Raw genomic sequence first — 72,089 nt, 5'->3', positions numbered from 1 at the left:
AAGGGTGTATGTTGTTCTGCACCCTTAATCCTGTCAGCTGGGAGGTGGAGACTTCTGTTCTAAATTGGGTTCCAGATCAGCCTGGATCTGAATCAGATCCTGCCCCCAATAATGACAGACACAAAAAACAAAAGACTTATAAGTATGAAAGCATTAAAGGCAATAATATTCAACCCCCAAATAAGGTTATTTGAAAATGGTAAAGCCAATCAAGAATATATAACCCATAACCTGCCCTGAAAGATTAGCTCTTCCAATGTAGGCCAATGTACCAATGTTTTTGCTTTTGTTTTTGTTTTTGTTTTTGTTTTGTTAGTCAGCCTCATTAACTTTTGGGGTGGCTTCCAATGTCATCAATGCTGAGTGCCCACCTCAATCCCTCTATGTTGTGTGGTGGAGCTGGGGTTCTGATCAGCTGTGATGGTTGGGCTGCCACTGGGTGCCAAATGCCAGAGGTTTGTGGTTCTAATGGTGGGGGATGGAAGAGTTCAGTCCTCTGGAGTTGCTCATGCAGTTCCACCTGTATCCCTTTCAGTAGCTCCTTAGTTGATGTTCAGATTTCTTAACTTTTCAAAAAGGCTGATGAAGTTGAAAATTCCCCTTGTTTGGTCTCTTCTGCTGCTGCTGCTGCTGCTGTTCCTACTGCTGCTGTTTGGCATGCCTGACAGGGCAGTGCCAGGCAGGTATATGGATCACATGGTTTGGTGGTCCGCAAATACCTCAGTATGATTCTGTCCATTTTCCTCCTTTCTGGTGGATCTTGGTGTTTCTGGCTTCTCCACAGTGTCTAAGAATAACCTATACTCCTTCACTTTTAAGAACAAGTGTGTATTTTGCTGGGGTTTTGCATAAATCCCTCCCTAGGCTGGTTTGACATGGCTTCTATGTCACCATCTTACCTGAAAGTCGGCCAATCTCAAAAGGGAAAATTTTTAAATATTTATTTATCTTTTTTGAGAGGTGAGGGAGAGATAGAGAGATAGAGATAGAGATAGAGATAGATAGATAGAGAGAGAGAGAGAGAGAGAATGAGCACAGCATGGTCTACAGCAACTGCAAACAAACTCCAAACTCATGCACCACCTTGTGCTTCTGGCTTACGTGGGTATTGGGGAATCAATCATGGGTCTTTGGGCTTTGCTGGAAAGTGCTGTAACTACTAATCCATCTCTCCAGTCCCCAGAAAGGGAAATTTAAACAAAATTCCTTTTAATTCATACAGGGCTGGAGAGATGCCTTATTGGCTAAGGTGCTTGCCTGTGAAGCCTAAGAACTCATGTTCAATTCACCTGGTCCCATGTAAGTCAGACATACAGTGACACAAGTGTGCACTGTCAAACAGGAGCACAGTGGGGTACATGCATCTGGAATTTCATTGCAGTGACTGGAAGCCCTGACACACCAATTCTCTCTTTCTATCTGAGATCTATTATTTTATGCATGTTCCCACCAAAATACTTATCAGAATATTTATGTGGCCATATGCCTTGAATACATACATATATGCACAGTCATTTACAGATATAAGATACATGATGAAATATATAAAAAAGTAAATTAGCATATATTTTGCAAGTTTATAAGTCTTTCTTTGATACCTTGGAATGTTGTATGTATGGGCTTCTGCAAAACAATTACCTGCTTTCTTTTTCTTCATAATTTCTTATATGCTAGTGTTTAATACAAAACCAAGTTTTTATTTGATGAAAACAGCTCATGTTATAGTTTTCGCTTTTAAGAATCATGATTATGACGAAATGATTTACACGTTTATCTTGATACTAGCTTAGCAATTTTAAGTAGCCAAATCTCCATCTCTATTTTCTTACATGAACATCAAAATGATTTACTGTAGTATATTTTGATATACCTTTATACTTAAAATATCAAATATATAATGTTAATACCACTTTATGTAGTTTCATTCTGTACATGGAATACTTAATACCAGAAGACAAAAGTAAACAGTCAAGTTGCTTCTGGTACTTTGGAAGAATTTCATTTTCATGGATAGATGTGTCTTCTCCCAGGGATGATCAGGAATTGCTACCTGAATTATTCACATCTTGAAAATTTCTGTCTTCAGCATTGTGTTGATTGACATGTGAGCTGCTGATAGGTGTCTGCCTTTGAGAGTTCTTCATTCCATCTCATACAAGATGGGATTTCTCATCTTTTCAGTCTGTGGATCTTATTGTGTAGGGTTTTTGTCTTAGTTTTGGCTTGGTTAGGGACCTCCACTACACATCTATTATATTTTTAGAAGTCTATTTTTTACAGTAGACAAAACAAATGTTCCAAGTACATAAAATTTCAGGGAATTTTTTACCATTTACTCAGTCACTAAACTCACCAGGGAATATGTAAATCTAGTAAGAGAACTGTTAATGGCAAAAAAAAAAAAAAAAAAATGAAATCAACCAGAAGGCGTACTAATTTTACAGAAGGGATTCTGTGGAAGGGGGTTAAGGGAGTGGAGACAGAAGAGAACAATGAGAGGGGATTAAGATTAGAATTATGTAATATACTTACATGAGAATTGTCAGTAAAAATTAATTTTGGGCTTAGAAAATTAGTAAGTTTAATATTATCTTAGATATTAAAAAATATAATCACATGTGTTTTATAGGATCTCTATAGCATCCCAATGTGTCACATGTGATTATTTTTTAATGTAAATAAGTCTGATCACTGACAGGGTCAGTGAAATAGATGAGAGTAATGACTTCACAGCATCTATGCATATGGAAAGTAGATGAGAATAAGGACTTCACAGACTTTAGGCATGTGGAAAGTCCAGTGGAAGCAAAATTCTTAAGTGACTCTTACCAGTATTGTTTTATACATCTCAAGTAAAGGTGAATAAACTGAAAATCATACTGATGATAATAAGAAAAAAAATAAGTTAACACAGCAAAAAACTTTTAATTTGTTTAATCAAATCACAAATATCACAATCATATTTTTAGTAGAACCTGCTGAAAATAGCTAGAATAGGAAATGGCTATTTAAAAACACTGTATTTATGTTATCTGTATCATTACAAGTCTTGTGCCTCTATCACAACATTCATTTTTGGACTAGGGCTGTGGCTTTCTAAGGGCCTCAAGTATGTTAAAAAAGCCCTTGATTCAATCTTTAGTAAATATATATGTTGTGTATTTATGCATGTATATAACTTTTTAGAACATTTTGAGATTCAGAGAAAAATGTAACTTTACCCTCTTGAAAGCATGGTCTCCCCAATTAGCAACATCTTCATGATTGTGTTGTTTAACATAATTGATGGACCTGCATTACACACCATCATTACCCTGTCACCAGACTATATGGGGACTCACTTAGGACTGTGCATTCTATCAGTTTGAGCAACTGTATGTATAATTCTGTACAGTCAGCATTATATCATACAGTTTCACTTCCTAAATCTTGTCTGTGTTCCATGTTTCCCTCCCCTTTCTCTCCCCTAATTGCTACTAAGCACTGATTCTTTCCCTCTGCACTTTGGCCTTTTTCTAGAATATCGTATACTTGTAACAAGACATGATAAAGCCTTTCATACTGGCATATTTTACTTCAAAATATGTTTCTTTATGTATTACATTCTATTATATATGTATAACACAATTATCTCTTCTCCTACTGAAAGGCATTTTGGCTTTGAAATACATCAATAATCAATGAAGCTGCTATAAACATCTATGTGCAACATTATTTGGAGAACATGTTCTTAAGTGCTTTGGGAAAATGTCAAGGAGTGTTGCTGCTGCATAAAATGGTGAGATCAGAACAGTTTAGTAATAAACTACCAAACCTGTTTCTAAAGTGCCTCTATCATGATACCATGATACCGCTATCATGCCCATGACCCGTGAGTTCCTGTTGCTTCATGTCTTCCACTGCCACTTGTCAGCCTTTTATATGTTGTTCATTTTACTGAGTAGGCAGTAGTATCACTTTTATTAGGTTGTCTTTCCCCAATGATACACTGTATGAAATCTTGTTCTGTTTTCATTTGAACATTATTTTTGTTAGGCATCTATTAAGGGTGGAATTCCTTTTTTTACAGGAGGAATTTTTTATCTTTGTTAAGTTTAAGGGTTTTTGTACAGTTCCTTCATCAAATACATTTTTCCATATATTTCTCTTAGTTTGTAAATTGACTTTTTATTGTGAGACAATGATTTTTTGCAGAGCAGAAATTTTGAAGTATACTGAAATTCAAATCATCAAGGATCAATTGTCTCATTCATGAGTCATGACATTGGTGTCATAAATAAAGTCATCACAAAGCCAGAGGTATTAATATTTGAGCCTATGCTATCTTCTAGGAACTTTGTGCTACCTTGTTTTACATTCACACCTGGCCACTATTTAGGCTCATTTTTTTTAAACTTTAAAAATTTTTTTTGTTTATTCTTATTAATTTGAGAGCTACAGAGAGAGAAAGAGGCAGAAAGAGAGAGAGAGGGAATGGACTCACCAGGCTTTCTAGCCACTGCAAATGAACTCCAGACACGTGTGCCCTCTTGTACATCTGGCTAACGTGGGTCCTGGGGAATTGAGCCTCAAACTGGGGTCCTTAGGCTTCATAGGCAATCGCTTAACTGCTAAGCTATCTCTCCAGCCCTAGCCTCATTTTTTTGAAATGTATTAAATGTATCTCACAATCTTTTCAAGTGGCTGTTCAGTGTCCAGCATCAGTTATTAAAATAAAAAATTACCTTCACTATTACATTGCATTTGATTCTTACCTAAGACCAGTGGATTATGCTGATGTGATTCGATTTGGGGGCTATCAATTTTGTCCTATTGACTTAATTGTCTATTTTTTAATTGTAAACTATTATCTTGGTTAGTGTACATTTTGTGGTAGTTTGAAACAAATGCCCCCTGTAATCTCATGTGTTTTGAATGTTTGATCCCCAGATGACAATTTGGAATAAAGAGCCTTATTGGAAGACATGTATTTCTGGGGACAGATTTTGTGGTGTTATAGCCAGCTCCTCTTTTCCAGAGCTCAGGTCACTTTCTTGCTAGTTTCCACCAGCTGCTGTGGCAAGAAGTGATGTACAGCCTCTGCTCCATAATCCTTTCCTTGCCACAGTGGAATTTCCCCTCAGCACTGTAAGCGAAAATCAGCCCTTTCCTCACATGTGCTACTTCTGGTCAGGTGTTTGGTCCCTGAAATGTGAAGGAAACTATAGCACATCGACAGTTAAGTTTTTCAGGTGGGGGATGTGTGTCCTCCCACTTGCTCTCTACCACTGTGCTGTTTGTTGGGATATTTTGCTTCTCTAGACAAATGTTATAATCACTTTGTCAATATCTGCATAACAACAACCTGAGATTTTTAATGGGAAGTCATTGAATATATATATCATGTTTCAAAAACCTATCATCTTCATAATCAAGGCTTTCTATCTATGAGCATGTAATATTTATTCATTTAATTATTTGATTTAGCTCATCAGAATTGTATCATATTTTTGTATGGATTTTCTTTCAATTCTTATTTTTGACACTTTCATACATGTATATAATGTATTTTGATCTTATTATCCCAACAATAAAATCACCATTCTATATACATCATTTGGTTTCATTGATTTTCTTTATATATTCCCTATATGTTTTACCATATTTTGCTAGATTTTATTGGATATTTGTATACTTGATTTTTATTGACTGAATCTTTTATTTATATTTCATTACTATTTCCTATTCTCTTGGTAAGTTTGAATAAAATTTGATCTTTTCATAATTAATTTAATAAATTTATTTTGACCATATTTATACATTTACATTACATTTTGATCCCATGCCCCAGCATCACCCTTCCTTGTCCCTTACGGTACTCCTTATTTGTCTCATCACTTACCAGTAGCTGAGCAATAGAAGAGAATGACTCACCTTCCACAGCAGCCCCTAGATGTCACTAGTTCATTATGGAGAGGACTTTCAAGCCCCTCTTTTGTATATAACAGACTTCTGACTGCCCCAATCATGGGAAAGTAACCACATCTGTTATGAGTTCACAAGTCTAATGGCCTTGTGATTTCTACTGTGTATGTCTCCACGGCCTTCCTACCCTGCCAGCCAGCTCAATATTCTTTGAGTACTATCTTCTCAATGTTCCCTGAGCCCCAGGAGATGATCTATATATGTCCTTCTTGACTAAGCACTTGCACTCATCAGTCACTTATTTTCAACACTTATTTTTCCAATCTAAATAAAGAGAAAGAGAGAGAGAGAGAGAAACAAAACCAACCAACCAACCAAGCAAGCAATAACAACATAATGCTTTTCTAATCATGGCTGAGAGCAGAGCTGGCCTGCCAATATAAAGATAAATATTTAGGAGGCAGTCTGACAACATATCTGTTTAGTATTATAGCAATAGTAGATTCTTCCTAGGGCCTATATTCTCCTCATCCATGGGCTTTTGATCTGGTTTTTAGTACTAGACATAAATTCCAATCCAATCATAAGCAATTGATTACCCCCAAAACTGTTGGGCCACTATTGCACTAGAGAGGATTCCTTGCCTGGTGGGCAAACAAAAGCCGTGACAATATCCATAATTCTGGAGGCCTTGGTGGCTTCCCACACTCTCAGCTTAATGAGAGATATTCCATACCTGGCACTGGTATTGTTGTTTGATTGCCCAAGGATATTAAGATCAGCATTTCCATCAGTGTATGAATTCATTCTACTATGTTTCCTATTTTAAAAAAAATATTGAGTTTACTAAATAGTAGGTTTTATTATAGTTTTTTTAAATCTACTAAGTATTGGTTAGTACTCCATTTACCCCTTCTTCTAGTTTATATCCTTGCCCTCATCCCTGCTTAACCCTTTCCAAACCCAGAATTCCACTTCCACTGCTTTCATATGACTTGTGTCCCATTATTTTCTCTCCATTAGACCTCTTCTCCCTAATCCACTTATCCCTTTTCTAACTTCCTTGTCTATGAAGACATTCTATGTTATACACACTGGAGATTCAGAGCTAGTGTTGTCATGAGGAAGAACTTTCAGTATTTGTTGTATTTTTGTGAGATTCAGAACTAAGATTTGCATAGGAGATAGAACTTCCAGTGTTTGTTGTATTCATGTGAGACTGAGAGCTAATACCTGCATGGGAGGTAGAACTTTCAGCGTTTGTTGTACTTATGGGAGATTCAGAGCTAAGCTCTGCAGATGAGGTAGAACTCTCAGCATTTATTGTACTCCCTGGAGATTCAGAACTAGGATCTACACGTGCTAGAGAAATTTCAGAATTTTGTATACTACTTGGAGATTCAGAGCTAAGGTCTACATAGGTCTACATATCTAGGAGAACTTTTAGTGTTTTCCATACTTGGAGATTAAGAGTAGAATCTACATAGAAGGAAAACTTTCAGCATTGGTCTTTTTGAGATCTAGTTGTATCAGACAATAAAAGTGTTCCAGCTCCAACAATTCACTGTAAATTTCATAGCTCATTTTTTCATTACAGATATATTTTTTTTTCCTTTTTTGGTTTTTCATGGTAGGGCCTTTCTCTCTAGCCCAGGCTGACCTAGAATTCACTATGTAGTCTCAGGCTGCCCTCAAACTCACAGCGATCCACCTACCTGTGCCTCATGAATACTGGGAGTAAAGGCATGCACCACCATGCCTGGCTGAAATCCTATTGTGTGCATAGGCCACATTTTTATTGTTCATTTATCAGTTAATTGGCATATAGGCAAGTGCCATTTCCTAGCTACTGTGAACATGGATGTACAATTATCACTGCAGTACAATATAAATTTCTTTGAGTGTAAGGCCTGATTTGAAATAGTTGGGTACTAAAGGAGTACTATTTTTAACTTGTTTATGAACCTCCACAATTATTTCTGTAATGGCTGCATCAGTTTCCATACCTATCAATAGTGAATAAGGGCTCCCCTTTTCCCCACATCCTCACCAGAATTTGTTATGATTTTCTTTACTGATGATTGTCATTCTAACTTGAGTAAGACAGAATCTCAAAGTAGGTGGTAATAAATGATGTTGGACATTTAAAAATATTTGTTGACTTTATATTTCCTCATTGAGTACTCTCTGCTCAGTTTCATTATCCATATTTGATTGGGTTGCTCGTTTTCTTGATATTTAGGTTTTCTTTCTTCAAATTCTTTGTATATCCAATATAGTAATTCTTTGATAGATATGTTTCTGACATTAAGTATCTCCCATTCTGTAAGGTATTTGTTGACTAGGCTGATAATTTACTCTGTAGCTTTAATTTTATGAGGTTCCATTTGTTGATTGTTTACAATATGTTCTGGGCAACCAGGGTCCTATTCAGAAAGTCCCTCCATATATCTATGTCTTGACTCTTACTCCCTATTTTTCTCTATCCATATAAGAATTTCAGAGATTATGTTGATATCCTTGATACATTTGGAGTTGATTTTTGTGCAGGGTAAGAAGCAAAGGTCTAGTTTCATTCTTCTACATGTAGATATAGTTTTCCTGGCACCATTTGTTGAAATGCTGTCTTTTCTCTAATAAAATTCTGGGACTTTTGTCAAAGGTCAGATGGCTATTGTGACATAGACTTTTACTTGGATATTCTCCTCCATTCCATTGATCGACATGCCTGGTTTTGTGCCAGTTTTTATTACTTGTGTTTTGTAGTCTAACTTGAAATCATGTATGTTGAGCTTCCATCAATATTATTTTTACCAAGTATAATTTTGATTATCCAGGGCCCTATATGCTTTGATACTAGTTGTAAAATTATTTTTCTATTTCTGTAAGAACGGTTCTAGAAATTTGATTGGGATTACCTTGAATGTGTACTAAGATGGCTATTTCCATGATATTAATTCTTCTAATCTTAAGCATGGGAAAGCCTTCCATCTTCTAGTGTCTCCAAATCTTTCTTCATTGTTGGAAAGTTCTTATTGCAGGGGTCTTTCTCTTTCTTGGTTACTGATGCTATAAGGTATTTAATTTCGTTTGCTATTTCCTGATTTCCTTTTGCAATATGTTTAGCATTGATATATAAGAAAGATACAGATTTTGGTGTGATAATTTTATATGCTGGCACAGTGATGAAAGCATTTTCAAGCTCTAGAAATTTTCTGATGGGGTATTTTAGGATCTCTTGTATAAAGAAGCAAATCATCTGAAAATAAGGGTAGTTTCGCTTCCTCCTTTAATATTATATCCCTTTATTATTTTTCTCTTGTCTTAATGCTCTGAGACTTCAAGCACTATATCAAATAGAAGATTAAAGAGTGTATTCTCTTGTGTAGTTACTAATATTATTGGAAATAGTTCAAGGTTTTCTCCATTTACCATTATGTTCACTATAGGTATGCTATATATCACCTTTATTATCTTGAAATTTGTTGCCTCCATCCATAGTCTCTCCAGTGTTTTTATCATGAAGGGATATTCAATTTTTAATGGCCTCTTCATCATCTATTGGTATTCTGTCCTTGAACATATAAGATACATTATATTTCTTGATTTATATATGTGGAACCATCCCTATATCTTTGTAATCAGCAAACTTTATAAAGAATAATGATCTTTCTGATATGATATTAAATTCAGCTTGCAAGAATTTTCCTAAGAATCTTTATGTCTGTGCTCATCAGGGTTATTGATCTATAGTTTTTCTTTGCACTGTGTTTGTATCTGGTTTTGTGATTTGAGTAATGCTAGCTTCATATGATGCACAGTTAAGGAGTGCTCATTCCTCTTCTAGTTTATGGAATAATTTGAGAAGAGCTGGTTTCAATTATTCATAGATTTCTTCAGTGAAACCATCTCAACCTGTACATTTTTTGAGTTTGGAAATGTTTTATGGTTGCTTAAATATTTCTGAATTATTATATATTGCTTTAAATATTTTATCTCAACTTGGTTTAATATTGTCATGTCCTATGCTTTCAATGATAGATCAATGACCTGCTTTGTGTTCTTATATTTGAGAGTAAATAATATAGACTGATTTAAATATATATATATATATATATATATATTACTCTGGTTTCTCTTTAGATCACATCAATCGTTCACCTTTTTGAAAAAAACAATTTGGTGGGATACTCTATACACATATGTTAGCAATTTGCTTTTTCATTATCTTTAACTCCATCATTTCTCTGTTTATGTTTGTCTCATTACCTCTCTGTTGGAGAGAGTAGAATGTTGAAGTCACCTGTTACTTTGCATGTAGTAGCATTTATTTTATTAAATTGGTTTTCCCTAAGTTCAGTGAAAAAAAAATATATATATAGAATTACATTGTCCTTTTGATAAAATGTTCCCTTTATCAGCTTATAGAAGGAAAGGATTTATTGCCAGTTTGCAGTTTCAAGGAGAAGTTTCATCATGGCAGGGAAAGCATGGCAGGAACAGACAGATAGACACATCCTCATATCAGCAGGGAAGAAGCAGACAGAATGAGCTGAGTAAGGCAAGTGGGGCTAGATTATAATACCCCAAGGCCCACCCCTGTGATGCACATTCTCCAGCATGGCTCCATCTTCCAAAACCTCCACAATCTTTCCAAACAGCTCTACCAAGTAGGGATTAAGTATTCAAACACATGAGGCTATGGGGAGACATTTTTACATCAAACCACAACAACCTGCCCTGGCCTCCATAGACTTGTGGCCTTCTCATGAAGCAAAATGCTTTCAGCTCAAATGCAAAAGTCTTCATAACTGTCTCCAGTTCTAACGCTGTTCACAAATCCAAAGTGTCATCTGGGATTACAGGTGTTCACCCTACAGCATCTAGCTTTATGTGAGTTCTAGGGATCTAAGCTTAGGTACTTATGCTTGCATAGCAAGTGCTTTTTTTTTTTTTCCACTCAAGTAGGACATTTTATTTATTTATTTATTTATTTATTTATTTATTTATTTATTTATAAATTTGATTTATTAGTTTTCTTTTCATCAAATACAGGCAGTTTGGTACCATTGTTTAGGCTCATCTATGATCTACCCCCTCCCATTAGACCCTCCTTGTTGATGTAAATGGGTTGTGCATTGTGGAGTTAGTCCCCAGTTATTGGTATGCTAAATGTCTCTGCAAATCATGACCCAACATGTGACTCTGACATTCTTTTTGCCCCCTCTTCCACAAAATTTCCCTGAGCCATGTTGGGTTCATTTTTGGTCTGCTTCAGTGCTAAGGTGTTGGGGGCATCTGAGGCTCTGGCTCTCTGATTTGGTAGGAGTTGATTTTTCTCTGCGTTGGTCTCCTTCCCCTTTGTGCTGGTATCCAGTTCACAGGAAAGCATCACCCTTGCTTGTTTCACCAATTGTCCTTAGTTTCAGTTGGGCCCCTTTTGAGGTATGTTGGAGCAGCTCTCTCCATAGGATCTGCATCTATCTGAAAAAGAGAAGCAGATTCTCCAACGGAGAGTAAGTTAGCACCCAGAAAATTGAAATAACACTTACTTTTTTGATAGACAGATTGATAGGTGTAGGCCCTCTTGTTCCCCATGATTGATGATAGCTTGATATTGTAGAGTGGGCTTGTGTTTGGGTATGGTTCTGACTTATTTCCCAGCTCCAGCTATTGGTCTAGTACCACTGAGTGGATCAGTTAGCCAACTCAAGAGTAGTTGGTTCCTCACCATGGCTGTGTGCCACTATTGCACTTGTGTGGGCATCACGTGAGGTTATTTGTTGCTAATTAGACTAGACAATGAGTATAGCAAGTGCTTTTATCCACTGAGCTATCACTCCACTGCAGAAAGCTAATTTCATAGTCTACTGAGAAGTGACTAAAGTATTGAGATGCATAAGTTAAGATGCAAGAATGTAGATAACTGAATAATATATCAGAACTATAGATAGAGTAAAAATGGAAATAAAACCTCCAAGTTTTTAAGTGGAGTTGATAATTTAAGCAAATAAGTAAAATTTTTAAATGCTGATTTGATTACTATCAGCAAGTTTAGTTTTGGACATTTATTTCCTATGGTTCTTGGATGCTGTAGAAGAGAATGTTGGTAATATTCCACATAGCAGTTGGACATTTCAGGATGGAGATAGTAATCAGAACTGGGTAGTATGTAGGCTGAGTTTTTTATTGGATATGGCAGATACCAAAAAAAAGAAAAAAGAAAAAAGAAAAAAGAAAAACACAGACCAAGATCTATATCAGGAATTTCCTGTCCTTTTGTTCTGAAAGTGATATTCAATAAAATGCTTGTCAACACAGATGTACAAATTGGCACTACCTTGCTCACATTGATCCCAACAACACATTGATCAAATTTTCAGTCCTGTATTGTGGCCTTGTCACTGTTTGATAATGTTGCCCATGAAACTAAGAATGTGTGATCAATTCCTTTAGAAGATGAATGCTCGTATTAATTTTTGTCTTTTTTTTCAAAGATGCCCTGTTTGATGTAAGGAAGCAGGCAAAATATGTGTTGAGAATAGGTCAGTAAATCCTAAGTCACTTGTACTGAAAAACTAAAAAGGAAATAAACTTTTTTGTTTTCAGTAAATTAATCGGATTATCTCAGTAGATTCATTACTTTATCTTATATATATTTTGAGGGTTGCTTATATGAAAGTTTGCTTATTCTAGCTATATTAAGAGTTTTCTATTATGCATTTATGCCCTTTTCCACTCATGTCTACTGAACTGAAGAGCTTCTATTCTTTGTCATTTTCTAGCATCATTATTGGTATTTCTTGCTCTTTAACTTTTTGCATCCATATACATATTTCAGGGTAATTCATAAAGTAGGATCACATAAAATCTACCCAAAATTCACAGTAATACACCTAATACTAAAAACTAAATTGAAAAATATATTAACTTTTCCATTCTGCATATTTTATAAATTTAAGCAACAGAAACAATGCATCTTTTAGAAATGTTTTCATGACTAGAGATTGTTAAGTGAATCATTGACACCACTTAGCAGATGCCAGTAAAAATTATCCCTATAATTATCTGACAGTAAAGCGTTGCCTTCTCCATATGTTTTCTACAGACATTTGCTTAAGTCATTTACATTCTCTTAAGTAAGTGGTCTTACTTGTGAAATAGACACATGGTTGATTTTGGCTTATCTAGAATGTGGGCATGAAAATCAAGTTGATAATGTGGAAACACTGTCATAAATATGCATCACAAGTGCTAAGTAGCAATAATTTCAATAGTAGTCCTAGTAATGGTAATAATGATAATAGCAGTATGTTACATAATAATTTTCAAGAACAAAAATATTTGTGGAGACTAATTGCACATGTACATAGTACTAGCAGCAGTGGGCATGGGCTAGAGGCTCATGGTAGTTATTCAACTAAGGAATTTACTTCAAAAATCCAGATTAACATTGAAGAAGGATCATTCTTATGGTAGGGAGATCATAGAAAAGGAAAAAAAAAAATAGACTTTCCAAGGACAAAGTGAAAAGTAAGGCAAGAATGATAGGAAAATGAGCCTGAGATAGATGTGAAAAGTCAGAATCAGAGGAGCTACCATTAGAAAACTGAGAGACAAGATGGTGGCAGCCAAAGAGGGAGAAATACTAGCTGTGCCACATTCCACGGAGAGACTCAATAACTGGACCACTGAGAAACATAGAACTGGCTGAAAAGTTACCTCTCTCCAATATAATCAGTATGGCACGCAGGTAGTTATGGGTGTCAGAAATAAAATAGTAAGATAAAATGGGAGCAATAATCATATATATTACTTATACAATGTTTTAAGGTAAAAGAAGAGAGAAAACAAATGTTGTTTTAGAGAGGCTTTGCTGAAATGTCATCATTGCACCCTCTTGTTTCATAGTTTGAAGGCTGCTTTTCTTCTCTACACAGAGCTTTCTCCATGTATAAAGTCCAGTTTCTGGTACTGGGAGTTACAAGCCAGAGCCAAATATTTTATTTTAGGGTGAGGTTTCATCCCACCCTCTCCAGGGCCCTTCTTACCAGATGATACCCCATACTCTTGTGAGAGTTAAATCTATTTATTAGTCTACTGTCCTAGAAAAGGTTCTTATGGTACCAGCTCATGTGGGGTTTAGTTTTGTATATGTCTCCCCAACACAATTCCCTTCCCTCCAAAATCCTTTCACCCCTATTTTCTGTCCCTTTAGTAATAGCATCCCTCTCCTCTTCCGAGATTGCCTTTGAAGTTCCATAAAGAACACATTCTATACCACAACAAGAAGGATTTCTGCCATTCCCTCCTCAATTGGAAGTTTTCTTGGAACTAGTGATTGAATCTAATTCATCCAGAGTAAACCAAAATCATTTGAATCTATTTAATTATTTTGTTATTAAAAGTATTGTACTATTTATTATAAGTTAGTAGACATCCAATGATTTTAAAAAGGGTAAAAACATTTATGACATTGTAAATATGTATCATGAGCAGAGTGAATTAATAATTTTGTTAATATAAATGTCACCTTAATGAATCATGGTTTTTACAATTCTCAGTAGAAGCATATGTCAAATCCAATTCCATTTAATTACCAAGTTTTGAAGACACATTGGAACACATCGGATTGTAAAAATGCTGAAAAGTCATTGAATTTAATAAATAAAGTATGTTATTTGCATCACTCATAAAATGGATAATGAGTCAGTTTCATGAGTAACAGATTCCCCCAAAAGTAAAGTAAAAAGATGCAGAAGACAAACATAACTGGGCCTTTAAGAGAGAATCTGGCTCTTTTCCTTGTCTCCTTAATCTTAAAACCACACCAGAGAGGCATGAATAAGTGTCTTTCTGTCCTTATCTCTTCCTTTACTGGGAAAGAAATGATTGTAAAGGGATTATCACTTCCAGAGGACCTGATGACACCTAGCACCAGGTGTCAGGAGTAAACTGACCAGCCCAGCTGCCCATCCAAGAGGCTCACAGAAAGAAACTAATCCAGATACCCATATCTATTGGTGGGCTTTGCAGTTTTCCTGGAACACTGTTTTAACCTAGTTGGACAAAAGCCTTATTCTTCATTCCTTTTCTTTAGCTCTATGCTATTTCCCCTTCTAAGCTGTAATAAAATCTTTCTAAACCTTATCCTCTGATGTTGAAAGTCATAAGTACAGAATCAGAAAGTCCATGACTATGAGAACTTTACATGATCATTGATCTTCTGGGGCCTTTCCTCCTGAGTTATTGACCATCAAAGAGCCAAGATAAGGCTTCTATGCTCTCAAAAGCACTCCAAATTCTTGCATTAATAATTTCTGAAATGGAGGTTTGGGCAATTTGAGGCTTGTTAAAGACCAGAGAGACTTTTAAAGTTGGACTGAATTCATTTTGTATCATGACATAGCCATGAAGCCTACGGGGATCAGTGGTGGAGTATTGTGGTTTGAATATAAAATATCACCCCATCATTTATGTGCTAACATACTTAATTCCCAGCAGATATAACTATTTTTTGGAGCCCTTCAGAGACAAATCTTTTCTAGAAGAAGCATATTACTGGTGGAGAGGAGGCTTATGGTTGTGTAGCAAGACCCCACTTGATGTCCTCTCTCTTCTTTTTGACTCTGGTTAGATGTGACACAGACCTCCCACTCTGGCCTGCAATGCCTTCCCCACCAGATAAAAGTTACCCTCAAAACTATAAACCAGCCCTTTCCTTCTATAAGTTGTTCCTGGTTAGGCATTTTGCCCAGCAATGAGAACACGATGCACATAAGTATGTTGCATTTCTTTACCATTCATGTGCTGAAGTGGTCACCTGTATTGATTTCATAATTCAAATATTGGGAGTAAAGTTATGATACATATAAATGAGAAACAATAATTAAATAAAAATAAGGCAGGATCTTGAATCAGATTCCTAAGGTATATTCACAAATACAATGGATCATACCAAAGCTCTACTTTCAAGTGTCTGATGAACCTGTATTCTGAATTCCATAGTGATTGCATTAGCCTACCTCCTCATAAGCAACGAAAAGGGTTGTTTTTTTTTTCTTTTTTTTTTTTTTTTTTTTTTTTTGGTTTTTCAAGGTAGAGTCTCACTCTAGCTCAGGCTGACCTGGAATTAACTATGTAGTCTCAGGGTGGCCTCGAACTCACGGCGATCCTCCTCCCTCTGCCTCCCGAGTGCTGGGATTAAAGGAGTGTGTCACCACGCCCGGCTTTGTTTTTTCTTTTTACCCCATATCTTCACCTGCATTTGCTGTTATGTTTTTTTTTTTATTACTAGACCTTCTGATAAGGTGAAATAAAATATCAAAAGAGTTTCAATTTTTATTTATTTTTTTGGTTTATTTTTATTTATTTATTTGAAAGCAACAGACAAAGAGGTAGAGAGAGATGTCACTGATGGATAACAATGGTAGGTAATTTTTCAGTGTGTGTGAGTGAATAGAGAGAGAGAGAGTACAAAAGACATATATGACATATTATATAATACAATGCTTTATATTTGATAAGGGTCTGTTCATTTTACTTGCACAATTATTTATTTATGTTTAATTTTTGAGATCTTTACTCAAGATATTAGTCCTTACTTATACATACAGCTAGCAAAGATTTTTACCATTCTCTATACTATCTTTTCAGTCTACTGATTATTTTTTTGCTATTCAGAAGTTTTGTGATTTTGTACAATCTTTTTGTCCATGATCAAATTTATTTCCTGTGATATTGGAGCCAATTTCAGAATACAAGACATGAACTGCTATAGGCAAAGATAAAGAAAATACTTATCTAGAGTTTCAGAGTTTTGTGTCTTGTATTAAGGTTTTTGATACATTTTGAATGGAATTTTATGCAGGATAAGAGATATGGATCTTATTTCATTATTTTATACATAGATATTGATTTTCTAAACACTGTTGAAGAAGCTATCTTTTGCCCAATGTATGTGTTCCTTAATTTTCCTTTTTACTATTTTTTTTTTTTTTTACTATAGCAATCTTTCACTTCTTTAGTTATGTTTACTAGGGTATTTTTATTTGAGAATATTGGAAATGCAACTTTTTTCCTGACTGCTTTCCTGATTGCATGGCTATGATTGGTATATGAAAAGGCAAATAATTTTTATGTTAATTTCTATATTCTGCTACTTTACAGAAAATGTTTAACATATCAGCAGTTTCATGGTAGTGTCTATAGGATTTTTTTCAGTATACTATTATATCTGCAAATGACGAGACATTGACTACTTCATCTTTAATTTACTCTGTTTACTTTTTTCTCTGGACTTTTGCTGTTGCAAAGACTTCAAGAAGTTTCTTTTTTTCTTTTAGAGGGCATAAGCATAGTTTATCCTAGAGCCAAAAATGAGTGACCATGGCCCAGGAACACAGACTTAGGTTACCCCAAATTCCATGTTCCAACATGTTAACAATTTCAAGAAGGTTACAGAACAAAAGAAAGTCAAAGGGCTGGAGAGATGGCTTAGTGGTTAAGTGCTTGCCTTTGAAGCCTAAGGACCCTGGTTCGAGGCTCGATTCCCCAGGACCCACGTTAGCCAGATGCACAAGGGGGAGCATGCATCTGAAGTTTGTTTGCAGTGGCTGGAAGCCCTGGCATGCCCATTCCCTCTCTATCTGTCTCTTTCTCTCCCTCTATCTCTCTGTCACTCTCAAATAAAGAAATAAAAATAAACAAAAAAATATTTAAAAAAAAAGAAAGTCATAAATCAAGGCACTTTCCAAATACATAGGCTGACCATCCATCAGGTAGGTGGGTTATAGCAAAGCAGGAAAATCTCCATTGGGTTTAGTTGTTATCTGAAGATATTCTTAGGGTTGGTGGAAGCTGGTGGTCTGTCAGTACATTCTTGATGAAAAGTAGAGTGGAGATGCTGGAGGGATGGCTTAGCAGTTTAAGACACTTGCCTGCAAAGCCAAAGGGACCAGGTTTGATTCCCTAGGGCCCACATAAGTCAAATACATAAGGCAGCACATAAGTCTAGAGTTGACTTGCAGTGGCTGGAAGCGCTGGTGCACCCATTCTCTCTATCTCCCTCTTTCTTTCTCTCTCTCTCTCAAAAAAAAAGAAAAAAGAAAAAAGAAAGAGTGGATACCCTTTCCCAAAGAAATAATTTCAGGTTTCCCCTTCTGAAATAGTATGTATGTCACTTGTAGCCCTTACTATGTTTGGTTATTTTCATTTCATTACTAGTTGATTCAGTGATTTTATCATAAAGCGGTATTGGTGTTTGTCAAAGGATTTTCTCTATTAAGATCATGGGATTTATGTTCTTGAGACTATATGTTCTATTAAATTTATTGATTTTTGTATGATGAAACATACTTTCATTCTTGAGATGAAGCAAACTTTAGCCATTGTTTACAATTTTTCAAAGTGCTTCTAAATTTTGTATTTTTACATTTTATTGAGAACTTTTGTTTTCATGATTATTAAGGATATTGATTTACAATTTCCTTCCTTGGCTATATTCTTAACTAGTTTTAATATCAGGGTGATGCTGGCTTCACAGAATAACTTCAATACTGTCTCATCTCTTTTCATTTGATGAGATAGCTTACAGAGTGTTGATATTGGTTAGTCTATAAACATCAAATAGAGCTGTGATGATGTTCAATCCTTGGATGCTTTTAGTTGATCACTCACATTGCTAGCTACAGGTCAATTTAAGTTGCTCATATCTTATTTATTTAATTTTGACTCATCTCCTCTGCCTAGAAATCTATCCATTTCTTCCTACTTTTCCATTTTTTGAACTATATTTTTAAACTGTTCCCTAATAATTCTCTGCATTTCATTAATCTATTGCCATGTATCCATTGTTGCATCTAATTTTATTAATTTGAGACTTCTCTAGTTATTTCAATTTAACTATTTTTTTGTTTTTAATATTTTATTCACTTATTTCCAAAGAGGGGAAACAGAGAAAAAGAGAGAAAGAGAGAGCGAGAGCGAATGGGCACATCATGATGATTTCCACTACAGACAAACTCCAGATGAAAGCATCTCTTTGTGCATCTAGATCTATATGGGCACTATGACACCAATCCTGGGCTGGCCAGCTTTGTAAGCAAACACCTTTAACCACTGAGATATCTCCCCAGCTCTCCTCTTTTTATTTGTTTTTATTATTTTATTTTTGTAAGTGAACTTATAGTTAATGTTAATTGGAACAGATAGTAGTCCATGATTCTATTGGGCATATCTTGTAATGACAAGATTGAAGGCCCCAAGAACTCTTTTACCTAATCCATTACTCAAGGTTGTTACACAAGGTAATTGTGAGAGCTGATATAATGTCTTTCTACAAGTCTAATAAAGTTAGGCGTGATTGTTCTTGATTTTAAAAAAGTGGTAGTTCTAAATCTCACAGTTACAATACAGACCTGCTGTATGATGATCATTCACATGGACCCCATTGCACCCCCATGAGACTGCCATAAAAAGAGAAACTGCAAAAATACATGGCTGCCTCTGATTTCAGCGTTTCATATATCTACAGAACCCATGAAACATGCTAATTTTGTGACTCCCACAAATGAAAACAGCTCATCTGAGACCAAAAGAGAAGAGATAATGTTTATCCTTAGAGCTTTTATTGTTACTCACATTTTGTTTTATTTTATTTGTTTATTTATTTAGGTTTTTTGAGGTAGGGTCTTGTTCTGTGCAGGCTGACCTGGAATTCACTACATAGTCTCAAGGTGGCCTCAAACTTATATAGATCCTCCTACTTCTGTCTTCTGAGTGCTGGGATTAAAGGCGTGCACCATCATGCCACCCTTAGAATTTTTAAGAAGACTGAATTGATACTGTTTATGAATTTTCTAGTACAAAGAAAATGCTCAGTATATATCTTCTTTTCCTTAAGTTCTGCCACATAATGGGATATATAAGCTACATCAGAGGAAGGTTAAGTTTATTCCTGATATCTTATCTTACTCACATTTATTCAGCTCTACCTAGTACCCTTAGAAAACATTTGCAGAAAAATAATATTAAAGCACATCACACCACCATTGAGTTTTTCCTGACTTATTACAGCATTTCCTTAATATAGTTATACAATGTAATGTAATCTGTTTGATTAATGCTTTATATTTAAATGTTTTTAATTTTCACAAATTATCTGTGCAATTTTTCATTTTTTGTTATTCATTATATTTTGTAAAGTTAAGTTATATTTTCCATTATATCTATGTATTTTTTAATTTTTTTATTAATTAGATTTGTATTCAGCAAATACAGTCTGTTTGGTACCATTATTAGGCTCATCCATGACCATCCCCTCCCCATTGGTCCCTCCTTGTTGAGGTATATGGGTCATGCATTGTGGAGTTAGCCCACAGTTATGGGTAAGATAAATTTCTCTGCATATCATGACCCAACATGTGGCTCTGACATTGTTTCTGCCCCTTCTTCTACAAAATTTCCCTGAGCCATGTTGGATTCATTTTTAGTTTGCTTCAGTAATAAGGTGTTGGGGGCCTCTGGGTCTCTGGCTCTCTGATTTGGTAGGAGTTGATTTTTCTCTGTGTTGATCTCTTTCCCCCTTGTTCTGGTATCTGGCTCATCAGGAAAGCAGCACCCTTGCTTGTTTCGCCAATTTTCCTTAGTTTCAGCCAGGGCCCTTTTGAGGTATGATAGGGTGGCTCTCACCTTAGGATCTGCATCTATCTGAAAAGGAGAAGCAGATTCTCCAATGGAGAGTAATTTAGCACCACGACAAATGAGATAACTCTTACTTTTTTTTTATAGAGAATTTAAGAGGTATAGGACCTCTTGTAGCCCATGATTGATGGTAGCTTAATAATGGAGAGTGGGCTAATGTTTGGACATAGTTCTGACTTGTTTCCCAGCTCCAGCTATGGGTCCCATACCACTGAGAGGATTAGTTAACCAAGTCAAGAGAAGCTGGTTCCCCAGCATGTCTGTGTACCACTATTGCACTTCCTGTTCTCTTTTTAAAAACCAACTTTCCCTTTCATTGATCCTTTGCATTGTGGTTTTGAGCTCTCCATTGTATTCAAGCTGTCCTGACCTTTATTACATTCTTCCATGTGCTAATTTGGGGTTTGGGTGTATTCTTGTGTTTCTAAGTTTGTTATTTGATGTCAATAGGTACCTTTTTGAAATATTTCTTACTTTCATATAGGTACTCATCATTATAAACTTCCCTCTTAAAACTGTCCTTCTTATATCCCAGAAGTTTTGGTTAAAAAATGTTTTGAATTGTATGATTCTAAGAATTTTTAAACTACATCCCTGAGCTGTTCAATAACATGGAAGTCATTCAAGAATGAATTGTTCTATTGGGCATATTGGTGCATAACATTAATCCCAGCACTCCAGAGGCAGAGGTAGGAGGATTACCGTGAGCTCCAGGCCATCCTGAGACCACATAGTGAGTTCCAGGTCAGCCTGGACTAGTGTGAAACCCAACCTCAAATAACCAAAAAGAAAAAAAAAAAAAAAGGAATTGTTCAATTTCCCAGTGTTTATAGAGTTTCTGTACTTTCTCTTGCTATTGACTTCCAGTTTCATTCCATCAGTATCAGATAAGTTTCAATAAATTATTTTGATTATTTTTTATTGTTAAGGCTTGGCTTTTGTGAAGAATATCCTGTAGCATGTGAGTAGAATATTCTATAGATTTTATTAAATCCACTATGTCTATGATTAAGTTTAAAGGTTCTTTGTTGATGCTTCATTTTAACAAACTAGACACTGATGAGAGTGGAGTGTTGAAGTCAACCATTATTACTTTGCCTAATTTCATGTGTATTTTTATGTCCAGTAATGTTTGTTTTATGAAATGTGAAATAACATTCTTTTTTATATTTATGTGAATTACATTTCTAATTTTTATATCTTCCTATTTTGAAACAGTGTTTCATGTAGCCCAGGCTGGCCTCACACATGCTATGTAGCGAAGGATGACCTGAACTCATTATCCTTATATCTGAGTCTGATGAGCACTAGCAATAGAGGCATGTGCCACCTAAGCTGGTTGATACAGTGATGGAAAATGATCCCATGGCCTTCTGCCTGCTACACAACCAGCCTACCAACTGAGCCACAGACCTAGCCTTGATGGTACAATGTGCAATGACCTTCTTATCTCTTGTGCTTACCTTGGGCTTGATGTCTAAACAGGTTTGTTTTTCTGATTTTTTTTTTCTTGGTTATTTTGAAATAAGAGCAAAATATTCCTGTCATTTCCATTTCCTTGGTCTTCTATCCTTTACTTCCCATCCATTTGTCTTTTATAGTGAGATATGTTTCTTATATGCAACAAACATATCTTGTCTTTCCATCTATTCCAAGTGTCTTTGTCTTATAATTTGAGGTTGAGGCTGTTAGTCTTTAGTGTTATTATAAAGAGGTATTACTTATGTAGTTTAATAATTATTTTTATGGTGGGTTTTCATACAGTTTGCTATTTTGTTTTTGCCTTCCATTGATCTTAGAAGTTTCTGATTTCTTTCCTGGAACTTCTATTCATCTTAGGGTGGTTGCTGATTTCCTGAGTTGGAAATGTATGACTCTTTCCTGGAAAACATTTATTTAACTATTCCCCCTGTTTGTGCTCTTATGTTGTGACTGTCTTACTTATCTTTGTAAATGTCTTCATCTCCTTTTATTTAGTGGTCATGAATTACTTTAGTTTGTGCTTATCATAGAAAGTTTGAATTTCTCCATTAATTTTTAAATATTTGTTTATTGAGTATAATATCTAGGTTTACACCTATTTACTTTCCAAACTTAAAAAAATATCATTGTTATGCTTTTTTGTTTTTCTGTGATTTCAGTTTTTAGTTTTCCTGCTGAGAGGTCTGATGCTATTCTGATAAATTTCATTTTCCAAGAAACTTCTATTTTTTTTCCCTTGGCAAATGTAACATTTGATATTTCTAGATTGTAGCTAGTCTCTCACAGTGTACTTTTCACTGTGGATCTCACTTGCCTTTCTGTACTTCTCACATTTTTTTGTGGTTACAGATCAGACATTTTCTTTCAGATATATGTGGATGTAGGAAAGTAACACTTCACCATCTTCTAACATTCCCCTATAAATTTTCTATATCAAAGGTTTTAAAAAATAACTTTAGCTTTCATGGATCATATATTATAATAGCTTTGAAGGATTTGTAATAATTCTTGACATCTTAAAGACTTTGAAATCTTTTCAGTGATCAAGTATTTTTGGCTTTTTTTGTTATACTTTCCCATAAGAAAATTTTCTTTTGAATATTATATAAAAACTTTCTTTTTAAATTGGAAGCAAAATAATTGATTCCTGAGTACTTTTCTGAGTAAGATGCTATATTGCAATATCTAGATACCTGGTCTGCAGTGTTACAGGCACAGATTAGAGTGTGGGAGGAACCTGCTGGGATTTCCAGATTCTTGTGCTCTAGACAAAGATATGTGTCAGGGACACAAGTAATAAAAATTCAGAGAATTTAATAAGAAAGAGAATGGTACTCTTGAGAATAAGAGTTGGTTAGTGAGCTGAGAAAAGATATATGCTGAAAAGTGCTGAACCACCATTACATGATCCTTTATAAGTCATCTATACAGTATTTACTTCTTCCACGTTAATGTATCTCAAGTTTTCATTTGCACATGCTCTATTTTTTGCATATAGCCAAGTTGGGGGAAAGGTGCCCAGTTTTCTGTCAACAGACTAAAATGTTAATAGCCAAGGTTCATATGTTAATCTTTTTTTTTAATTTATTTTTTATTTTTTGGTTTTTCAAGGTAGGGTCTCACTCTGGCCCAGGCTGACCTGGAATTCACTATGTAGTCTCAGGGTGGCCTCGAACTCCTACCTCTACCTCCTCCCAAGTGCTGGGATTAAAGGCGAGCATCACCTCGCCCGGCTTCATATGTTAATCTTGATACCTCTCTCTCTCCAGGTCTCTATACCTCTGCTGTAAGCCCCCAGCTAGAGATTTGGTTTTGGAATAACAGGGTGATGGGCAATCAATATACTACTTCTGCCATGCTGATGAGGGGCAGAGTCCCTGCCTTAGAAAAATCACAAAACTCTTTTCCTGAACAGTTAAAATGTTATACTTATCTTAACACACTGAAAAAAAAAACAAAAACAAAGCAAAACAAATACAATAGGATATATACAACATATCTAAGAAAGAGTCTTTAAAAAGTTATGCTAGGGAAGACAAAAAGACTCTGGGAGTGGCCTGGTTGAACAGAAGCTCTGGATACATGGTTTAGCCCCTTTGTGAACTCAGTAATCCACAAAGGATTGGCAAAGTTATTTCCAGTCGTCAAAAGTAGGCATGGATTTGCTTACAATAAAGTGACTTTAAGAGCATATAAAAGTTGAGCAGAGGATAAAACCTAAGCTAGCATTGCAGATGATGAAACCAGGAGATGCAGTCTGACTACAACAGAAAAATGACTGATGAACACACAGAAAGCCATCTGCATCCTGCAGAGCAAGACTTCAAGCAAGTGGGGACTGTACAGAGGAGCTTGTGGATGGGCCTCTGATCCTACTTACTACTTGATGGCAATTTAATTGTCTACATAAGACCTACACCCACTCAAACAAGGAATATTTTCTACTGTCATGTGATTATGAAGGGAATGTTGCTGTGAGGTTCATATTTCTGGCAGAAATCACCTGACAAGAGCAGCTTTTGAGAAAAAGGTTTATTTTGGCTTATAGACTAAAGGGGAAGCTCCATGATGGCAGGGAAAATGAAGGCATGAGCAGAGGGTGGACATCACCCCCTCATCAACATAAAGTGAGCAATAGCAACAGGAGAGTGTGCCAAATACTCACCAGGAGAAGCTGGCTATAACACCCATAAACCCAACCCCAACAATACACCGCTTCCAGGAGGAATTAATTCCGAAATCTCCATAGTTGAGAACCTAGCATTCAGAACACCTCATTTTATGGAGGGCAATTGAATCAAACCAACACACTCCATTGCTGGCCCTCATAAACTGATAACGATACATGATATAAAATACAATGCATTCAGTAAAATTTTTAAAGTCCTCATACTTTTTATCAATCCCAATGATGTTCAAACATCCCCATAATCCAAGACCTTTTAACCAAACTATAATAACAAAAAAATCACCAAAAAAAGCCCCACACAGAATGACACAGAATGAATATTCATACTGCAAAAGATGGCATTGGGTATAGCAAAGAAATACTCAGCCAATACAAGATTTAACACAACCAGGGCAAACATCATTCTTTAGCTTCAAGTCCAACAACTCTAACCAGTGACAAATCTCCAAGTCAATTAATTATAAACAGCAACAATTACCTGGAGTTCCAATTCTGCCCCTCTAGCTAGGCTACTCACAGTCCAGGAAAACTTCATCTGGGGCTAGCAGCTTTCCTGAGCAGCCATTTCATGGTCCTGGAATCTCCACTGGGTCTTCACTGCAATCCACGGTTCATCCTCACGACAGCTCCATCAGGTCTCCATGCAGGCATCCAGCAAACCTGCTTCACACTGCCCATGGCCATTTCCAAAACACAAAACCACTTTGCAAACTCAATGACCATCTCTTTGCTGCATTTTTTATACTCCACAATACCAGGTAGGGTGCCAGTTTGTTAATCCAGGTGGATGAGGAATAAAGCAGGCTTTGAAGAATAGGACAATCCTTGAACACTCAGGTCCCTTCAAAGAGTCTACATTCTTCCTGTTGCCCCAGTACAGGTCAGCTGGGCCAGTCTCAAAGGTTGTGATCTCTCATACCAATTGTAGCTGATGGGGCAGAAGTTTCAGCCCAAAGATTTAATTTCTATGCCACATCCCTCTGCTCACACCAGTCCATTTCTTCACTGTAAAACCCTGCACAACCAACTTCTCAAGACATGGCCATAAGAGCAAGCCTCTCACAAAAACTGCTTCTATCCCAGGCAGACACAGTTTCTTTTCATCCTCATAAGCCAAACCTCACAATCCATCATTCATACTGCATTCATGTCTTACAACTCTGACCAGAAGAATCCATCAAGCTGTACTGACAGCACTGCAAGGTGTCTCTTAGGCTAAGGTTTCAACTCCTTCCATATTACTCTTGAAAATCAGCTCCAAAAGGTCAAAGCCACACAGTCATGCATTATGAGAAATGCCACTTCCTGTACCAACTGTTGCAGTCAAGTTTGCATGGCTGGCAGAAATCACCCAAGCTCAATGATGGCAGGGGAAAATATGGCAAGAGCAGAGGGTTGGTATCACACCCTTAGCCAGCATAAGGTAGACAACAACAACAGGAAAGTGTGCCAAAGATTGGCAAGGGAGAGCTGGCTATAATACCCATAAGCCACCCCCAACAGCACACCACCTCCAGGAGGCATTAATTCCCAAATCTCTATCATCTGGGAACCTAGCTTTCAGAACACCTAAGTTTATGGGGAACACCTGAATCAAACCACCACAGCAACAATATCTGCTTTGGAAAAACCTCTTAAGGTCATATTCATGCTACTCTTCTTTCAAAGTGGATTTTATTTTAACTGAATAGAGCATAGATCATTTTTATTTTCTTTTTTTTTTTTTGAGGTAAGTCCATCAAACTGGCTTTATTTCATGTGAGAGAGAAAGAGAGAGAGAAAGAGAAAGAGAGAGAGAATTGGTGTGCCAGGTCCTCCAGCTACAGTAATCAAACTCCAGATACATGCACCACCTTTTGTGCATGTGTGGCCTCATGTGCTTGTACAACCTTGTGTGTTTTGCTTACATGAGATCTGAAGAGTTGAACATTGGTTCTTAGGCTTCATGGGCAAACACCTTAACTGCAAAGTCATCTCTATAGCCCAATCATTTTTAAATAGTACATACATCATCACTGCTATACAAGATTGTTTATACTATTCATACCTAAGACCCAAATATTTACTGCTAAATTCTTGCAGTAGGTCTGTCTGACATGCTATTAACTGATCCCATAGGAATAACTATAGGTCGTGAATTCAGTGTCTACTGTCTTACCAATTCAACAATGCAACATTTGCGGAAAAAGTAAGCACAAGTTGTGCAGCCACCAAAGGATGAAGTCAGGAGAGCTCCTCAGTAGCCATCCAGAAGCCCTGGGAATCCTGACTGCATGAACAACCTGGATCCAATTCATAGAAAGGTGCTAGTAGAGGTTGTCATATGCCTTCCAATAGAGATCCCCACTCTAATGGCCAGCACATGAGAGAGCAACAGAAAAACCTTTAGGAATTATGCTGAGAAAATATCCCCCTTCTAAATAACACTTGTGCTTCTCATGCTGAGAGTAGCTATGCACTTTGGATGTTTCAACAAGTAACTCTTGGGTGGGTGGGTGATATTTTCTGCCTGGCTTTACCAATGCCATAACCAGTCTGAATTTTTCTTCAGGATGTTTTCAACGTCTTTCCTTCTCTCAATATAATCTTCTTCAGACTGAGAGCCGACTTCACCTCCCACGGTGTGAGTGTGCTTCAGAGGCTCTGCTGGTCAGTCCTGTGGTGGTAGTGAGTGAAGCGTGCTAGCACAGCGGGAACTCTGGGAGCTGCTCTGTCCAGACACATGCTGTAGTTGGTCCAAGTCACTATTATAAATAGACACCAAGGCTGGATGCTGCTGGCAATACCATTGTCCATGTTGGCATTATAAATAGAAACTGAGACTGGATGACCCACCAAAGGTCAGTGGTAAGACCCTATTGCTGAAGACACCATATTCAGCTGACACGTAAAATGGAACGGCATGGCTGGAAGCCAAGAGAGAGTCAGTCCCCAGACAGTCAGTGTGTCTAGTGCCAGAAGGTGCTACATGGGTGACTGGGGGAAATGACCAATATCTGTCCAAGCAACTCATGGTGCAATCTACTTAGCAGCAAATAAACTAGTGTGATGCCCACACAAGTGCAATAGTGGCACACAGCCATGGGGGAAACCAACTGCTCTTGATTTGGCTAACTGATCCCCTCAGTGGTATGAGACCCATAGCTGGAGCTGGGAAACAAGTCAGAACCATACCCAAACATAAGCCCACTCTCCAATATCAAGCTACCATCAATCATGGGATACAAGAGGGCCTACACCTATTAAACTCTCTATAAAAAAGTAAGGGTTATCTCATTTGACCTGGTGCTAACTTACTCTCCGTTGGAGAATCTGCTTCTCTTTATCAGATAGATGCAGATCCTAAGGAGAGAGCCACCCATCATACCTCAAAAGGGCCCCAGCTGAAACTAAGGAAAATTGGCAAAACAAGCAAGGGTGCTGTTTTCCTGATGAATCGGATACCAGCACAAGGGGGAAGGAGAACAACACAGAGAAAAATCAACTCCTACCAAATCAGAGAGCCAGAGCCTCAGAGGCCCCCAGCACCTCATCACTGAAGCAGACCTAAACGAACCCAACATGGCTCAGGGAAATTTTGCGGAAGAGGGGACGGAAAGAATGTCAGAGCCACATGTTGGGTCATGATATGCAGAGACATTTATTCTATCAATAACTGTGGGCTAACTCCACAATGCATGACCCATATACCTCAACAAAGAGGGGCCATTGGGAAGGGGGTAGGTCACGGATGAGCCTAATTATGGTGCCAAACTGCCTGTACTTGCAGAATAGAAAACTATTTTTAAAAGTTCAACAACAACAACAACAAAAATATAAATAAATAGAAATTGAGGCTGGACACTGCTGCCATTATCATTGCTAAATTTCTAGTCTACCCAGGAGAGCTGGAAGTTCACATCTGGCAATCCCAGAGCCCCTTGTACATGGCTGCAGTGGGTGGTTCAAGAAGAATAACATGACTGCACTTAGTCCTGGCCTGGTCTCTGGTCAGAAGGACACACGGCCAGTGGACAACCACCAAAACGCTTTTCCGATTTTGTGTTTTGGTTGGAAAGAGGATTAGATTTCCTGTAGTAGGAATTGGCTGGAATTATGCATTATGAAAAATTTACTTTGAAATTGTCACATATCCTAAAAAGACAAATTTTACTAGGTTAAACAAAAGTATCCAATGAAATGTAAACTTGCCAAAGTCCAAACTCGAGAGTCTCCATGGGCTCTCTGATCATGAAGACAGGTGACTTGCTGCAGGTATAAGATTATTTTAGTGGCATCCCATAATCTCCTGAGACTTAATTGACCTGGAGACAAGAGCTAAAATCCTGGCTGTGCTTTCATCCTCTATATCTGAATTTGCTTTGTTCTCCAAGTATGCTTACTGAATACCCAGAAGGTCAGTTAGAACACACTGTGGCTTAAAATTTAGCTGATTCAAAGTCTTACAAAAAACCCAAAAAAGAGATTTTTTTAAATAAACCTTGACTGATAAGATTCAGTTTCCAAAATATAAGCTTGACACATTCAGTAGAAAATATAATAGATTATCATGATAAAATATATAATCTTTGTTCTTTAAGCAAGTTTTCATAAACCCATATTAATTTTTTTTTAAGTTTTAACTTTCATAAACATTTTGTCCAAATCTATTTCCATTGTGGAATGATCCTTTATATAAAGACAAAAATATTGCCTACCTAAATGCATTTTCTTTTTGCATTAACCTTCTTTACCAAAAATATATCTCATTCTATAGCATTTATATCTATTTTTCTTATTTGATGGTTCCTCAGACGTCTTTTTCTTCACAAAAATTGTAAAACATTTTTCCAAATAAAACTTTATATCTTAATGGGAAAAAAGAAAACTGTATCTGAAACAGAAAAAAATATACATATACATATATATATATATATAGATAGATAGATAGATAGATAGATAGATATATGTATGTATATATATATATATATATATATATACATATATATACACACATACACATATATGTATATGTGTGTGTGTGTGTGTGTGTGTGTGTGTGTGTGTGTGTGTGTGTGTGTGAGTGTGTAGGTTTGGAGAGATGGCTTAGCAGTTAAGGCACTCTCCAGCAAAGCCAAAGATCCAGGTTCATTTCTCTAGTTCCGAGGTAAATCCATATGAACAAAGTGATGCATGTGTCTATAATTCATTTACAGAGGCCCTGGCTTGCCCATTCTCTCTCACTCTCTCTCTTTCCCTCTCTGTCTGTGTCCCTCTCTCTCACACACACATAAGTAATAAAAAAAAAAAAAAACTCCCTAAAAAGAAGAGTCCTGAGCCAGGCATGGTGGTGCATGCCTTTAATCCCAGCACTCGGGAGGCAGAGGTAGGAGGATCACCGTGTGTTCAAGGCCACCCTGAGACTACATAGTTCATTCCAGGTCAGCCTGGGCTAGAGTGAGACCCTACCTCGAAAAACCAAAAAAAAAGAGTCCAGGACCAGATGGTTTCTCAGCTGAATTCTATCAAACCTTCATGGAATAAATAAATAAAATATATTTTTAAAAATATGTAAATTATGAACAACTAACAGTTATAAGTGCATGCAAAACATAAAAGTTCTGGGGACTTTTTAAATAAACAAATTAACCAATTTGTTAAACCTTTAAATCTTACCATAATAAGCATTTAGAAACTACTTTTTATTTGAAAATACATGCTTTTAATTTCATTTCCTAAGGCAATAAAAATTAGATAAAGTACTGGTATCTCTGTTTTCACTTGGTATATATCTTGTTACTTTATATGAATCTCTTTTAGTCTGAAAGTAAGCATGTAATTACTCAAAGAATTCTGAAAATATAGAGATAAGTAACTGCATCAATTCTTGGATTATGCAATAACAGACCTTAATAGGATTACCCTTTAGATGTGAGCAATTATCCACGAGGGATGCCGTTGCTCCTTGTAGCAGAAGTATAATTATTTTCCAAAGCAATGTGGATTTCTTTGAACTACCTATGGAACTAGAATAAAGAAATTGGTAAGTTAAGAAACATCTTCACTAAGACTGTTTAATTACATCTACTTTTTGTCCTCTATCTTAAAATTTTAGTAAGTTTAAAAATTTGGGCTAACCTATTAGTTCTAATAGTACCTTTTCCTTATGTCAATTTACTACATGTAAACAATTTTAAAACATATGACTATGAAAACAATACATACATATACAAGTCATACACATACATACTTTAAAACTTTATAGTACCTTTTCCTTATGTCAATTTACGACATGTAAACAATTTTAAAACATATGACTATGAAAACAATACATACATATACAAGTCATACACATACATACTTTAAAACTTCTCCATGAATGTTCTCCATATATACATATATTCAATATACCATGATCATGATCCTCTTTCACTTTCCTAATTTACCTTCTGCCCACCAATAAATTCCTTATTCCTTCTTCTTTAAAACTAGTCCCGCCTTTATTTTGATGTCATTATTTCCCTCCTCCTATTACACAGCTTTGGTGTAGGTAGCATCAGCAACTGTGTGTTCATGAATGCTAAGGCAACTTTGTGTCTGGAAGACAGTACTGCAAAACCTACCCCTTCTTTTTTGACTTCCATTTTTCCTCCAAATCTCCTGGAGTGGTTCCTGAGCCTTGTACAATGTTATAGAATTTATCTACTTTTTGTCCTCTATCTTAAAATTTTAGTAAGTTAAATATGGGGACCCAAACAATCAATCCTCCTCACTTCCAAAATAAGGGAAGAAAGAATAAAAGTAAGGAGTTAATGAGAAGTCAGCACACAGCAAACTTGTTCTTTTGTGGTTGAGGGAATCCAGGTAGATAGGCTTGGAATGTTTCAGGACCATCTGAGGATGAGCTGGCTGAGAATTCTCTTCCAGAACTGTTCATCAAATGGCACACTAATATTAGATATGGCTTGTAAAACAGATGAGATATTTTCAGAGTTATCAGAAACATATGCACAGCATTTAACCTTGATAATAGAGAGCTATTGGGAATCAATAAAGACTGTAAAAATATATGTGTAAGAATTTATTTATATATTCTAGGTTTGAAAATAACCCTTTTGACATCTACAGTTGTTTTACTTTATTATAGAATTAGAACTATGGGGAAAAGATGTCTTAAGGTCTTATTTCCCCTATTGGAAAGCTCTGGTTGTATTATTTAACAGGCCATTTATATATTTAAGGCATTTTTATCTTTGGTTATATATTTCTCTCTGAGTGTTGAAAACCATGCAGATAGCCAAAATTTAATTAAAGATAAATTTTGGAGGTCACTAATGGCTCTCAAAAGAGACCTTAGGGAACTAAGAGTAGCCCTATAGCTTACTGGTGCTTTCTGTCTGTTAGGATGAGACAGGGCCATACTAGCAAAGAAGTTTTCCCTTATTTTGGAAGTGAGGAGGATTTATTGTTTGGGTCCCCATATTCTCCCTGCTCAGGAACACAGGTGACCAATCAGGGGGCCAGTGTATATGTGTCCCTCATCTCCAGTGGCCTGATGACCTGTGGGCACAGGCCAAAATATTGGTGCTTTTTGCTCCAATGACTCCAGTTGTCTTTGGCTTCCACATAGGTAATTAACACACTTAGAAAGGAAGTTATACCAGCCTAGATGTATGTACATTTAGAGAACATTTGATTTCTGAAATAGATTTAGTGAAAGAATGGCAGGAAAACTTTTAAAATTATTTTGTCCAACCTTTTAAAATTTTGTTGTCCTGTGGCAGCAGAAGCCATATATCTGAGGTATAGAAAGTAGGCACATCTTACATTTTAAATATCTAACAGTTATAAGTACAGGCACAATCTGTTGCCAGTCTTGAAAACAATATCTAATAAGGAGTTTCCTAGGCAACTGACAAAAGGCCACAGGGTTATAAGCAAAGCCTAAGTCTTATCTGAAAGTCCAAATATTCCATGCTTGGAGAGGGAGTATCCTTACTTCCTGTTGATCTCAGTGTCTGAGATTTTGTTTGGGGGTCCAGGCTCACTGCTACCCCCAAGGATGGGGTAAGGAGCTCCCCTGTCAGTCCTGTCCCAAAGATATGACTGGTGGTTCAGTCTGATGTTACCTCTCCATAGCCTGGGGCCTTCATGTCAGACAGCTTAGGTTTGCTTTAACCTAGGGCCCTGCCTATATCCAACAGGTGAACATCAAACATCTGCAGTTAAAGTCCAACATCCATAACCAGTAACAAATGCCTCTGGAATATAATTCTATTCCTCCAGCTGGCTGCCAGTCCACAGTTCTGGTAGATCTAACACATCATGAAGTATATACTGAAAACTAAATTTCATCATTAACGCTCCATTCAATGGCCTTACTTTTGCTCCAATACAGGGATTTCAACTCTATTTTCCATGCTTCATCTTAGAAATGACACTATCTTTCCAGCATTTGACATGATTTCAAAACCATTAACAGGTAAGGGCCATAGCCAAATTTGTAAACCCAGGGTGAAATAAATCTTGACCCTGAAGAGCAGAATACTTCTTTAGAATTACTTCTTTAAGTTGCTTTAAGTCTTTAAGTCACCTCCTTGTAAAATAATCTATATTCTTACTCATTTGAGCATTTAATGTGTATTTCACCTTCAGGCATCATTTGTATTATTCCAAAGCAAAGCAGTTGGCCCATCATTAATGGTGACAATCAAAAATTGCAGCTTCAGAAACCCAAAACCTGTTTCTGTTCAATATTTTCCATAAATCATACTAGTCCATTATTTTTAAATATGACCTTGGGGCTAAAGAGCTGGCTTAGAAGTTAGTATGTTTGCCTGCAAAGCCTAAGTACCAAGATTTAGGGCTGGAGAGATGGCTTAGCAATTAAGGCATTTGCCTGTCTAAGTACCCAGGTTTGATTCCTAGTACCTACATAAGCCAGATGCACAAGGTGACACAGATATTGGGAGTTCCTTTGCAGTTATTAGAGGCCCCTCCTTACCTGGTCTCTCTCTCTTTCTCTCTCTATTTCTCCCTTATCACTCTACCAAATAAATAAATATTTTTTAAGCCCGACATGGTAGCCGATGCCTTTAATACCAGCACTTGAGAAGCTAGGTGGAAGGATCACTGTGCATTCAAGGTCAGCCTGAGACTACCTAGTACCTAGTGAATTCCAAGTAATCCTGGGCTAGAGTGAAACCCTACCTTGAAAGTCCAAAAAAAAAAAAAAAAAAAAAAACTTTAAAAATTAAAAATTCAGCCTCCATTGATCCAATTCCCTAGGCATAGGCTGAATACAGCCAGCCTTTATGCCAGAAGCCCAGTTATAACAAAGTTTTCTCTCCCTTTAAAAGTTCACAAACCATGCCTTTACAATCCAGTCTTGCTCTATATCTTTCCCCTGCCATCATGAAACTTCTCCTTCAGACTGTAAGCCAAAATAAACCCTTTCCTACAATCAGCTGATTTTAGTATTTTGTCCAGCAATGAAAAGGTAAATACAATAGAAAATTGGTACCAGGGAGCGGGGTCCTAGTGTTAGATACCTGACTGTGTGGCTTTGGATCTAATATGCAAGAAGAATGTGGAAGGGTTTGAAACCTTGGCTTTAATAAACAACTTTCAGTGTTTTAACAGCTTGAATCATTTTGAACTGAATTGTAAGACTTAAATGGAAAAATAAATATGTCCTGTGTAGGTTTGGCTTATGAGGGGAAGAAGGAGCTTTAAAAGCCATTTGTGTGAGACCTGCATTCTGCTCCTGTCCTTAGAACTTGAGCAGGGTTCAGTTTAAAATGATGGACTGGTGTTAGCAGACAGATATGTCACAGAAAGAAATGAAGATTTTTCTTGCAGAAGACAGCAGCCTGCTTTAGCATCACTTGTTTGAAAGATCACCACCAGTGAGATTGGGCTAGCTACTCTGCATTGGGACAGAAGTAATAATGCTGACTCTTTTGAAAGTAGGGGCTAGAATGCTGAAGGAGTCCTGCTCTACAAAGTCACCTTTATTCACTTGGTAGCTCACCTGGTACTATAGAAGCATTAAAATACAGAAAATAAGAGTCACTGGATTCATAATATGGCTACATTGAAAATAGCAATGGGTGATGTAAGGCAAAACTGTTGGAGACCCTGTGTGGATGCACAAAGGAGCCATGAAGATGAACTTTGGGTTATAGTGGAGACTTCAGGATGTTTTAGAATTGCCAGGACTATAGAATGGCCATCATAGAGAACTATTGGATCAGGAAAAATTGGTCTCCAGGCTGTGAACAGTTTAGCTGGAGGGGTGTGATCCAAATGAATATATTGTTATTTATAAATGGGACTTGGACCTTTAGGATTCGATGATTGCCCTGGTTCAATCTTTCCTTTCAATTATATATGTTTTTCTGGTTTTATAAGCTTACCACTGAAAGACAGTGGACGAAAGGGATGTTTGAATAGTGTTTGGATTGATTTTAAAAGTAGAGAACTTTTAAGGTTGGATTGAATGCATTATATTTTTCATCATGGATAGTCGTGAGTTTATGGGGGCCAAGGATGTTGATATGAATCAGATGTTCTCTATTGGATCTGTATGCTTGGTTCCCCAGCTGATGGCAGTTTTGGAGGTGAATGCTCATAGAAGAGCTCTGTTGTTGGAAGTAGACTTTGAGTATTATAGCCATGTCCATATTTCTAGAACTTGGCTAACTGTCCTGCTGCTGTTTCCCACCTGTTGTTGACAAGGAGAGGATGTATAGCCACTGCTCCACCATCAGTTTTCTGTCCTCATGAAGCTTTCCCTTGAGATTGTAAGCCAAAGTAAATCCTTTCCTTCCATCACCTGCTTTTGTTCAAGTGTTTTGTCCCAGCAATGAGTAGGGAACTACAATAGTTGGGTTTCACCCTCCAGTCTTCTTTCCCATTATCTCCATACAAGAGTTGGCTCACCTTTAATGGTGGAAGTCTTCTAAAAATCTCAGCTTAAGTGGCCTAAAACCAGTCTCTGTGCCAGTAATTTTAAATTTGTTTACATTCCTTTCTGAGTTAACTTTGTATTTTTCATATCTTTCTGTCCTATGCTTTCTTCTTTCAACCATATCACTCTTAATTTCGAATACAATTTTATCAAAATCTCAGGACATGGACAGAATGAAGCCAGGTTTTATTCCAACATTTCAGTTCCAACAAAGTTCTTTCCTTCCCGTTTGAAGCTTAATAAGCATAGCCTTAACAGACCACAATTCTCCATGCATTCAGTATTTTCAAACCCTCACTGGAATAACTCATAATGTTTTACTTAGAGGACTGCAAGTACTTCAATCCAAAATACCAATCCCTTTCATATTCCTCCCAAAAATGTGTTCCACAAAACCAAAAGTGACCTGATTACATTTATCACAAAAATAATCCCAGTTGGCATCATTTTTTTCCATTGCTTGGACAAAACACCCAAACAGTAGCAGCTTACAGTTCCAAGGAGACGCTTCATCATGGCAAGGAAACTGTCTTGCCACATCACAAATCAATAGCATAAAGAAACTGCAAGCATAAGCTAGCTCTGAACACATACTAGGCTAGAATCTTGCCAAAATCCTCTCAGCAATATACCATATACAGACAGCAAGGTTCTACTTCCCAGACTCCACCAGAAAACAACTAAGTAGCAAGCTTAATCATAAATACCTTAATAAAAAAAAACACCATAAGCAATTTAAGAAAAGGAAAATTTTATTTCATCTCAAAGGTTCAAGGAGTTGATTGTTCATGGCAGGGGACCATGGTATGAGCAGCAAACTGAGTCACATCATTTTACATCACAGCAGAGAGAAAGCAGCAAGAGTGAGCTAGTAAACATTGATAAAGGGACTGGTGTACAAAGCCCCAAGACCTACTCCAGTTTCACACCTCCTCCAAAGCTCTACCTCCTAAAGGCTGCCAACAGCTGAGGACCAAGCATAACACAAATACATGAGGTCATGGGGGAACTTTTATATTTAAACCACCACAGATGTACCATGAATCTGTTATTTTTTTATATCTGTGTATTTAAATTAATATGGGTAAGCACATGCCATGGCATGTGTGTGGAAGTCAAAGTCAACCTTCTACCTTGTTGAAGCAGGATCTCTTGGTTTTTGCCAGTGCATGTGCTAGGGATTCTCTAGTGTCTCCATCCTAAGACATGTGGTTGTATGTTGGGGTTATTTATGTAATCTATTCCATCCAGCTTTATGTGAGTTCTGATGGTCCAAATTCAGGTCCTCATGTTTTCACAGTAAGTACCTTACCCACAGAGCTATATTTCCAGTCCTGGATATGTTCTTTATTTGGCACTATGATGCTTAATTTTGCATGTCAAATCAACCAAAAAGTGTGAAACATAATTCTGACTATTATGATAAGGAAGAATTTAGATGATATTAACATTTAGATTGATAGACTAGATAAGGTAGATTCCCCTCCTTAATATGAATAGGCTCAACCCAAACAGGTAAAGGGATAATGAGACAAAAATGGCTAATTCTCTCCCAAAAAGAGGAAATTTCTTGGCTTGGGTAGGGATAGACCAGGTATAGATTGCCTAAATATTATGCAAGAGGTCCAAAACTTAATCCCTAGCACTACAAAAAAGTGAAAATTAAACATTAAATAAAAATAAGAAATTCCTCTGGAATTACTGCTTTCAAACTCAGCTTGCCTCACCCAGAGATCGATATTTAGGATTGACTCACACTGTTTCTTGGCTTCCAACTCTTCTGCCTGGAATTACAGCTGTACAATCTGTGATGGTTGTGTTGTCAACTTGGTCAGTTTAGGAATCAAGAGACACGTCTCTTAGGTGGGTCCATGAAGTTGTTTCCAGGAAGAATTAATTGAGGGAGGAAATCTTCCTCCAGAGTGAGTGGCTGTATAAACAGATCTGAGAAAACAACCCCTTTTTGCCTGGCTGCCCATGCTACTCACTGGTCAGGGCTTTTTACTTGACTATCCATGTGCTCTGTTTTGGGTATCTTTTATACACATTGAAACCAAGTTGCATGAGCCTTCCAATATGGACTGAAGACCAGCAGCTCTTCAGGAACCTACAGCCTTTAGCATCAGATTGGATTTGCTGAAGCTCTGTGGACTGAGCAGCTACTAAGTTCCTCAATATTCATGCCTACAAATAGTGAAAATAGCTATTATAGGACTTTCCAGTTCATATCCTATAAGCAAATCCAATAATTCTCTTTATAATATAAATTCACTCTTGGGCTGAAGGGATGACTTAGCAGTTAAGGCATTTGCCTGCAAAGCCAAAGGACCCAGGTTCGACTCCCCAGGTTCCACATTGGCCAGATACACAAGGGAGTTCATTTGCAGTGCCTGGAGGCCCTAGCACACTCAATCTCTCTACTCTTCTTTCTAAATAAATAAATTAAAAGTAAAATTAAATTAAATTAAAAGTAAAATAAATAAAATATATTCACTCTATCAATTCTGTTCATATCGAGAGCCCTAATGTACCATTTAATCTCTTGGTACTTTAATTTGTAATTAGCCCCAAAGTTTTTTGAATTTTTCATCTTCCCAATCCATGTGATCAAGTTCTATTGGCTCTGTTCCTCTGAAAAGCACAGCGTAATCTATCCAGGCACCAACCTATTGGATGTATGTATACTGAAGAAAGGGAGGCAGAGTAGTTGCCTCCCCTAGTTTTCTTGGTCTTAGGTATACAATTAAAATCCTGAGACCACAGGAAAAACCACAATCTGAATGAGCAATGTCTCAGTATTAAATCCACTAAGGAATAGAAAAACAATAATATAGCACTTATCTTGTGTATAAAATAAAATGTTTTGCCAAATAATGGAAGTACCTAAAATCTAAAAGAATTCTGAGAATGGAAGTGGGAAGGATTTGATGAAATGATGTGTCAAATGAGTGTTTTCTTTATAATACTTTGACTATTAGTATGCTGGCTTCCTATAAATATTGGCCATGGGGTCATTTAACATTTGTTTTTCTTGGCTGGCAATACTGCTATAACCTCTGATGAAGCGTGGTCCTGCTGTGGGCAGATACTGAAAACTCTTACTACACAGGCTTAGTTGTACCACTTCCTGGTAGGAGGGTACTTATAAAGTTGCATTGAAGGTGTGTGGCTATCACCCACAATGAGCTTTTGATCAGAGAAACCTACAAGGTTTTCTAAAAGAATGACAGATTTCTGTCAGAGTACTTGATGACCCACCAAAGGTTAATGGTAAGACCCTATTTCTGAAGACACCATATGCAGCTGGCATGTAAAATGGAATGGCATGGCTGGAAGCCAGGAGAGAGTCAGTCCCGAGACATTCAGCACATCTAGTGCCAGAAGGTGCTACATGTGTGACTGGGGGAAACAACCAATATCTGTCCAAGCAACTCATGGTCTAACCTACTTAGCAGCAAATAACCTGTTGTGATGCCCACACAAGTGCAATAGTGGCACACAGCCATGGTGGGGAACCAACTGCTCTTGATTGGCTAACTGATCCCCTCAGTGGTAGGAGACCCATAGCTAGAGCTGGGAAACAAGTCAGAACCATATCCAAACATAAGCCCACTCTCCAATATCAAGCTACCATTAGTCATGGGCTACAAGAGGGCCTACACCTATTAAACTCTCTATAAAAAAAAGTAAGAGTTATCTCATTTGTCCTGGTGCTAACTTACTCTCCGTTGGAGAATCTGCTTCTCTTTTTCAGATAGATGCAGATCCTAAGGAGAGAGCCACCTCATCATACCTCAAAAGGGCCCCGGCTGAAACTAAGGAAAATTGGCGAAACAAACGGGTGCTGTTTTCCTGATGAACGGGATACCTGCGCAAGGGGGAAGGATATCAATAGAGAGAAAAATCAACACCTACCAAATCAGAGAGCCAGAGCCACAGAGGCCCCCAACACCTCATCACTGAAGCAGACCAAAAACTAACCCAACATGGCTCAGGGAAATTTTGCGGAAGAGGGGACAGAAAGAAGGTCAGAGCCACATGTTGGGTCATGATATACAGAGACATTTATTGTACCAATAACTATGGGCTAACTCCAGAATGCACGACCCATATACCTCAACAAGGAGGGGCCAATGGGGAGTGGGTAGATCAAGGATGAGCCTAATTATGGTACCAAGCTGCCTGTACTTGCATAATAGAAAACTATTAAAAAATTTAAATAAAAATAAAGAGAACACTTTTCTTAAACTTAATCAGTACTTGGGGAGACAGTATGCTATCAGTCATGGTCTTCAATGCTACTACTACTGGAAAGAGGAGTTGTGAAATAAGGTTATTTCACACTTATCCATTTTTACACCATCTACTAATAATGTTTACTACAGGGGTCCGTGGTAATGCCCAGTTAATACTTTCCTGCTATGCCCAGGGTCCTGGGCTCTGACCCTAGTGCCACTTATAAGAAAGAAAAGGAGGGAGAGAGAAATCTAATATTGAAATTTTTTCAAGGCAGATTTTGCAGTTAATATTAGTTTACTCTAGTTATTGTAGTACTGCATATCACTTAATTAATCTAAAAATATAACTTTGCACAATCATCAATTTAAATTGCCTGAAAGATCTCTAAGAGTCATTGAGCCATGTGAAAGAATTTCAGAGAGGAGAAAAGACTGGAACCAGCAAAGTTACCATAATAAGGCAGCAAAAGATATCCTTTGAATTATGTATTTATTCTACTCATTATGAGCTTTCCTGGTTATTGATCTTATACTTTTTAATTCATATGTAATTTTCATATGGACATGGCTTGTTATTATCTACTTCAACCCTCATATAATGAATTGAGGATGTTTACAGAAATGTCTTTTTTCATAGAAAACATTAACTCAACTAATTTAATTACTCTATTTTGGATTTCTAAGAATACTCCAAAATTCACATGATTCATTTGACCTGTCTATCTTTATTTTCACAGTTCAGTTTTTATTTGTTGACACATCATATTCTAATAATTGTCTCCAAGGTAAATTGTGAATTTTTTTTTTTGTATTTTCTAAAAAGATATCCAGACAATGTGCCTCTGCACTGCTGGCAGTTCAATGGTCTTTGTTTATTTTTCTTTATTTTGTTTAATATAGAAATAGAAATACACACCTTGGAGATGTCAAGTTGTGGACTGACAAGGGAGAATGCAGTACTTCTGAGGAAGAATGCAGGGCACACAGTTTCCACACCATCAGCACCATTAGCATAGAAAACAGCTCACTGTCATTCCTGAGAGAGAGACAGGGGCAGCAAACTGGAAGCTGAAAGAAAGGGAGATAAGGGCTGGAGAGGTAACTTAGCAGTTAAGGCATTTGCCCACAAAGCCAAAGGATCCCGGTTTGATTCTTCAGGACCCACATAAGCCAGATGCACAAGGGGGTGCATGCATCTGGAATTCGTTGGCAGTGGCTGAAGGCCCCAGTGCACCCATTCTCTTGCTCTCTCTCTCTCTCTCTCTCTCTCTCTCTCTCTCTCCCTCTCCCTTTTTCTCTCTCTCAAATAAATATATTTAAGAAAATAAAAGGAGATAATATGGCTGCAGATATATATGGAGAGAGAATTATATATACATATATATATTATATATATAATATATATATATGTAATATATATAATATATATATAATATATTATATATATATATATACTACTTAGCAGCAAATAACCTGTTGTGATGCCCACACAAGTGCAATAGTGGCACACAGCCATGGTGGGGAACCAACTGCTCTTGATTGGTTAACTAATATTAACTGCAAAATCTGCCTTGAAAAAATTTCAATATTAGATTTCTCTCTCCCTCCTTTTCTTTCTTATAAGTGGCACTAGGGTCAGAGCCCAGGACCCTGGGCATAGCAGGAAAGTATTAACTGGGCATTACCACGGACCCCTGTAGTAAACATTATTAGTAGATGGTGTAAAAATGGATAAGTGTGAAATAACCTTATTTCACAACTCCTCTTTCCAGTAGTAGTAGCATTGAAGACCATGACTGATAGCATACTGTCTCCCCAAGTACTGATTAAGTTTAAGAAAAGTGTATATATATAATATATATATAAATGTAATATATATAATATATATATATAATATATATATAATATATATATATATATATGGTGCATGATGCTCAACAGCTAAATGAAAAGTCATGTAACAACAAAATAGCACAAGGAAATAATAACGTTTGTAGAAAGGATTAAGGATATCCCTTTCAAACATTTAAAATTAGAGATAAATAATATGTGTGAATAGTGCCAAACAAACAAGTTTGCTATTTTATTAAAATTTCTGCATTATATATGAATGTGAGATTGAAATGGTGTAAGACTAAAAGTAATCAGAGAGCAGCTTACTCCAGTACATCATGTTAGACAGCTGTGAAACTGCCACTCACTCTCTGAGCCTGTGGGAATGACTTACCTTGAAGGCAGTGACATATGGAAAAGTGTCTGATAGGGAATGTCTAGTCTCGGGCAGAGCTCACCTTGAGTAGCTGAGATAATATTTCACATCTTGGCTCTGCACGCTTTGCTGCATTTGTGAAGTGGGTACACGCTGCCCAGGTTAGTAGTTGTCCTCAGACTTCCCAAGGGCACAGCATGGGGAGGGAAGATTGCACACCTAGCACAATTGGTTCTGGGCTCCCTTTCTATCTCTGTCCTTGTGAGCAACCTTCACTTCCTAGCCGCCATGAGAAGAGCAGCTCTCCTTCACCACATGCTGTCTCTCACCGATCCAGAAGTGCTGATGTCAGTGGAGCACAGAGTGAAAATTCTAAAACCCTGAGCCAAAATAAGACTTTCCTCCTTATCAGTTGGCTTAGCATCAGTATTGTTTACAGTACTGGAAAAATGACCCACATAATTGTTAGTTAATAGAGTAAGGAAAAACAGAAACTGTTCAGAGTTAGAAAGGAAGAACTAAAGTTTGAATACTGACATAGGATGAGAGATTCCCTAACAACCTCAACAGAATCTAGAAAAACTAGCTGCAATGCTTAAAATAATTCTTAAGAGTTTGCAAACCTATGGCATTATAAAAATTATGTTACTTCTATCTATTAACAAAGCATATACAGAAAAACTATTAAAATCATTAATCTTATAATGGTTATAGCAGTAACAAAATATATGCAATACATGTAAAGAGAGACTGAAAAACAAAACATTGATCCAGCTATACCACTCCTGGGTATATACCCCAAAGAGTCTACTCTTTGCTATGGAAACACTTGCTCAGCCTTGTTTGTAGCTTATCTATTCACAATGTGTAAGATCTGGAATCAGCCAAGGGGCCCCTCAATAGATGAATGGATAATGAATATACACAATGAAATTCTATTCAGTGGTAAGGAAAAATAATGGAATCTGCAGAAAAATGGATGGACTTGGAAGAAATCATACTAAGTGAACTCACACAAGCACAGAAAAACAAATGCTGCAAGTTCTCCCTCATATGTAATTCCTAACCTGGAGCAGCTTCAGTCCAAGGCATACCTGATAGGCAATTTGAGGGAGAGATACTAGGGGGAAGGGTTTTGAGAGAATGGAAGGATTAAGGAAGTGTAGTAATATATACACAAAACTAAAGCCAACATGAATTATTACCATAGAAACCTTTCCCCTGGAGAACAAAAAGATATAACCCTCAATAGGAGAGGAGGAAGATGTTGTCTGAGCAAAGGGGCCCAGAGTGTAATAAGGAGGCCTAATCCTAAAACTACTGGCTCTGCCTTTTAACTCCCAGTGCCAGAAATGGGTTACACCCCACAATGATCTCTTGGCCAGAGAGGCATATCAGGTCCCTAAAACAAGGCAGACTTCTGTCAAAGCACTTGATTACCCACCTGAAATAAAATGTATTGCTGAAGACACTACAAGCTGCCGACACAGAACATCAAGAGATCATGCTGAAATGTGGAAGGAAACAAGCTTCCTTGCTAGCCTTTGTAGTGGTGGAAAGTGCTATATGAGCTGCTGGGAGAAATAATCACCAGTGTTGTGGACAAGCATGGGATCCTACTAAAGAAAAAATCAGCCAGACAAGATGTACATATTTGTGCAATAGTGGCATTCAGCCTAGTGGGGTAACCAATGACTCTAAAATTGAATAAAAGACCCACTCAATGGAAAGGAACTCACAGCTGGTACTGATAACCAAGTCAGAATCTTATGGAGATAAGGGTCATGGACTCAAGTGAGCAGCTCCCAATGGTCTGTAGCCAAAAGAAGATACATCCATCAAAAGCTCTCTTAATTAACTATGCCTATATTGTTCTCACTCTCCATTAGAAGATCTGTTTTGCTGTTGTGGTTTTCAGAAGACAGCAAAAAGTGGGGAGAACCAAAATACATTCACATAACAAGAGAAGATTTCTGATTCCATATCCTGTAATGAGCCACCTCTTGCACATGAGCAAGGGTCCAAGTGAAACCACAGAGGAATTGGCAAGTTAAGCATAAGTGCTGATCTCATTGAAAGCCTCACAACCTGTGCCAGGAGGATGACAATAGACATTGAGGACATTCAAAATGTATCAAAGCAGAAATCCAGAAATTTCTGCATCTTAACACTAAATTTTACTTATAACACACTCTCCAAGGCTTAGGGAACATTGCAGAAGAGGGAGCAGAAGAATGTAAAAGCCACAGGGAGGGAAGGAAAATACAGAGGCATTGTTCCTCTCCAATGACTAACTGCTGGTTTTATAACCCATACCCATAACTGCATGGTGAATAACCCCACTGAGGAGTACCCTCAGTAGTGTGGTGGCAGGAAGGAGGGCAATAGGACTAACACATGACTTGTCCATATAACAAAGTTTCTAATGAATAAAATGTAAATAATAATAATAAAACTGAAAACATTTCTTATAAACACAACGGATGTAAGTAAATAGAAAGACATAACTTATTCATATTAAAAAGCCTCCATATCAAAGTATCATTTGCCTAAATTTGCCCACCAATTCATAGCAATTCATATCAAAATACTAATAAAATTTCTTTTATGGAATTTGAAAGTAGATTTCAGAGTCCATGTGGACATGCCAAGTATCAGGGCTAGTAAAGATCCACTTAAAAAAAAGAGGAACTCCACCAGAACTAGGAGCTCTGTAACCAGGTTCCCCAAGACAGAGGGCATGCAGCACTGAGATCAGGAAGCCTTCTAGAATCCCCCAAGACCGAAGGAGTGCAGCATTGAGAATAGGAAGCCATGCAACCTTCTAGACTTCCCCAGGACAGAGGATATGCAGGGAGCCATGCAGCCTTGTAGACTCCCCCAGGGTGGGAAGTCATGTGACCTTGTAGACTAACTGCCCCAAAGTAGAGAAGTACAGCATTGAGAGCAAGGAGCCCTGCAGTTTGAAGGCTTCCCTAGGACAAAGAGAGTGCAGCATTGAAAGCAGAGAGCCCTGCAATCTTGAAGCCTGCCCCAGGATAGAGGGAGTACAGCACTGAGAACAGGAAGCCATGCAACCTTGCAGGCTTCTCCAGGACAGAAGTGCAGCCTTGAGAGCAAGAAACCCTGCAACAAACTCAAGACACAGGAAGACTCCACATACTACAGAAAGTCCAAAAAGACAGCTGAAGTGTTCTTCAATGATTAGTGCTATATTAATTCTCATGAAAACATTATTAGATGTACATTTTTAAAGTTTATTTCAGGTAAGTTCACTATATGCGAGCAAAAAAGAACAGATAGTTTTAAGAAAAAGTATTGGAGAATTATATTCGAGGCAAGGAAAAAAATTCTGGAAAAGGCTCAAATTGTATAAAGAAAACTCCCAAAATTTTTATCCATAAAAGATACTACAGTAAACTAAATTAGACTGAAAATGCTTATAATATACATAAGTAATAGAGAACAAAATGAAGACAATATGAAGAAATCTTTAAAATAAGCACTGATAAATAAGCAAACTAACTGAAAGATAAAAACATGAATGAAAAACAAACTACAAAAAAAAAAAACTAATTTTCCTTCTGCTTGCTGGTGTGCTGAGGATCAAATCCATGATTTCATGCATGTTAAGTATACTTGTTACCCACAACCCCACTTAACTTTTTTTTTTTTTCATTGACACTCATAAAGAAAACATGCTGAGACAATATACCAAATAAAAAGAACAATGCTTTAACAATCTGGGCATGTTCAGAATACTTATGGACAACTATGAGCAAACAAAATCTCTTACATCTGCTGATTGGCATTTAAATTTGTACAGCCACTTGACAGAGAAAATATTTGACAATATTTGATAAAGACATGTGTACAATAAGAATCAGAAACAATATTAAGTACAGATATGTATATGGGTGCATGTTTACTTATTGCATTGCCTTTACCCTTAAGTGTTTCATAATAAAAATATGCATAATCTATAGTATACTGTAGTAGCTACTAGCATGCCTCATTTAATTGTATTCATTTTAACCAAATTGACAAAGATTGTATATATTTTCATTGGAAGATCTGTGGCAACTTTGCTTTCTACAAGTTCAATGACTCCATTTTTTCATCAACTCAGACAATTACCAGAAATTTCTACCAGTAGAGTAGGTTTAATTATTCACATTGCCTTTGGATGCAATGATTTTGCACCTATGATTGACTACAGTATAATAGATAGCATTTGTAGTCACTAGGAGACTACAACACCATGTGGCTTGCTTGATTCCATAATTCACTCTATGGAAATAATTTGGAACCCCAAATCCATTATCTCTAACATGTACCCATATTGTCATTAGGATGAGATTATAATTTATTTTCAGTCTAATTTTATAAATATTTACTTGCAAGTTACTCAGTCATAAAGCAATTTCAAATGAATTATGAGTATATCAGTTATTTACAATTTTTCTCACTCACTTCTTCATGGTGGACAAGCACAAATAAATTATAGACATAAACAACTCATCAAACAAAGTTCAATAGCAATAACCCACTTTTACATAAAAATCAATTACTATTTTTGGCATTCAATTTGCTCTGTCTGCCTGTTGATAGTAATATTTGCTTAGATGACATTCTTTTTTAAAAATTTTTTGTTCATTTTTATTTATTTATTTGAGAATGACAGAGAGAGAAAGAGGCAGATAGAGAGAGAGAGTGAGTGAGAATTGGCACACCAGGGCTTCCAGCCACTGCAAATGAACTCCAGATGCATGTGCCCCCTTGTCATCTGGCTAACGTGGGTCCTGGAGAATCAAGCCTCAAACCAGGGTCCTTAGGCTTCACAGGCAAGCACTTAACCGCTAAGCCATCTCTTGAGCCCTTAGATGACATTCTTGAGGAAAAAGAAAAATAAGATAGGTGAGATATATCATTGTTTCAAAACTAAAAATCTAAAAGCATGCCATCTGTTAATAAAATGCAAAAGCCAGAATAATTGATTTAACTATGTAATTTTGAATCTTGGGTTATAATGTACAATAGAGTCCAATATCTTAATTTGTTACCATTTTTAAAATTATTTCACTACATAGAAACCAATGCGGTTATGAAAGATTCCAAAGGTCCTCTAAAAAAATTAGCAAATTTCATCCTCAGTCTTCTATATAGCAATTAACTAACAAAACTTGAAGATTGCCAGCCATGTTCCAAGAAAACCTTGCTTTTAAGGTATCACTAAGGTACAGCTGCAGTCCTCCCTTATTGTGTTTTGAGACAAACATGCTCCTAAGAAGCACATCACTGCCTAATGTAAATAGAAATTGGAAGGAAGGGATTCTATGTGTTTTCATTTTTTTAATAAAAGGTATAGAAAACATTAAGTGTCAATGTCTCTTAATATTAGCACATTAATATAAGAGCTAGCATTAATAGCACAATCATAAAAAGTCTTACTTTTTTTTATTGAGGCAAACCCAAAAGACTACCTTTTCTTTTAATTGCAAGTGAGTGAGAGAGAGAGAATTGGCATGCCATGGCCTCCAGCCACTGTAATCAAACTCTCGAGCATGTGCCCCTTTGTGTGTCATTGTATGTCTGGCTTACATAGGACCTGGTGAGTTAAACATGAGTTCTTAGGCTTTGCAGACAAGTGCCTCAATTGTTAAGCCATCTTTCTAGGCCAAAGCTTACTTTTAAGATCTGGAGTAAGACAAGTATGTCTACTCCCAACACATCTATAGTCAGTTCAATTCATTTAAAAGAAAAAAGTTTCTTATTTGTAGAAAAGATGTTTTGATAAATCAAAAATGCACTAACTCCTAGAAATAATAAGTTCAGTCAGCATTGCTGAAGAAATATATAAAAGTTGAAGCATTCCATAAACATCTAATAAGACAAATAAAAATGAATTAAAAATGATTCTACTTATATAACACAAAAAAAGAATAAATCCTTTTAAATAAATAATAAAGAAACAGGGCTGGAGGGATGGCTTAGCAGTTAAGGCATTTGCCTGCAAAGCCAAAGGACCCAGGTTCGATTCCCCAGGACCCACGTGAGCCAGATGCACAAGGGGGTGAATGTATCTGGAGTTCATTTGCAGTGGCTGGAATGGCTTTCCCATTCTCTCTGTCTCTGTTCCTCTTTCTTTGTCAAATAAATAAATAAATAAATAAATAAATAAAATATTAAAGAACAAATAAAAGAAACAGAAAAATATTTATGCTGGAAACAAAAACATACTGTTTAAGAGAACTAAACCTAAATAGGAAAAAATTTCATGCTTCATGGTTAAACTTTTCAATTTTATCAAAAGTATGTAGCAAATTTTAGGAGAAAAATCAGAATGAATAGATAAAAGTGTAAAGTCAGTACATAGACCATCTTGCTAAGAATGATGTATATAGAAAACCTGCAGGAGAAAGAGATTGTCTAAGTTATGAAGAGTCATGGGTGCCAGTCATAGAAGTTGAAAGTAAGTTCTCTAAAGTGTTAGAGTCATATACAGACTTGTAAACCAGCAGACTAGTTTAGAAACTTAAGTCAAAGAAAGTTCACATTTAGCCAAAGAGTAAGTGCTAACAGCTAAAACATAATTCCTAGGTCATAGGGACATTTATTATACTCCCTTATTAACTTGGGCTCTACTTTCTAATATGGTAGCCAATGCATTTATAAACTTAATATTTAATATTTTTTTGCCTTTTTGGTCCAGTTTTGTGTCCTCACCCTCACAAGGCCCTGAAGAGGGTACAACAAAAACTTCCCATTATCTGCTCCTATTTCTGCTTCTCTCTCTCTCTCTCTCTCTCTCTCTCGATCTCTCTCTCTCACTCTGGCTAGCTCCCTCTCTCTCTTCCTCTTCTCTCTCATCTCTCTATCTCTTTTATATCACTTATCCAGTTCTTCCTTCTCTTCTTGGCCGCTGACCTGTAACTCCTGGTACCGTCAAGTAGTTATCATCCACAATGAGCTTTTGATCACAGAGACCTACAAGGTTTCCCAAAAAAAGACAGATTTATGTCAGAGAGCTTAAGGACCCATCATAGGTCAGTGGTAAGACTCAACTGCTAAAGACACCATACACTGTTGGTATGTACTATGGAGTGACCTGGCTAGAAGCTGGAAGAGAGTCAGTCCCCAGACAGTTAACACGTCTAGTGCTGGAAGGTGCTACATGAGTGACTAGGGTATAAATACCAATATCTGCCCAATTAATGCATGGTGTAACTTACTTAGCAGCAAAAAACCTGACATTGTAATGCTCATATAAGGGCAATAGTGGCACATATCTATGGTGGGATATCAATTGCTCTCAATTTGGCTAACTGATCTGCTCAGTGGAACAGAACCCATAGCTGGAGCCAGTAAACAAGTCAGAACCAAATCCAAAAATGAACCTGCTCTCCATTAACTCTCTCTAAAAACCAAAGTTCAGCACATTTTCTTGGTGCCAACTTTACTCTCCATTGGAGAATCTGCTTCTCTTTTTCAAATAGACACAGAACCTAAGGAGAAAACCATCCCATCATACCTCAAAAGGGCCCCAGCTGAAACTAAGATTAATTGGGGAAACATGCAAGAATGCTGTTTTCTAGGTGAACTGGGAACCAGCACAAGAGTGAAGGTGATATACATAAGAACAATCAACCCCCACAAAATCAGATATCCAGAGACACAGAGGCAGCCAAGATCTCAACACAGAAGCAGACATAATATGAATTCAACATGGCTCAAGGAAATTTGTGGAAGAGGGGGCATAAAGAATTTCAGATACACACGTTGGGTCAGGACACGCAGAGGCATTTCCTCCTACTCGAAACTAAGTGCTAATCCCAAAATGCATGACACATATTCCCCAACAAGGAGGGTCCCTGTAGAGGGGAGAGGACAGGGAAGAGGCTAACAATAGTACCAACTTGACTGTATTCACTGACTACAAAAATTATATCTATATCTATATCTATATCTATATCTATATCTATATCTATATCTATATCTATCTATATCTATATCTATATCTATATCTATATCTATATCTATATCTATCTATCTATCTACATATTAAAACAAACAAAAAATTCTTATACTCAAAGTGCCTGACACTATCTTCATGAGACCATAGGAAGAAAAAATGATGACATCAGAAATAAAAGAGACTGGGCTGGAGAGATGGCTTAGCGGTTAAGCGCTTGTCTGTGAAGCCTAAGGACCCCGGTTCGAGGCTCGGTTCCCCAGGTCCCACGTTAGCCAGATGCACAAGGGGGCGCACGCGTCTGGAGTTCGTTTGCAGAGGCTGGAGGCCCTGGCGTGCCCATTCTCTCTCTTTCTCCCTCTACCTGTCTTTCTCTCTGTGTCTGTCGCTCTCAATTAAATAAATTAAAAAAAAATAAAAGACTGACTGAGAAGGGAAGGAGATATAGTGAAGAGGGGAATGTGGGGGCGGGGGGGGAGGAAACTACCATGATTTATTGTCTATGATTATGGAACTTGTCACTAAAATAATAAAATTAAAAAAACATTAAAAGTAAAAATCTTAACATTTTAGTTCCTTGATTTCACTATCTTTAAAACATGCTGAACTGCTAACTATGGTCATTTTATTAAATAATAAGGATAAAAGTTGTTTGATCTGAAAAAGTGTCTGTCAGGCAGGGTTATTTAGAAACTTTCCTCTCAATGCTGTTGAGATCATCTTTTGCACCCTGGGCACATTTTGTAATGACAGGACAGGTGAACCCCAGAGGTTCTCTGGTGTCTTTTCTCCCATAGAACTGGGGTTACAGATATATGTGGCTATGCCCAGCTGTATCTTGGCCCCTAGAGGGGATCAAACTCAGGAAGTCTCATGCTTGTTTCATTCTTATCCATTGATTCATTTCCCCAGACCTTTAGGGTTTTCTAGAAATATTTTTCATTTGAGAGTGAGACAGAGTGAATATGATCATGCCAGGGCTTCCTGCCAGAGCCTCCTGGCATTGCAAACAAACTCCATACATGTGCCATTTTGTGCATCTGGCTTTATGTGGGTACTGAGGAATTTAACCCAGGCTTTCAGGCCTTGTAAGCAAGCACCTTTAACTACTAAGCCATTTCTCCAGTCCCCCTTTTACAGTTCTTTTAAAAAGTCTTTTTTATTTATTTATGATGGAGTGAGAGAGAGAGAAAATAGGTATGCTAGATTGCCTTACCATTTCAAACAAACTCTAGACACATGCTGGACTTTGGATATCTGGCTTTACATGGGCACTGGAGACTTGAACCCACGCCTGCAGGCTTTGCAAGCTAGCACCCTCAACAACTGAAACATCTTGCCAGCCACTTTATGGTTTTTTTTTTTAGTACTCTGTATCTAAAACTTTCAGTATTTTATATCCCAAATATTCTATCATTGATTTCTAATTTGAATCAAGTGTGATCATAGATATAGCAAAAGCAACTCTGTGAAGGAAGCTTATATATAACAATAACATGTACATCTTTAAAAAGATGATCTCAAAGTAACAACCTAATGTGACATCTGAAGTCAAGTCACAAGAGCAAAGAACTAATAACCCACAGTGAACAAAATGTAAATATTAAAACACAGTAGAGGGCTGGAGAGATGGCTTAGTGGTTAAGCACTTGCCTGTGAAGCCTAAGGACCCCTGTTCAAGACTCGATTCCCCAGGACTCATGTTAGCCAGATGCACAAGGGGGCTCACACATCTGGAGTTCGTTTGCAGTGGCTGAAGGCCCTGGCGCACCTACTCTCCTCTCTCTCTCTCTCTCTCTCTCTCTCTCTCTCTTTCTCTCTCTCTCTCTCTCTGCCTCTTTCTCTGTCACCCTCAAATAAATAAATAAAAATAAACAAAAAAATGAAATAAGGACTAGAAAAAATAGAATCCATGAATGAAACAGTGCCTTATTAAAAGATAAACAAAATCATAAATATTTAGGGAGACTAAGAAAATAAGAGATGACTCAAATAAATAAAATTGTAAATAAGAATATACCATCACTGATACAAAGAAAAAGCAAAGGGTCACAAGAAACTACTATAAACAATTTTATAACCACAAATCGGATAACCTAGAGACAGCTTAACAAAAATGAATCATAAAAAATTGGACCCACTATCAAGCAAGGAGCCAGAATAAATAATAAAATTTCCCATCAAAGAGACAGTCAGTACCATCAGGATAACCTGTTGAATTTCATTGAAGAAATCAAGAACTTATACCAATTCTTCCTAAATATTTCCAAACAAATATTGAAGAACAGGTATTGTATCCAAACTCATTTGACAAGGCTAACATCAAAGCCAGACAAGTACACTACAAGAAAAAAAAAAAAGTTACAAACAAATGTTCCTATTGAAAAAAATTCAACAAAATTCTAGCAAACTGACTCCAACAGCTCATTTAAAGTATTATTCATTATTATCAAAAAGAAGCTGTCCCAGGATAGCCCAACAATTAACATTCAATAAATGTGATTCACCATATTAATAGAATGAGGGAAAAAAAGCTATTAATTAATCATTTCAATAGATTATTCAAAAGAAACATTTGACAAAATTCCCATCCTTTCATGATAAAGACTGTCAGCAAACTAGATGTTGAAGAAACATGTCTTATAGAATGAAGGCCCATGTGGCAAGTCCACAGCTAGGTTCATAATAGTAAAGAATTTATAGCTTTGGGGCCAGAGAGATGGCTTAGCTGTTAAGCGCTTGCCTGTGAAGCCTAAGGACCCCGGTTCGAGGCTCCATTCCCCAGGACCCACGTTAGCCAGATGCACAAGGGGGCGCACGTATCTGGAGTTTGTTTGTAGTGGCTACAGGCCCTGGCGCACCCATTCTCTCTCTCTCTTTCTGTCTGTTGCTCTCAAATAAATAAATAAAAATGAACAAAAACTTTGAAAAAAAGAATTTAAAGCTTTTCCTCCGAATCAACTCTTGCCACTGCTACCCAAATGTAGAGCTGGAAGCCCTAGTAAGATTTTCCAGTCCCCAGAAAAAATAAATGCACCAAAACTGCAAAATCAATTAAATTGTTCTTGATTGCAGATGTCATGATGTTATACTGAATTTTACAAACTCAATCAATCACTGTTAGCAATAATATATTCCATAAGGATGAAAGATGTAAATTTAGCACAAAAAACAATATTGGGGCTGGAGAGATGACTTAATGGTTAAGGCGGATGCCTGCAAAGCCTAAGGACCCCGGTTAAACTCTCCAAGTCCCACATAGGCTAGATGCACATGGTGGCACATGCATCTGGAGTTTGTTTGCAGTGGCTCTCATTCTCACTCTCTCTCTTTCTCTCTCTCTGTCTTTGATAAATAAATTCCAAAAATTAAATCTTTTTAAAGAAGAATATTGTCATGATATCCAACAATGAACTAATTAAAAATATAGAGATTGGGAATATAAACTCAATTAAATACGTATCAAGACATCAATAAGATAAAATAAAATATGTAGGAAGTGAAGCAAGGAGGCAAAAGACTTATAGCCTGAAAACTACAAACCTTGATAAAGTTATAGACAAAAAACAAAGGGAATGAAGTCTTATATTTATGTTTTGAAAGAATATTGTTTCAGTGACCACACAGTGACCTTAAACGTATCATTGTTTTTGGCCTCCCAATCTATGTCCTCTACCTGGTCCACAAGTCCTGATAGTCTGTTCTATGCATGGTCTATGTTATTGGTGTGGCTTCCTGGTGAGGTTTTTATTTGAGCTATTGTACTTTTCATTGCCATTTAGTTTTTCTTCAGCATCTATATCTCTTTATGGAGCTCTACATTTTCTTCCCTGGTTCAACTTTTTCATTGCATTTAGTTGATTGTGCTCTCTTGGAGTTTATTCCAGTATTCATTTATGTCATTTCTTAATTAATTCAGGTGCCTATTGAGTTATTTTATTTGATTGAGTTTCCTTTGGTTTTATTCAGATAATTGTTCACATTTTTGTATATATCATGGGTGTGTCTTGGAATTCTTTACCTGAAATTCCCCCTAAGTAGTTCTCACATAGGCTTCTACAGTGGGACTAGGCATCCTTTGTAGGGAAATGTTGCTTTGGTTTCTTGTGTTACTTCTTTGGCTTTGCAATTTGCTCACTTGGAGGTAATCCTTTTGTCTTGCCAGGAATGAAGCAACTTCATCAAGGGCACAGGGTATGATGAGGGAGGGACCATTCTCATGAAAGACATGAACATGGATTTTGGAGAGGGAGGACCCAACCTCCAACTCACTGAATGTAGGCTGATACTGCTCTGAGTGGCCTACCCACATATGGTTAAGGGGAAGGAAAAGCAGACCCAAAGTTCATGGTGCCTGAGTTGGGTGGCCTGGTCCTCCTGCTAAGGGAGAGGACACATCTGGGTTGGGAGGAGAAGAGACCCAAGTGCTATATCCACCAAACCTGGGAAAGTAGGCCTGGTCTTCCTGCTCGAGGCAGGCACTTGGGCTCCAGTCTATTTTTGCTGAGTTGCCATATTCTCCCACAGTTAGCCATCTTAAAATTCAACTAACAACTGTTTCTTTAGTTCTTTCTTGTTGGAGGAAGAACAGGAGTAAGAGGAGGAGGAGGTATCTATTTTTTTAACCTCTGAGACTTAAATTTAAAAATACAAACTCAATTTAGAATAAAATGAATGGGAAGTTGGAAAGAAAATTTTGGTAGTGATGGATATGTTTATAGAATTGGTTGTTTTGAGAGTTTCATAGGTGTTTTCTTCCCTAATTAAGTTTATTCAGTATGTCCAGACTTTTGTTTCTCAATCATATCATAATAAAGTATTTTTAGAGAATATATGATTAATCAATACCTCCATAAAGCTTACTCAGAGTATAAGGACTTTAGAACTTCTCTGTTATATTCATTGTATATGTTATATTCATTATTTCGTATTTTATTCTGCTTAAAAACAGTCCAGAAATCTATAGAGGTGGCTTAGTTGTTAAGGCACTTGCCTGTAAAGCCTAAGGAACCATGTTCCACTCTCCAGATCCCAAGTAAACCAGACGGACAAGGTGACTAAGCATAAAGGGTCACACATGCACACAAGGTGGCACACACATCTGGAGTTTGATTACAGTGGCTGGAGGCCCTGATGTGCCAATTCTCTCTCTCTCTCACTTGTTCTCACTGCTGCTCTTGCTCTCTCACTTAAAAAGGCCAGTTTTATGGGCTTTCCTCAAAAGGAAAACAAAATAGACCAGGGCTGGACAGATGCCATCAGCTGGGAATCAAACATTCAAAACACATGAGTTTATGAGGTTCATCCAATTCAAACCACCACATTCTGCGCCTGGCCCCCATAAATTCACAGCTATCCATTGTACAAAATCGAATGCATTCAGCCCCCAAGTTTTTATAAATCCCAATAATGTTCAAACATCTCCATCATTCAAGGCCTCTTAATTGTTAGCTGGAATAATAATAATAATAAATGACACAGAATAAACATTCACACTGAAAAAGATGGTATTGAACATAGCAAAGAAAGATTAAACCAGTAAAATATTTGAAACAAAAATTGGCAAACATCAAATTTTACAGGTCCAAGTCTGACAACTCTTGCCATTGATGAGTCTCTAGAGTTTAAATTCCACCCCTCCAGCTGGGCTGCTCACAGCCAGTGAAACAATCCATTTTGTGCTCACAGCTCTTGGCAGCCATCTCTATTTGAGTCTTTCATCAGTCATAGTTTTAGAACTTTCTATTTATCTTCTATAACTAAAATAAAATTATTCCCAATAATTTTTGATCAAAATACATGACTGGAAAAAAATAAGCCAGATGCTGGAGAAATTGTTGAGTGGTTAGTGGTGCTTGCTTGCAAAGCCTGCTAGCCTGATTTCAAATACATGGCTACCCTAGATAGGCAATTGTTTGCAGTATCAAGAGACCCTTGTACGCCAAGACATGTGCATGAATGTGCATGCACAAACACATATAATAAATAGCAAATAAATAAAATAATTAATTGATAATCCAACTGCTCCTCACTGGGACAAGGATGCCCTGAAACAAAATCCAGCCCACAGGAGGCCTTAGATAGTAGTAATGTGAATTATTTTGAAGAAAGAATGCCTTAGAGAAGAATGTAGAAAGAGGTCTCTGATTTCCAAGGTCATCCTGCAGAGACTGTTACAGCTGTATTTCATGGGTGCCAGGTTTCGCTCTTACTTAGCAGTAGAACATGGGCTTGCATGTGGTACTGGATTCAAAGGAATAAAAAATACAAGATTCAGGATGTCATGGAGTATTGCACTGCAGTTCCAGAGAGTCCGTGAGGCTCTTTAACATGAGAAGGGATTGGAGCCCCTGCAAGGAGCTTTTGTGAGGGCAGTACATGAATCTGTGAAGGTGAGCCTTCACAGCTGCAATGTAAACCCCAGGATGTGAGAGATGCCAAAGCCTTGGGACATCTGCCAAGTTAAAGCTGTGGTATAGTGGGGTGGATCCAGCTCATGAAAGAGGCTACAGGAAGAATGACTAGAATGGATGGAGTTACCCAAGGTTTTGGGAGGCCAGATGGTTTCATCATGAAACCCAGATACTTGATATTATGAGACACAGGTACTAGATACAGAACTGCAGGATTTTGTGTTTGCCCTGCTAGATCTTGGTCTTGATGGGCCCAATTTCTCCTTTTTATACCCATTTCTCCTTTTTGGAATGGTAATATTTATTTTATGATATTATATGTTGGATATATGTAACTTTTGTTTTGACTTTACAGAGCTAACAGGTAAGATACTGCCTGTGTTTCAGAGGAGACTGGACTTTAGCCTTTTAAACAATATTGATGTTGGTAAAGACAATAGGAACTTTTAGCTGGGTGTGGTGGCACATACCTTTAATCCCAGCACTCAGGAGGCAGAAGTAGGAGCAGCAGTGTGAGTTCAAGGCCAGCCTGGGGCAACAGAGTGAGTTCCAGTAATTTGGGGCTGCATTAGGACCCTACCTGGAAAAAATAGGGACTTTTAAAGATGGACAGAATGCTTCCTGTATCCTGTGATGACCACAGCTACTAACGTGGTCAAAGACGCTCCATGGACATGTGTTTGAATACTGCTTGTGTCACTGTTTGAGAAGGTTGTATGACAAATACTATCATAACAGTAAATACTTAATACACTCAGTTAAATAATATAATTAATATTTTACATTTCTCTCACCGTAGAACATAAGATTTCCATATGAGCTGGTATCATGAACTTGATTTGGCTTTCTAATAGATTATGTTTTATTTGAAACAAAAACTCATGATGCATATAAATTACATTGATCCTGAGATATTTCAGTAATTGGAGTTCAGTGAGTGTACCTTAGCTAACCAATTACACTTAATATTGAAAAGGGGGAAAAAAAACTTTGACACACAACCCAATTTTCCCTTCATCTGATTCCTCCCTCCAAACATAAGGCTACATCAGCAAATCGCCATAAAAACTTATTTTTGTTATATACTGTTATTTGCCCTGATGTTAAAGACTCGTTGGTTAGTTTTCCATTCTCAATTACCATTCTCAAATAAAAGCTGTCTATAGGCTTTCCACTTCATGTCACACAGTTCTTTGTGTACTGTGACTATTTGTTTGAAGGAAGTAAGGTAAAGAAATTAAAGTGTTCTTTAAAGAGAGGGGTGTATTTTCCACCTTTGCACAAAGTCACACAGTATGGCTAAAATCCTTTGCTTTTTTCTATCAAGAAAATCAGAAAAAGTATAAGCTCAAAAATGCTTTCAGCTTCTTTTTTTAGGAACCTGCTTGTGAAGGAGGAGAATGTCTGATCTGCTCCTTTTCCTCAGTTCAGAAGAGTGTCTCATATAGGAAAAAAACAAATAGTACCTCATGATTCCCTACTATAATGTGTTATATGAAAATGCTCTTAGCAAATAACTTGGATGCTTAATATTTTACAGTTGTTTAGAATAAATGAAATCATTTAGGAGGAAATGTGTCATGTTTGTGCTGCATGGAATATACACATGGGAAAATGCACAAGCTCATACCCAGACAGATGGATGTGTATGCCTTGAAGCTGAACATAGTGATCATGAATGGACTGCAGATATGGAGGGCAAGGGTCTATATCTTCCTGAGATATATTTGAAGTTTTGCCACATGCAAGATGGCGTTGATAAATGAAAGCATTTCATGTAGTGGGACATGCCTGTACTTCTATAACTTGGCAGGTAAAAGAAAGAGAACCAGATGTTCGAAGTAATTCTTGGATACATAGCAACTTTAAGACCAACATATACAACATGAGATAATATCTAAAATCATACACACAAACACACACAGAAAGACAAGAGCTGAGGATATAATTTTATGGTTGAGTTCATGCTTAGCATGGGCAAGGCCCCAAATTTGATTCCCACCATCACAAAATGAGCATGAAGATAGAAATACAAGCTTTACAGTATAATACATACAGCAAGAAGTAATTCATGTGATTAAATTATAACTGTTTGTAAAGGTGACTGAACTTTCAATTTATCCTGCCAATTGACATGTAGTTTTACTAGTCCTCATGTAGATAATTCAATTCCATTTTAAATAGTACTTTAATATGGTTAAATGAGACAAACATGTTATCCAAATGTATCCAGGTTAACATATGGTCAATGTATAAAAATCAAGATGAGTGATCACATTGGTTGTCCTTAAACTTCAATAGTATAATAAACTAAAAATAAGTATTATGAAAAATCTAAACCTTACAATGTTCTTTTCCAAAAGTCACTAGTATTTACCATGTACTATGACTATTTCTAGAAATATATCATAGATGTTTAATGTTTAGTTTCATTTCATAGTTCTGGGTTTGAAAAGGCAACAAAATATCAAGCTTCTGGGATGTTTTAGGTTCCATCTTTCAAAAGCTACTATAACAACATTGCTTTGAATTTTAAGTACCATATCTGAAATTTTTAGAATTTAGTCAATGTTTTCATTCCAAACATTTTAAATTTATTTTTATTAGATATAGACATATTTAGTATGTAAACAATATATGTTGGTACCATCCTTTCCCTTCTCCATGACCCTTTTCTGAAGAGGCCTTCCTCATTGGGAGTGCAGGTCAACCCCATGGGGATTTTGGGTCCTGCATTATGGGACAGCAGACAGTTATGGGGGAGAGGCAATATCTCTGTAAAAAATCTCCCAGCTTGTGGATCTAACAATCTTTCGGACCCCTCTTCTGCAAAATTCCCTAAGCCATGTTGGGTGTGTTTTAAGTCTATTTCAGTGATGAGCTCTTAGGAGACTCTGGATCTCTGCTTTGGTAGGTGTTGAGTGTCCTCAGCATCCATCTCCTTCAAACTTGTGCTGATATCAGGTTCACTGAGAAAGTCGCATTCCTGGTCATTTCCCCAATTCTTCTGTGGCTTCAGCTGGGGCCTGGGTGAAGTGCACTGGGTGGGTTATATCCTTAGATACTGCTCACATGTGAAAAAGAGAAGCAGAACCTCTGATGGAGAGTGAAGTCAGCACCAGTTAAATGGGATAACCATTATTAGTTTAGAGAGAATTTAAAGGGTGTAGACCCTCTTATATACCAAGATTAGTGGGAGTTTGACATTGGAAAGCAAAATTGTTATCTGGATATGATTCTGAGTTGTTTCCAAGTTCCAGATATGGTTTCCTTTCCACTAAGTAGATCGGTTAGTCAATCCAAGAGCAGGTGATTACCCACCATGGCTGTGTGCCACTATTGCACTTGTGTAAGCATCATGTCAGGCTGTTTCCTTCTGAGTTGCTTGGAGAAGTGTTGGCCACTTTCCCCCAATAGCTCATATAGCGCCTCCCAGCACTAGATGGGCTAATTGTCTGGGGACTTGCTCTCTTCCAGATTCAACCAGGGCTCTCTCCATGGTCCATGCCAACAGCATATGGTGTCTTCAGCAGTATGATCCTACCATTAACCTCTGGTGGGTAATCCGGTGCTCTGACAGAAGTCTGTCTTATTTGTTTTGGGATATCTAGTAGGTCTCTCTGACCAAGAGATCATTGTGCATGTAAACCACATCCTGGTACAGGGAATTACAAACCAGTGTCAAGGGAAAAGAAAAAAAAATAGAATGACAGAGAAGAAAGAAAAACAGGAGAAATTTAAGGTAAAGCTTTGTCTCACCCTCTCCAGGGTCCTTTGATTCTGGTGTTCCCCCTAAAGTCCTCTTGAGGATTCCAACTTTAGTCTAACTACCAGGATATAGGATTCTATGGTACCAATTCAATTTCAGTTCAGTTTTGTGTTCTCCCTTCTCCCATTCAATAACCTCCCTATTGTCCAAGCTTCAAGATGCCATTCAGGTATGTCAGCAACTCAGGCTGATCCAGGTTAGGAACTGCAGATAAGTGAGATCATGTGACAATTGTATTTCTGTGATTTTGTGAGTTCACTTAGAATAATCTGTTCCAAGTGCAACCATTTTTGTACACATTTCATTATGTCATTTTTTCATACTGCTGAGTAGAATTCCATCACATAGGTATGTCACATCTTGGTTATCCATTTACCCAATGATGGTCACCTGAGTTGATTCCAATTCTTAGTGATTATGAATTGAGCAGCTATAGATATATGGTTGAGCAAACATCTCCAACTGATATGTAGAGCTTTTAAGGTAAATGCCCAGTAGGTGAATAACTGGGTCTGTTGCTAACTCTATATTCACTTTTTTCAGAAGTCTCTATATTGATTTTCATAGTGGTTGTACCAGTTTACATTCCCACCAATAGTGAATGAGGGTTCCTGTTTCTCCACATCTTCACCAACACTTGTTTTCATTTGATTTTTTAATATTTGCTATCTTTATTGGGTTAAGGTGGAATCTCATAGTTGTTTAAATTTGCATTTCTCTAATGGTTAAGGATATTGAACATTTTCTTAAGCATCTGTTATCCATTAGTAATTCTTCCTCTGAGAACTCCCTATTCAGTTCTCTGGCCCACTTTTGGAGTGGATTGTTAGATTTTATTATTATTATTATTGTTTAGTTTTTTCAGTTCTTTGTAGATTCTAGACATTAGACTTCTGTCAGTGGTGTAGGTAGTGAAAATTTTTCCATTCTGTGGGTAATTTATTAGCTCTGCTTATGTTATATTTGTCTGTGTAAAAGCTTTTTAGTTTCATGAGCTCCCATTGGTTGAGTGCTTATTTAATTTCCTGGGCTACTGGGGTTTTGTTCAGGAAATTTTTCCAGTCCTATATTGTGGAGAGTGCCTCCTATATTTTTCTTCCAGCAGTTGAAGAGTTTCAGGCCTTATATTGAGGTCTTTAATCCATCTGAACCTGATTGTTGTATATGGCTAAATGAGTGGTCTTAATTTCATTTTTCTACATATGGTCATCCAATTTGTCCAACAGCATTTGTTGGAGATGCTGTCTTTTCTACAGTCTACATTATTGGCACCTTTGTCAAAGATCAAGAAGCTGTAGTTAATTGTTCTAGGGTCTGGGTTCTCGATTCTGTTCCATTGGTCTATGTTTCTATTTTTATTCCAGTACCATGCTGTTTTTGTCACTATGGCTTTGTAATGTAGCTTTAAATCAGGTATGATTATATTGCCAGAGGTGTTCTTTTAGCTAAGGATAGTTTTGGATATCTGAGGTCTTCTGCCATTCCATATTAATTTTGAGATCATTTTTGTAATCTTTGTGAAGAATGATGCTGTTTTTTATTGATATTTCATTCTATATATTTTTGGTAGAATTGCCATTTTCATACTGTTAATTCTACCTATCCAGGAGCATGGTGGGTCTTTCCATCTTTTCAAGTCCTCCCCAATTTCTTGAGGTTTTAATTTAATATTTTCATTACATAGGTCTTTCACAATCTTGGTTAATGTTATTTCAAAATATTTAATTTTTGTTGTTGCTATTGAAAATGGAGGGGGGGCTGGAAAGATGGCTTAATGGTTAAGGCTTTTGCCTGCAAAGCCAAAGGTTTGACTCTCTATGACCCAGTAATCCAGAAGCACAAGGGGGTGCACACATCTGGAGCTCATTTGCAGTGACTGGAGGCCCTGGCATGCCCTTTCCCTCTCTCTCTCTCTCTCTCTCTCTCTCGCTCTCGCTCTCGCTCTCGCTCTCTCTCTTCTCTCTCCCTTTTCACCTTCTCAAATAAATAAATAAAATATATTAAAAATAAAGTTAAAAAAAGAGAAAATGGGACAGCCTTACTGATTTCTTTCTCTGTATATAGACCAAGCCTCCCCAAGCAAGACACAGTGGGACCTAACAGGACCAAGGGACTAGGAGGAGGCAGGAAACAGGGTTCTGGCCTACTTACTGTATGCCCACTAGCACACAGTCTGGCTCAGGAAACCTAGGCTAGAGAACTGGGAGGAGCCAGGAAACAGGGCCTACTCATTCCACAGTGCTTTGCCCACCAGTACACTGTCTGCTCAGGGAACCAGACGAGGGAACTGGGAAGAGCCAGGAAAAAAGGGTCTGGCCTAATTACTCTGTGAACCTACCCACACACACTATGCAGGGAACCCAGACTTCACTTCACACTGCCACAACCACCAGCCCACATAAGGGTGCAGCGAACCCAGACCAGGGAAAAGTGCCATGAGACAGGGGTCTGGTCTATTCACTCCACACTGCCCTCACTACCTGCATACTGTCCACACAGGGAACCCAGACCAGAGAACTGATAAGAGCCAGGACACAGGGGTCTGGCCTAATTACTCTGTGCACCCACACACACAGAGACATATGCAGAAACCCTAGACTTCATTCCAAACTTTTTAGTGAAAGTTATTTTGACTCTTGAAAGGGAATCACTAAATTTATTTTAAAAACAAGCCCAGAAAAAATGTAAATTAATTTATCAAACTCTAAGAAATCTTTCTTTATTCATTCGCAACACACAAACCATGAGAATATTTAAAATAAAGCTAATAAGGCATTTTACACAATGTGTCTAAATACTAGGGAAGTGTGCCACATTTGAACATTTATTTTGTAAGTGTAAATTGGTAGAGCTATTTCCCTGAGGAACCTTCTTGACAGGTCACTATATAAAAACTGAGACAAAGGATTCTTACGCTCTAACCATACCTGTCACCAACACCCACTCACAGGTGAACATTTTCATGTCATATTTTCAAGTCACATCTAATAGTGTGTGAAAAATCAATCAGTAAATTCACTTAATATCTGCTTCTGGCTATAAATGTACCTGTTTTCTATAGAGTTATATTTGGTATGCAGTGAAAAAATGTGAAAATTAGAATAATCTCATAGCAACAACTTTTGCAAAATTCAATATATTTTTATCATTATTTTTCTGTAGTAAATTTAGTTTGCTCCTGAATCTCAGATTGGCTGCAATACAAGGAATGGCAATCATGACAAGTTAGGTAAAGGCCACACTAAACATTCCGCATTGAGTCTCCCTTACGGAAACTGCATTTGTCAACCACATGCAAAAAGAATAAGCTCCCTGAAACAATGGCATCTTTCACCGACTTTGCTGGAAGGGTCCTGCAGGCAGAGACACATAAAAATGAAACTTAACCATTGTTGAGGAGCTGAGAAAATTTGGGCAAGAGAATAGCATAATAGGGCTGCCCCAGAATTATACATCTTTCCAGATGTTTTCTCCATGTACAAAACTCACTTTTTCAAAATTCCTGCATATTATGCAATCCCTTGGAATTTTGAAACTGGAGATTTTTTCATAGTGCTGTATTTTGTGAGTTCAGGTAATCCTGGGCTGGAATTTTGAATTTTGGACTTTTGAACTTGGAGATTTTGCCATAAAGTTGTATTTTGAAAAATATGTACAAAGTTGTTTGTTCCTATTTTTTATATATTATATATTATCAAACCAATCTCTTAAAATCAGAAGCATTTTGAAAATTTCTATGCCTTTTATTACCTGTTTAGTTTTGCATTTTTAAAGCAAAATAGAAAATGAAAAGAGAAAATCATCACTTTGTCAAGGAAGGTAGCTTACTGCTGAATTTGTGGTTTCATTCAAGACCATGTCTAAGGTCAGAAATGTTAAAGTTTTAAGAGTTCTTCTCAATTGTTCCTAATTCTGGGATCAAGAAAGGATGCTGGCTAAGGTCCCTCTGAAGCATTAGCTATTATGCTGAATCTCTGCAAGCTAGAGGAAGCATTCCTTCTACCAATTGAGGACTAAAACATGATGCCAGGGACAAGTTTTCACCATGCATGTGACTTGGCTACTCTGAAAGGTAACTGTTGTAGTCAGCTTCATGCTGCTGAGATAAACTTCCAGACGAGACACAGTTTATGCGAGGATGCAGTATTTATTTCAGGCTTACAGATCCAGGGAAGTTCTATAATGCAGAAACAGCTGGCCCCATTTCACAGATCCATCCATAGAGGAAAAATAACCACCAGCATTAAAAGTCAACACACAATGGGAACCCCAGGCACAGCTCAAGCACTCTGCACACCTTTTGACTGGAATTCAGATCCCTCCCCAGTAACATCTTTGGACAGGACTCCACAATTCATTCTCAGTAACACCTTCCATCCAGGTGGCTGGAAATCCAAGTTATACTTTTAATACAATATTTGAGTCTATTGAGGGACATAAATACAAGCTTACCATAGAAACATTCAAACACCATCCCATGTTTCTTAGTATAAAATTATGGGGGTTTTTGTAAGTTTACTATAGACTATCTCAGAACAATAAAACCTGGACATGATCTGGGCTAAGATTGGACAGGGTTTCCCTCTTGTGTTTTTGCAACATGGAAAGGCTAGAAAGACTGCCCTCCATCATGGTTATTATCAAGTGGTTTGTAAAAGGAAATTCGTGCATTTTCAGAGGGTTGGGAGGAAAACAGCTCTATTTAGAAAGCAAACAAAATTAGAAACAATGGGCATTTTAAATTCTAAAAAAATGTGATACTATTAAAACACTTTTATTTTCATTTCTTTAGGAACTGTGTTAACAGATGCATGGAGGCAACAACTGTGTGAACTTAGGGAAAACTATGAACTCCAAGTGTCCTCTGCTTTAGTCTACTTGTGTGATCTAGTGCATCACATTTCTTTATCCCCAGTTCCCTTATTTATTTGTTAGTGTAAATGTAATAAAAGGCCACCATGCAACCTGACAACCACTCATTAGGATGATAGTTACATTCACATCAATAATCAGAAATCTTGAAATCCCACAATGGTACCTTGATATTAAAAGTATACTTGCTGGGTGTGTAAGGTATCTTGGGTAGGTTCAGGTTAAGTGCTGTAGATGAGTGATACTATGTGGCAATTTTTTTTCTGTGATTGGGTAAGTTCACTGAGGATGATCTGTTCCAGGTTCAACAATTTTTCCTCAAATTTCTTTGTTGTCATTTTTTCTTACTGCTGTGTAGAATTCCATTGTGTAGATATACCACATCTTAGCTATCCATTCTTCTAGTGATGGACATCTGGATTGATTCCAGCTCTTAGCTATTATGAATTGAGCTGCTACAAACATGGTTGAGCAAATCTCTCTGGCCTTTGGTTTGAAGGTTTTAGGGTAGATGCCCAGTAAGGGAATAACTGGGTCTGTTGGTATCTCTATAGTAAGCTTTTTCAGGAGTAAGAAAAAATAACACAATGAAATTTGAGGAAAAATGGTTGAACCTGGAACAGATCACTCTCAGTGAACTTACCCTACCACAGGGAGAAAAAAAAAAAAATTGCCACATAGTCTCACTCATCTACAACACCTAACCTGAATCTACCCAAGATACCTTACATACCCAGCAAGCATCTCATAGACTAGACACTAAGAGGGATGGGGAGGGAGGTGAGGGCATAGAATGGGGTGGGAAACACTAATCTAGACCCAAATGGCAATGGTACCATAAAATTCTACTTCCTAAAAGGCAGACCAAATGGTTGAACCCTCACCAAGCCGTTACAGAAAACACCTGAACCACAAGACACTGGAGAGGGTAGGATTAATCTAACCTAAACCTTCTACATCTTCCCTCCCTCCCTTTCCCTCTCCCTCTTACTCTCTCTCTCACCCCCCCCCAACTCTTGTATATTAGTTATATTCTTCCTCATTTTCTTAGTGGGCACTGACCTGTAACTCCCAGTACCAGCATGGGCCTATCATCCACAATGAGCTTTTGATCAGAGAAACCTACAAGGTTTCCTGAAAGAATGACAGATATCTGTCCAAGTATTTGATAACTCACCAAAGGTTAGTGGTACAACCCTATTGCTGAAGACACCATATGCAGCTGACATGTAAAATGGAATGGCATGGCTGGAATCCAGGAGAGAGTCAGTCCCCAGACAGTCAGTGTATCTAGTGCCAGAAGGTGCTACATGGGTTACTGGGGGAAATAACCAATGTCTGTCCAAGCAACTCATGGTCTAACCTACTTAGCAACAAATAACTAGTTGTGATGCCCACACAAGTGCAATAGTGGCACATAACCATGGTTTGGGAACCAACTGCTCTTGATTTGGCTAACTGATCCCCTCAGTGGTATGGGACACATAGCTGGGAAGCAAGTCAGAATCATATCCAAACATAAACCCTCTCTCCAATATCAAGCTACCATCAATCATGGGCTACAAGAGGGCCTACACCTATTAAACTCTCTATAAAAAAGTAAGGGGTATTGTCCTGGAACTAATTTACTCTCCGTTGGAGAATCTGCTTTTCTTTTTCAGGTAGATGCAGATCCTAAGGAGAGAGCCACCCATCATACCTCAAAAGGGCCCCAACTGAAACTAAGGAAAATTGGCAAAACAAGCAAGGGTGCTGTTTTCCTGATGAACCAGATACCAGCACAAGGGGGAAGGAGACCAACACAGAGAAAAATCAACTCCTACCAAATCAGAGAACCAGAGCCTCAAAGGCCCCCAACACCTCATCACTGAAGCAGACCAAAAATGAACCCAGCATGGCTCAGGGAAATTTTGCGGAAGAGGGGGAGGAAAGAATGTCAGAGCCACATGTTGGGTCATGAAATACAGAGACATTTATTGTACCAATAACTGTGGACTAACTCCACAAGGCATGACCCATACACCTCAACAAGTAGGGGCCAATGGGGAGGTGGTAGGTCACGGATGAGCGTAATAATGGTACCGAACTGCCTGTATTTGCTGCATAGAAAACTAATTTAAAATATATATACTTACAATTTACTCATAATAAAAGGAAATTATTTTTGTGGTTTTGAAATGTCATTCAACTTTCTGTTTAGGAGAAGCACAGCAGGAAGAAGACAGGAGATTCTGGCGCCTGCACCTCGTTGGTAAAGTGAATCCCTCTTTATGTAGTTACTCCCTGCCCCTCCTTGCATCCCTGTGTCATCTGCAATTCCTGTCTGCCCCAGGCACACACAACCTGTTTATCTGTAAAACGAATAGAAATACTGGGGTCTGAAGTGGAGAGCAATCAAGCAGATGAATAATACAGCTTTATGAAATGTGCTATTCTATAAGCATGCTTCTAGAAGGCAAAAGAAACTTCAAAGCCTGTCCTTCTCTCTTACTCACCATTCCCTACCTCAGTTAATCTAACTGATTTGGTGGTTAACCAATAAAAACTTTTCTATGAGTGAAAAATATGGACCTAGAATTTGTTATCATAGCCACTGTTTAAAAGGAAAGATGTTCGTTCTATGGAGAAAAAGTAGCCACATGCCTGCGGCAGCTCCTTCTGAGTCCTGGAACAGGAAGAGTAAAGCTGGTAAGCTGGGGAGGGAGCCAGACCAGAGAGTACCCTGATTTTGTAACCTTCTCTTTTTGTGCCTCTTCCTGTCTCCTGGTACTAGTAACTGGAGTCACATCCACCCTGTAGCAAGGCATTATCCCTAGTTAGAGAAGCCCATCTCTTAAAGGGTATAAAAGTAAGAGATTTCCTTCATCCTGACAGCTTCTGTAATTAACCACAGACTGACTGGTTTTAACAAGGGAAATCTTACCTAAAATCCATTCAGCACCTCTCTATTTAAATCAGGTCAGAATTTGAAGTTGTTAATCCTTATCAGGATTTGAAGTTATTAATTTTTGAAAGAAATGGAATTAAAATCAAATAGGTACAGTTGTGTAATCGGGAAATCATCTCTGTAATTTGAAACATCAATTAAAGTCACAAGTACTTTATTTGTTTCATCACTTAACTTATGAGCAATGACATTCATGTAACAAATGAATATTTATTTATTAAGTTTTAAAGATGAAAGCAACAGCCCAAGATTTTAAGAAGTCCATTAGGGCTGGAGGGATAGCTTAGAAGCTAAGGCACTAGCCTGCAAAGCTAAAGGACCCAGGTTTGACCCACGTAGGCCAGATGCACAAGAGGGTGCATGCTTCTGGAGTTCATTTGCAGTGACTAAAGGCCCTGGGGTTCCCATTCTCGCTCTCTCTCTTTTTCTTTTTCTCTGTCCAATATAAACAAAAATTTCAAATTGTTTAAAATATAAAGAAGTACATTATCTAGCAGGAAATCAGGTCAATAAACCATAGTTAAAAGGCCAAATAGAAAAGAGGCATCTTATGGTTGACGTGGAGAAAAGGGAAAGCCATACTCCATTCTGCTCCTGGGGCGGGTGGTGGTGGGGGATCAGGAAAGGCTTTAAGTTATGGACTGGACTATATTTTCCAAAATTTATGGATTGAAACCCTAATATCCAAGATGAATAGAGGTAAGTTCTATATGGAATCAATTAAGGTTAAATGAGCATCTAAGGTCAGGACTGGTATCCCCATGAAAAGAGAAAGAAACACTAGGAATGTCCAGGGGAAAGATCCTATGGAAAGCACATGAGAAGAGGTGCTTCAGAGGAAATCACCTTTGCCAGCTCTTTGATTTTGGACTCCATCCTCCAGAGTGTGAAGAAATATATGCATATATATATAATCTTTGTTGTTTAAATTGTTCAAGCTTTCGATTTTTCCTTATGACACTTTAGCAAAGTAATATACCTTACATAAGAAAAAATGTTTGAGCTATGACAAGTGGCCAAGTATTTCTAGGGGACAAGCAGAAAAAGAGCATTTCAAAAAAATGGAAAACACTGTTATCTAAGCACAGCACGAAGACTACATACAGGTTATTATTTCCAAGAATGAAAACTTTCACATGGGGGAGAGCCGCAAGGCAATGCCAATGTTACTGAGGCTGGATAAGTGAACAACAAAGATAAGACCTTAGGAGTCACATAATAAACTGAATGTAGTCCCTGCTGAGAGGAAAATAACATCATAACAATCAGTTCAGTGACAATATGAAAGATCAACTGCTAAGATTGGTGATGGAAAGCTGATGAAGTGATGAGGAGACTAACATATGCTCAACAAGAGGAAATGAACATCAGTCACACAGCCAGCAGCCAGCGAAGGTGCTGACTAGATACAGTTGAAAGAACACATAAGGAAACAAAGTGACTCCATGGATCCAAGTATCCTCACCTATGCAAATAATGTGACATTCATTAGAGGAAACACCTTATAAAAGAGTAATAATGTAGCTGGGCAGCACATGCCTTTAATCCCAGCACTTGAGAGGCAAAGGTAGGAGGATTGCGATAAACTCAAGGCCACTCTGAGACTACATAGTGAATTCCAGGTCAGCCTGGGCTAGAGCAAAACCCTACCTTGAAAAACCAAAACAAACAAACAAAAAAAGAGTAATAATGTACTGAAAAATTAAAGATGTTTAGCTCAAGAGAGTTTTAGCAATCACGAAATTATAGTTTCCACAAAGGAAGAAATGATGTCACTGAATGATTTGTAGAAACACTGTGAGTTGAATTTGAGGGCATGAAAAATGTGCATATGGAACTGCTACCCCAGGTTATCAGACCATATTTTGAGATAAAACCTACACAAAGGCAAGTAAGGTAAGGCGATGTCACCAGGGTGGTGTCTAATTCAATATAATTGGTCAAGGACACAGACACACACTGAGTGAAGACCATGCACAGACACAGAGAGAGAATGTAGCTAGCTACCAGCCAAGGAGAGAGGGATAGAAATGATCTACATGTATAACACCAAGACTTCAGAGTTACAGAACTGTGGGAAAATAAACTTGTGTTGTTTAAGATACCCACTTTTGAACATCTGTATCATTGTCATGATGTCTAAGTAGGCAAATGCAAGAATCATTCAGGTAAGGCTTCATATTCTCCGTATCTCACATTGCACTGCATTTACTGTACACATGAATCATATCAAATGCTCCTGAGATTACTATTTGGGTGGAAATCACATCATAGTTTCCAATATTGAATAAGAACTGGCAAAAATTATCATACATCAGAAAAATTCCAAGATAGCAATTGATCAACTTGAATAATTTGAGGACCATAAAAGCAATGATTTATGTAAAACTAGTTACTAAGGACTTGCAATTTGAGACTGTCAGGTAGACTAACTGGAAATGAAAATAATAAATAATCCAGGGTTTCTATTTTTAAAGATTTTTCAATCTGATAGAACAGTGAATCTACATAAATATAAATATTCTAAAAATAAATATTATACAAGACTAGAAGTTGCATTCATAATAGAACACATACAACATATTCCAATAAGTGATTTAGTGTCCATTTCTACCACTACAGAGAGCTCCAAGACAGGAGACCTGAGTCTCATTACTTATGTGACCCTACACTGAAGAAATACCTGTCAGCATTATGGCCACAAAGTCCCTCACTGAGTATATTTATATACTCTCTCTCCTATCACCTTGTCTTTTTATAGAATTTTAACAAAATACCTGGGACTGAGAACTTACTTTATAAAGAAGAAATTTGTTCATCTCACAGTTCTGGAGACATAAGAGCATGGTTCTGGCATTTAGTCTGTCCTGGGAGATAGCATCATTGTGGGAGAATGTACAAATGACATGGTGACATGGGATGCTTATACTTAAGGGATTCAGAGGGAAAGTCAAGCCTGCTTACAACAATAGACTGTCTCAGGACCTCTGACCAGAGTGATAATACACTTATCTAGAAAATCATTAGCTTCTTAGTAAGCCCTACTTCATTTTATTTAATATTTAAAAATATCACACTTATATAATGCACTTTGACATTTAAGCCCTCCATTACCTTCTCTTAAGCCCCTCCAACTTCTACCATATGCCTTCTTCTCTCCAACTAGTCCCTTTCTCATTTCATGTCGTGTGTGTGTGTGTGTGTGTGTGTGTGTGACCCACTGTTTAGTGTAAGGGCTGCTTGCATGAACATGGATATAAGTGAATTACTGGAGCATGGGCAACTTACTAGTGGGTTAACCATGGAAAAATGCATTTCCCCCTTCCTCAGGAACCATGAAATGCTAATGGATCTTCCAGGAGGAGTGAAGCAGCATCATCAATTCCTCCCCCATGCATAATGAAATGTAGATAAGCTCAGTCCTGTGCAGAAACCACAACAGGTTAGATTTACAAATCAGCATTGGGCAGCAAGAGAAAAGGCAGTGATTTCTCTGAGAGCTTGTTTATATGTAGTATACCATTGGAAGGGTTGCCCACTCTGTGGGAAGGTCTTCCTCCCTCCTTCAGTCCTTACTGGAAAAGGACTCACAAACTCACCTAATAAAAGGCATGTGTCTCATTTGATACCTAATCTGATCAAATTGACAACAGAACTTTACCATCACAATTCTACCCTTTGTCAAGTTGACACCAAACCACATCTCCTTATGTCATGCTTAATTTCCAAATAAAGACATTAACAAAGTTACTAGTCCATCTAACATGATATAGCAGCCCCATGTACAACCTATTTGCATGTAAAACTATTTACATGTGAAACTTTCCTCAGGAATGCTTAGTCTCTAAGATCCAATAATTTACATACAGATTTAATAGGTTGTTACTATTGATGTTATCTGAACTAATATTAATTGCATAGAAGTAGAAGGAAGAAAAAC

The 72,089-nt window shown here is 37.4% G+C and overlaps 1 pseudogene; it reads right to left on the bottom strand.

Annotated features, from left to right (window-relative positions):
• Positions 1–27,071: 27,071 nt before the first annotated feature.
• LOC101596843 lies at positions 27,072–33,177 on the bottom strand (annotated as a pseudogene).
• Between the last annotated feature and the right edge of the window lie 38,912 nt (positions 33,178–72,089).

This window comes from Jaculus jaculus, chromosome 2, assembly GCF_020740685.1.
Source record: "Jaculus jaculus isolate mJacJac1 chromosome 2, mJacJac1.mat.Y.cur, whole genome shotgun sequence".
NCBI lineage: Eukaryota > Metazoa > Chordata > Mammalia > Rodentia > Dipodidae > Jaculus > Jaculus jaculus.
Note: the sequence above shows the minus strand (reverse complement) of the source record. Positions and strands in the feature narration are given on the sequence as shown.